This window comes from Solanum lycopersicum, chromosome 3, assembly GCF_036512215.1.
Source record: "Solanum lycopersicum chromosome 3, SLM_r2.1".
In the NCBI taxonomy this organism is placed as follows: domain Eukaryota; kingdom Viridiplantae; phylum Streptophyta; class Magnoliopsida; order Solanales; family Solanaceae; genus Solanum; species Solanum lycopersicum.
The window spans coordinates 6,697,307-6,769,395 of record NC_090802.1 but is presented as its reverse complement, the minus strand read 5'-3'; the positions used below and the strand labels follow the sequence as shown (position 1 = coordinate 6,769,395).

The window sequence follows — 72,089 nt, the reverse complement described above, 5'->3', positions numbered from 1 at the left end:
AAAGATCATCGTTATTTTTATTTTTCAAAATAAAATGAAGCCCTCCACATGTGTTTCATACATGAGATATCAAACTACAAAATAAAGGTACCTTCTTGTATCATTCAATTTGATTTTAGAATATGTATCAAATTTTTCAACCCTAAAAGAGTCATGAAAAAAAACTTCCTATGCAGGGAGAAGGATAAAATTAAAATGAACTTTATGGTGAATATATCCAATGATGTAAGAAAAAACCTAAGGTTAGCCATGCTCAAAGGCAATGAGGAATCGCCTGAAAGTCAATATGAACCTAACTCACACTGCCTATGTGGTTTATGGAAAATGTTAGTTATCCAAACCCTATTCCGTATTGGTGCTCAATATTAATCTCAAAAAATATAACTCAACGCTCACGTAAAAATACTCCCCTTGGATTGAGATAAGTTCTCATAAGGACCACTTTTGTAACATCTCGTAACTCAAAATAGCTAAGAATAAGCTAAAAAATTAAAAATATTAGTTTTTGAAAGAAAATGAGAAATCTGAAAAAATTTCTAAGTTTAAGAAGTGAGTTTTGGTCATTTCCAAACGGTCATAACTCCTAGCTCAGAATGAGTTAGAGTAATTTATTGATATGATTGGAAAGCCCTTGGAGATATCTTTCCAACGCCGCTGAGTTTGCGCATTTTTTATATCGTATGAGGGAGATATGCTTATCGAAAGTTGGACTGTTGAATTTAGGACACTACAACAAATTCGATTATTAAGGACAAATAATTTCGTCATTAATAAATCATATTTCGTCACTTAAAATCTTGTGTGACGAAAAATAATTCATCACTCAGTCGTCACTTAAATGTGTGTCTCTAGAAGTATACAAAGAAGATTTAGTGTTTTCGTCGCTGAAAATATTATATTAACTACAAAAAAGAAAAATCATCTTCAAATGTTTAAACATTTGTGACAAATTTATTTGTTGTAAAAAGTATATTTTTGTAGTTAATAATATGATTTGTCACTAAAAAGGTTATTAATAGTTTAATACCGACAAAATTATATCGTCGCTAATTAGTTTACTTCAATCAGTGACGAAATCAATTGTCTCCAAAGTTATATGTATTTCGTAGTTAAACAAAATCTAATTTCGTCGCTAAGGATTGTATTTATATACAAAAAATTATTTTTGTTCCTAAATATATATACGATAAAATTTCTCATTATAAAAATGTCTCCTATCTCAATTTTTATCAACCTTGACTAGGAGCTCGTAGATTATGCTACCTTGGGGAATCAAACTCACAACATTAAGGTTGGAAGTGAAGAGTGCTTACCATTAGACCAACTCTCTCTTGTTGTACATTTTTGTTTTATTTTATACTTCATTCACTTCTTTTAAATTTAACTTTTGTAGAAACAATATATTATATGATTATTTATACTCACACACAAATGCATGAAATTCACCACCCATAAATGTAGATTATATTTTAATTGAACTGTTTATTTTTTTAAATATCTATTAATATATTTAGTTTGATTTCGTCATTTTATTTATTTATTTTTGTAAATTTTAAAAATTATTTAGTGCAATAATAAATTTATTTAAAATCAAATTTTTGATTGATTAAAAAAATGAATAATTAGTTCAAGTTGAACATCGATACCAATAACTATAGTATTTCATCATAATATATTTGAAATTCTCGTCAGTTCATTTCTTTTATTTGTGCTTTCATGTTTTAGTTTATTTCAATTTTCACACTGATGTGAAAAGTTAATAGATATTCATGAAATATATGGCACCTTTGCAAAGTCTAAGTTTGTAAGTCGATGTTATCGTTTTATAGTTACTCTACGTACGTATGTGAAATTACTATTAAATGTGTACATATTTTAGAAAGAAACAAATAGATTGACTTAATCTATGTAGTTTACCAATCACAAATCAATAGACATGCACAAAAATTAGCACAAAGCCTTGACAAATTATTTTTTTATTGTGCTTATCAATGAAAGTGTATCATATAAAAAATAAAAGTGCTAAACCAACAAATATTAGTGATCTAGTGTTAGAACCGTGCCTACTCACAGTACTTATAACACGAATTGTATTTTTCAAATGATGCATTTATAATTGTGTAATTTAAGAAAATTAATGTATTGAACTTTTTCGTTTTTACAAAATTGACCGAATTCATTGGTTTAATGGACTTTGTCTACTTCTTATGAAGCACTTGTATATTATTTTTATAAGTTGTCATTTGTAATTATGAACAATTGTAGCAAAAAAAAAGTGTATTTAGCTATGAATTTTTTTCGTAGCAAATAGTTTAATTATTCACTACAAATTTAAGTCGTTGCTATTTAACCACCTTACATATTTTGTGATAACTTTTTTATTGTCACTAAATCATAGATTGATTAGAGACAATAAAATATTTGCCACCAATTATATATATTATTAGTGACGAAATAAATGTCATAATTAAATATAAATTTTCATAGCGAATATTAATAATATTTTACCACGAACTCTAATTTTTCGGTATTGTAACAATATACTTTTTTTGATGAAATTTTTTTGAATCTAAAATATTATAAATTATAAGACTAAAAATATTTTTCATGAATTAGAAACATCATTAGTGACGAAATAATGTGTCACTGATAACTTTAAATTCGTGACTAACACTACTTAACAAATGACGTCAATTGATTTTTTTGTGGGAAACATTAGTGGACAAAACATTGCTACAAATATTTATGTTTCATCACTAAAAGTATTTGTCTCATATATTTAAGCACGAAAAGTAAATTTTGTCACTAAAGTAGAATAATTATTGACGAATTTGATGTCGTAGTTTGTCATGAATTACATACACTATTAGTGACGAAACAATGTGTCACCAATAACATTAAATTCGTGACTAACACCACTTAACAAAATGGAGCCAAATAATTTTTTGGTGGGAAAATTTAGTGGACAAAACTTTGCTACAAATTCTTATGTTTCGTCACTAAAAGTAAGTGTATCATATATTTAAGCACAAAAAATAAACTTTGTCACTAAAAATAAATAATTAGTGACCAATTTGTTGTAGTGGGAAGGTCCCAATCCGAATTTAAGGAAGGACAAACTAGTCTTTTTACCCATTTATTTGCAATTTCATTTTAGGGATTTATTTGGTGTAAAAATAAGTTTTAGTTTAGATTAGAAAAGTTACTTTATGCTTAGGGCTTGGAGAAAATAGAAGAGAAGAAGGAAAAGGCAGAAAGATCAAGGATTTGCCAAGAATGCTAAGGGATTTCAAGTGGAATTCGTCAGGTGTGATCCCTAACAAAGTATGTGAGATCTTTTTGTGTTAGGTTATTTGACCCATACACCAAAATTGTTTAAGTTCAGCGATTTTTAGTTTGTTGAATAATAGAAAGTGAAGTTCTTGAAGAACATTGTTGAATTCTTGTTGGTTGAATTGTTGCATGCCTAGAGTTGATTTAATACATATTTTCGAGTTGTTTTTCGAGTCAAATCTATTGGGTATTGAGGGTACTAATGATCCTAAGTGTTTGGGGAAAGAGCCATGGAAGTATAGAGGGTTTAGAGATGAAAAATGAAGGAGAAAAGTCGGAGATTTTCTGGGCAAAGGATGAGGCGTCACGCCTATCAGAGCACTACAAAAGTTCTTCTGAACTTTGGCCTCTAGCGTGTCGCGCTAATCAGTGTGCCACTGAAAGTGCTCTGAACTATGAAGGTTGGTAGCCCGCGCCGCTTAGAGCTCCAGGGACGGTATTCTCCCCATTCTTTCCCCTTCTTTTCGTAATAGATCTTAAGTAATGTACCTATGATTCCTAGTTGATTTCATCACTCTAAGGTACATCTAAACGTCATGAAATCATCCGTAAACATGAGATCATGAACCTTGAATCCATAATTTAATTCAAGTAAAGTTAAGATCAAAGTCAAAGAAATTAAGAGTCAAGTCTAGAATTTTATGAGCAAGTCAAAGCAAAGTTCTTAAGAGTTCTCTAGGATCTTTAACAATGTTTAAACTTTGTTTCAAGACTCAAGTTTCAAGATAAGTTAAGAGTGAAGAATAAAGAGTAAAGTTGAAGTTCTTTCCTTCAAAAGTATATGGGGACTATGTAACCCCAAGAGATTTAAAATGTTTCACATTTGAACAAGAAAGGAAACTTTGATTTCCAAAGAGCCTTTGGGCTAGTTTTCAGAAAGGAATAATGGCTTTATAAAATGATGCAAACAGGGAAACTAAGATTTCCAAGATAGCCATTGAGCTAAACTTTGAGTAATAATCACAGAAGAAATATGTTTTAAATACATAAGAGTCAGTATATTTTGGGTGTAGTGTTGAGAATCGAATTGGGGATGAGCATGAGTTCAGATAACTCACATTTCCATATAACCATGTAGCCATCATGTGTAGAAAAGGTCATATTTTTTAGATGAACCCTTTTCACAGTAGACTAGTGGATCCATTAGGCAGTTTTGATCTTATACCTTTGGTCGGGTATAGGATGAGCTGACATCGGGAGGTAAATCGTTGTATCATCACTATTGCTCTTAGGTGATGGTTTTAGGTTAGAGAAACTCCCAAAGAAGTTAAATGTATTTGCGTATATACATCAGTTTATTGTATTTTTACATACATATCAGAGTTAATTGTATCCTTGTATACATTCAGAGTTCACAACATGTTTTCATTCTGCATTTCTTTATATTGCACTTATTTTTGAATTGCTTTATACTAAAACGAGTTAGTTATTCATAAGTTGAACAGAGATAAGGTAAATGTTCCTTCTTACTCCTTTTCAATCTTAATTTATGGTTTAGCATTCCAACTCGCATACTCGTACATTTAATGTATTGATGCTAATTGACATGCATCATATCATAATGCAGATGCATGTAACTAGGATCGACATTCGTCACACTGTTGATCCAGTGAGCAGCTCAGAGTTAGTTAGTGAGCCTCCCTTCATTTCGCAGGACATCTTTATCATTCAGTTATTTGTTTTAGTTTTCAGTTGTTAGGATAATTTAGGGTCCTGCCCCAACATCCTAATTTATTTTAGAGGCTTCATAGACATACACTATTACTTTTCTTTAGTCTTTTCCTTTCACTTGTAATCGAATAAGACTTGGTCTGTCATTTTAGCTAATTATTACTTTAAGCTATTTCCTTGAGATATCTTGTGTACAACTCTTCCGCTCAGTTAAGTAAGCCAGGCCAAGGGTCCGCTCGAGGCCAACAATGGTCATCAAGTGTCATTCCTGCCCAGGGTGTAGGCTTGGGGTGTGACAACTTTATGAGGTAAATGCTTTATATTAGCTATGTCTCAAAAACTGTGAAGAACGATCTTATATAATTTTTTCAGAAATTTTTTTCTCCATGTGAAAATGATACATTTAGAAATCATTTAGTTCGCTTAAAGTCTACTCAAAATTTATACTTAAAACTTTAATCTTAAGCTCACTTTAAACTTCTCAAAAGTAATTTAACGAAAAAATGTTTAATCAAAAGACTCTCGACAAAACACAACAAATGAAGTTCATGTGGAAATATAAACATGAACAACTCATAGTCAAGAATCTAGAACTCATAATTAATAATATAATTCATCTCATGAATTTTCGAAACTAAGGGTATAACCCTAGATTAATCTTTTACTAACTGAATTTAAATATAGGACGTGAGGATGAACTGTAACACCCCAAATTTTTTTGGACTTAGACTCAAACCATACATAGTTGTGAGTAAGATTTTATCGAGAAATTTAAATTTTCTTATGTGTCAAGGTCACAAGATATAGCACCTCGAGTTTCAAAAAGAACTTAACAGAAATTCATTCAAGTCAGTTGTAAGTTCTTTTAAGTTTGGGTCAACTTTAAACGATCATAACTTTCCGCACAAAATGATCTAAGTGGCCCATGAGCTATCAAGTCGGAGATTTTTATTCCTCTTTCTAATGCCACCGAATTTGAAAAAAAAAACTAAATTTGTATAAGGGAGATATGACCGTTTGAGTGCAACCTCCCTAGATAGAGACTTCACACAAACTTAGGAGGGGTATTTTAGTCTATTCATTACCCCCACTTAGTCTAAGATGGAATTACACCCAAGTGAAAATCTGATTTAGTTACCTAAATTAAAATATTTTGGTATATACTTAATGGTCCATTAAATTATATATATAGTGATTAATCATTAATCAATAAATTTTATTTAGTATATTCACCAACTTACCTTTTTATTTAAATTTCAGATTTATTTATGTTACCATAAAACACAGATTCTGATTATCAATTAAACATAAATTTTGTACCATAAATTCAATATAAAGAATGATTACTTTCCATAGCAATATTGACTTGATATTAAATTACTATTGTGAATAAACTTTTAATGTGTGTATAAATATTCATGATATTTTATTTATTTTTAACTCACATTGCTTGAAAACACTTGATCAATAGATTTTATTGCATTCTAGAATGGAGGATAAGAAAATAACAAGATGTCAAAAAATAAAATTCCACTAGAAGAAATAAAAGATGAAGTTAAGCAGAAAGTCACATTTTTCAAACGTTCGTCCTTATATAAAAATCCAAGTAAAATTGTAAGAGATTGTAACATTGATATTGGAATAGTTTCGTCTTGTCCAATTGGTAGGAACCAATATTCATATGTTCACTCAATTACTGATGTAGTCATTGGTTGATTTGTGAACCCCATAATGGAATTAGATTTGGGTACGAGACTTGTTGCCTAAAATGCAAAGAACATTGCAATTCAGAACAACAACAGACCGAATGAACTAGATGCAAGAGAAGCAACTGCAAAGGAAAAAATATGTTCTTTAGAACAAATAGACAAGACTAGAGACAAATGTCGGTGGGAGTCCATTGATCAAATCAATGCAGAGAATCTAATCACATTTGAAACTACATTAAATTTTGTCGAGGATTTTTTAAATGACCAATTGAAAAATCTAGAAATTGGAACTTCGCCCTCCTTACATGCCCCACTAGAAAATGAAGATAACTAATCTAGTGTTTTATAAATAAATTAAATTCGGATAGAATCTTTTATCAAGATCCTATACAACAATTGAAGGTTTAAATTCATGTTATAATGTGTGCTTTACTTTCCTTTTATTTTTTTATTTTATTTAAATAATTATCTATTGTTGTATTATATATTGTAGGTCTCTATAGATTATTATTATGTGTGCTTTAATTTCCTTTAATTTTGTTTTTTTATTCCTATAATGGTATGTACTACATGTACTTTGGAATGATTTTTATCAAAAATATTTTATTGTTATAAAATCAAGATCATAAATTGAAATTAAGAAGAGTAGAGATAGAGAGAGGCAAAGTAATTGTAGTTTTAACTTTTCTTTGTTATTGTATGTTTTTACTTCTTGTTGTTATTTTATATTATATAGCTAACAAAACTTGGACACAAAGTTATTTTACTTGGCCACAAAGTATATTTTGTGGAGATTCATTTCACAACACTCCCCTCTGATGTTCATGTAAAAGAAAAAAAAAGTGAAAGAAAATATATAGTAATATGCTTTATTTCCTGCCTCATAAAAAATTCTTACCAAAAAAATCCGGTGGGATAAAACCTGATTAAGGGAAAAAGAGTACAGCGTATTTACTCCCCCTAAAGAAAACATTACATAATATCTTGAAGATGAAATTTCAATCTTGTAATTCAGCTTCTCAAAGTTTGAAGTTGACAATGTCTTGGTGAATACGAATTGTTGAAAATTTATTTTATCCTTGTTTTGAAGGTCATGAATAAGAAAAAGAATTTTGATGAAATGTATTTTGGTTAGTCTCATTTGATGCGTAGATAAATTGTTCATTTGAATTTTTAGTAGCAATAACCAAGAACTGAACAAATACTTTCACTTGTATGAAAATTAAATTGTGTGTCTTGTGGAATGTATTGATATGACAATATTCCGACATGAAAATAAATAACTTTCTTCATGTCAAACTTCAACTTTCCTGCAATTTCACGATCCAAAAATCTTGACACAATTAATTAAAATAGTTAATTTATATCGATATTTGATTACTCTAATATCTTCACTGATTAGAGTGGTGTTATATTTATATGCATATTAATAAAATTATTTATTATGAATAATAATAGCAGGACACATAAGTGCATCAATTGCACTATGACATGGTACTTTAATTTCTGACCATTTTAATGAGATCAATATTGATCTTTATGTTATGCGATCTTACAACCATGGGGGTAGTACTTAATGGAATCGTTTTACAATCTTTTCAATTCCTTTAGGAATTTTCATATAATATTACATTTTAGCTAGATATGATAATCATTCATCATGCGTATTCAACTTTTTCATATTTTGTCAGACTAATATAAACCTCATTGCATCCACCTTAGGAGAACATCTCCGTACAATAATGCTAGGACTTTTGTGAAAAGTCATTATTTTTCAATGCACAAGCCGTACTTTATATTTTACTATTTTACTTGCATATTATAAATTATTTGTACCCCCACTGACATTGTATTTTTGGTATATGGGCAATAAGTCCAAAACATCATTTTCCAAGTAAAATATAATATACTTGAATTGTATTCTTTGACCAACTATTTATCTGTCAATTTCCACAAATTTAATACCAAGATTCTCGTTACCATTTATAATTTTGAGCGCTAAATTATATTAAATATATCATCGACAATTTATTCGATATAGATTCTAATATGACATAACTTACCGAGCTTTTTTTATTTTTCATCATTTTCAGGTACCTGAACCTTTGCCAAAGTTTTATGAAGTGTTATGTCATGGAGTTTTTTTTTAAAGCACCTGCCTCATTATAGGACCATTTTAATCATTTTTTCATCTTCTTTGTCAAGAAGTTTTATCTTTTCGATCGATTTATCATTACGATTCCAGTGTGTCATAAATTATGTCCTACAAGGACCTTTCATTTGAGCATCTACAACTAGATTAGTACATATGGTCAAAGTTATATTTTAAACGAGGATCATATCAATGATATGTCATTATGCATAAATTTATTTTCCAGCTACTTATTATCTCCCCCTAATGTTAGAGAATCTAACATTCACCCAACTTTATTTGGGAACTCATCTTTATACATTCTGTAGTGGTGGAACAATTGAATAATATATCACACATTTAAATTTTTAAATGAGAATTATTTGGTTTCTGACCTTAAATTAATTTCTGATAGAGGAACCTTGTTGGCTTGATACATACAAGTGTTGCTATATTTTAAATAACACATTTCATACCAAATTTCTTTTAAAAGTTTTATTCTCATAACCAACGGTTTAGCTATAATTGGAGGCATATAATTTCTTCTCAAACCACTTGGATATAAATCAACATCATCAATATAATTTTATAATTTGAAATGTGCTCTTGATTTATCACTTTGAGCAAACAACCTTTGCAAAAATCAAATTGCAAGTTCATAATAAAGCACATGCGACCATAACATAGATGCACCTATAATAGTAAATGGTCCACATGGCAGGTGAACGGACCCATATTCACCTTTCTATACATTTTAAAATTTCAGGAAATGTAATCTCAATCTTAGGTTGTGCAGTGATAATTTTATCATGAGAACAAACAACACAAGAGAATTCTTGGAGAATTTGTTATTTCTTCAATATATATAATCACATGAATTCTCATTTATTTTCGTATCATATTTGAATCGGTATGATTGTTAACCGGCCATGTCAACTGATATTCATTCTAATAAATTTCTAGTTTATTTTGCATGTGCTTCAATTATCATGTTCATACTTAGTTACCACAAACAATATGCAAATATCGGTAAATTTTGACATAAATATTTATAATCCACTTTGATTGTAGTAATATGAAGATCTTAAAATTTTTCATATTTTATGGTCTCAATATTTTTTTTCTTTGACTATTCTTTTGAAACTTAAAAAGTTTCTTTCGAGATTTACTATAATTTTAATATCATGAACAAATTTATTTATTTGAAGCTCACCAAAGCTCAAAATTCACATTGGGTACCACCACATACTTCATAGCATTGTTTGTGTGGTAAATGTCTCTTTCAAGGTGAAATTTATATCATCATTGTCATGGTAAAAATCATCACATGTAAAACTTGTTTCTTGATTTTACTTTTGCCAGTTGTATATCCTCTCTTTTTATTTTATTTTTTTAGGTGTACATAAACATAGATACATGACTTAGGAACTAATATGAAAAGTTGGGGGAAGAATGGGGAGAAATGGCGTCCCTGGCGCTCTAAGAGGCGCGTGGCGCCAGCCCACAAACTTCAAAGGGCTGGTTGGGGCGCGCTGGCTGGCACGACGCCCCACCTTTTTCCCCAGGTAAACCCTAACTTTTCTCCTTCGTGTTTCATGTCAAAACCCTTTAAACTTTCATGGTTCTTTCTCCAAACACTTAGGATCATTAGAAATCTTAATATATGATAGATTCAAGCCGAAATTAAACCCGGATACATGAATCAAACCTCAATAAATTTCAACTAAACAACCCACAAGAATTCAATGAAACTTTTGACAATGTTCTTCAATTAACTCAATAACTTAACATAACATAAATTCGCTGGATTGAAACTTTGTTAGCAAGCGGGTAAACTAATCAACGCTATGTGATCTCACATACCATTTTAGGGATCATCCCTGACGAATTTTACACGCATAACTTGAACGTTCTTGGCGATTTCTTGATTTATATTCTGTTTTCTCCTCTTCTCTTTCTCGAAGCCCTAGTGTGAATTCTAGTTTTATCAAAACTGGAAAAAGTCTTGTTTTACCCCAACTAATCCATAAAAATGAATTATTAAAATTAGGTAAGGAATAGACAAATTTGCCCTTCCCGAATCCGGGTTGGAATTTTCATAATCCAACATCTCAACTTTTGAAAGGCATAACTCACTCATACGAACTCAGAATAGCGCAAACTTGGAGGAGCTGGAAAGATCATTCAAAGGTCTTTGCAACCATATCTGGAACTACACCTAACTCATCTTGGGCTAGGAGTTATGGTCGTTTGAAGTTGGCCAAAAATTCATTTTTAACTTGCTCAAAGATTTTTAGTTTTCCATATGTTTCCCAAAAGTAACTATTTTCAGATTTTAAACTCTTTTCTAGTTCTTCTTAATTACGAGATGTTACAGAAAATAGGAGAAAAGATCCACAGATCATCATTCGTAAGGTTTTCACTTGTGAATTGTCAAGGGGTGATCCCTCTAAGGCATGTGAGATCACATAGTGTTGGGTTACTTCACCCACACACCAATATATAATTCAGTGAAGTAATAATGTTTTGAAAGAAAATCATATGAGTTCTTCATGTTAATTCATTTAAAATCTTGCGGGTTCTTATTGTCAAAGTTTCTTGAGGTTGATTCATGTATTTAGGTGTGGTTTTGAATCGAATCTTGCATATATTGAGGGTATAGTCGATTCTAAGTGTTTGGGGAATGAACTTAGCTGAATTAGGGGGGTTAGAGTTGAAAAGGGAAGAAGAAAAGTCAGAATTCACCTAAGCAGAGGCTTGGGCGCCGACCCAGCCAAAACGCCCCATCAGGGGCTCTGGGGAGCCGCGCAACCCATAAGGCCCCACCCCATCCCTCTGATGTTTACCCTCTATCTCCCAGCGCCTCTCACAGCACTAGGGACGCCAGTTCTTTCCATTTTCCCCTTCTTTCAGTACTAATTTCTTAGCAACTTACTTATGTTTTCTAGTTGATTCCAACACTCTAAGGTACATCTAAATATTGTGAAATCACCCATAACATGAGATCATGAACCTTGAATTCATACTTCAATTCAAGTAAAGTAAAGAGTCAAGTCTAGAAGTTAAGAATCAAGTCAAGAGAATTTCATAAGGTTTTTGAAAAGTCTTTCACAAAAGTTTTAACTTTGTTTTAAGACTTAAGCTTTAAGTTGAGTAAAGAGTGAGGGTAAAGTTTTTTTCTTCCAAGATTATATGGGGACTAAGTATTCTCATAAGTTAAAATATTTTCACATTTGAGCAAGAAAGGAGACATTGTTTCCAATGAAGCTTTTAAGCTAAGTTTTGAGTAATTATCTCAAGCCAAAGGAAGAGTATTGTTTTTAAAACACATGAGCTAAGTATATTTTTGGAGTAGTATTGAGCATTGATATGGAAACGCGAGTTTATAATAACTTAAGTCTTCTTAAACCATGTAGTCATCATGGGTAGAAAGGATCATACTTCTTAGATGATTCCTTAGTGATTTTTAAGCATGGACTAGTGGATCTACTTAGTTAAGGCGTTCTTTATAACGGCAAAGTATAGGATATTTCTGGCAGTGGGGCCAAGACGTATATTATCACTTAAGCTCATAGTATATAGTAGTTACAGTATTATAGTACTTATATGTAATTGAGTTGTTATCGAGTTGCTAACTCATGTTTTAAATGATTTGTATAATTGCACCATTACTGTTGATTTACTTTGCATTTGACTTAAGTTATTCATGAGTTGAGTAAAGCCAAGGTAAGTGCTCCTTTCAAATTCCGTTCAAGCTTATGTCTTCTTTAGTATTCCCCTCGCATACTCGTATATTCAATGTACTAATGTCATTTGGCCTGCATCATTTTATGATGCAAACACAGGTAACAAGGATCAGTCAGCGCCTCATTGATCCAGTTGAGCACTCAGAGTCAGTTGGTGAGCCTTCTGGCTTTCCGGAAGACTCCTTTTACTTTGCTTTATAGTATTTCATTTGGTAGGATGATCGGTTATCTTATTCCGACATCCCTCATTGTTTAGAGGCTTCATAGACAAGTAGTTATAGGTCTTTAGTCTTTCAATTTTCAGTTGTATACGTTAAGACTTGAGGTGTCATTTTGACCAAGCTTTATATCTTTTTAATTTATATTTGAAGACTATCTCTCATGTTTAAGTCTTCGACTGAGTAAGTAAGTTGGGCCAAGGGTTTGCTTGGGTCCAACATGATTCTTTAGTAGCATCTACGTCCTGGGTGTAGGCTCAAGACGTGACACCAAGCTATTTTTTGTCTGTGACTATATATATATATATATATATATATATATATATATATATATATATTTGTTTGCTAAATTATGGTTACGTATTCATATTTTGTATAACTGGGGTGTTGATATGAGAATTTGAGGGGGAGTAGTAAATTAATTATCAAAGTAGTTGTGGTCTTGTATTTGAGGGAATCTTATGTGATAGAAGGATTAGGCTATAATGTAACAGAAGATCAGATGTTTAAATCTTGTACCAGTGAATCATGTTAGGACTAAATAAGTATCATAGTTTAATTTAGGTTGTCCATTTGTTAGAGTAGGTGTCCGCATGGTCCAATAATTTAGATAGTGACATATCTGGACGCAACCAACTATTTGCAGATGTTTGAACACGAACTACCGATTTCGTGGAGGTGAATTCGATTGTTTTCAACTGAAGAGGAGGAGTCCTAATACAAAATGTCTCTAGTTGCTGATTTCGTCAGCCCGCTGTAGCGACCTGTCGACCGCTACGCGGGAAAATTTTCACCATAACGGGATGACCTCAGTTTGAGCAAAATTCAAATTAATTTTATAGCATATTTCAATAGTTCTTGCTTCACGCAACAAGGTGCTTTTAATATTTTCTGGACAGGATCTACGTATATTATTTAAAATTGTAAGTATATTAATATATTTTCTATTTCAAATTAAATGATATATTTATATTTTATTTGTCTAAAAGGAAATATCTTATTTATCCACCATAAAGGAATAGAAAGATTTTGGTACAAAATTAATGGTCCATCAATAGTACTCTCTTCGTCCAGTATTGTTTGTCATGGTTTCTATTTTTAGAGTCAAACTATAAAAATTTTGACTAACATTTTAAGATTTATTTTTTCATCATATTAATATGCAAAAAAATTGTAATTTATAGTACTTCTCATATAGTTTTAGAATATCTGATTTTTTGGAAACTTTGACCAAAATAAGTCATTCTATAAATCAATGTACCAAAATAGTATGTTTTTAAATTTTTTTACAAAATTAGTATAAATGTGGTTCACAGTAACGTTTATGCTTTATTTTATTTTAAAAAATTTAATGGAAAAAAAAAAGCAAAAGTTCACGGAGCAAACAGAAATAAAACGTTATTGACAATAACGTTTTATACTTCGTTATCTAGAATCACGTTTTAGAGCTAAAACGTTACTCAAAGTAACGTTTTTATATTTTAGTACTGTAGACACATTTTATCCAGTCACGGGCTCTGCAATTAAAAAATCAAATCCTGTATTTTACAGATTATAAAACGTAACTGATAATCACGTTTATTATATAAAACGTAACTATCAATCACGTTTTGTGTATATTTAATCACGGGGCATCGGATTAAGAATAAAATCCTGCTACATTGGAATCTTACAGATCATAAAACGTTATTGTTGATCACATTTCTACATTAAATCGTGACTATCAATTACGACACTATGTTAAAGTCAATTTTTTCATTTTTTTTACTGACGACAAATGGTTATAAAATGAACCTTGTTGAAACAAATGTTCTACACACTCCAACAATATTCATTCAAAATTTTGTTTGTGTAGCCCAATTTTGAAAAAATATTTACAAAGGTATGAATTAAATAAGTCAAGTCAATGTATCATATTGTGTTATTATTTTTACCATAACTTTCAAATATTTTTCTAATTTATTACTAAGAAAGATGACTTATTTTTATGTGTAGGAATAAAAATGGCAAATTTTGAACATAATGTGATGGTTGCTTTGTACTGGGGTAGCAAAATAATTACTGAAATGAACGGATGCAGGTATACTGAATGTGCTAGAATGATTATTAACATATATACTTCAATGAAGTATGTTGAATTGGTTGAATTATTGCAGGAGAAAATGGGTACAACTAGTGAAAATATTCAAATGGATATTTCGGAAAAATATCATTGTTCGATTCAAGGTAACCATACAAGGTTCATTGAGTTTAAAATTGATGATGATCAATCTTTGCTACAATTTTTTGTTATACCTCAAAACTTTGCAGATAAGATTGACATATATGTTTTGAAAATGTATGTAAAGACCAAATCAACAAATCAAAATGATATATTTCAAATTAGTGGTCAAGATGGTTATCACATGAATTTATTGTCTCAACATTATGAATTTGTCACGGTTAGTCAACCTCATTATGCAGAGCCGATTGCTCAACCACCATTTCAACAATTGTTAATGCATGACCAATGATCATTTGGCGAAGGTTCAAGTAGCCAAAGACATGTTGACAATAGTTCGAGAAAATATGAGGGCAGATAAATCAACAAATTTATGTTTTAATGAACTTTAATATAATTAGTTGATAACACAATTTTACTCATTATAAATATACATATATAGATAGATAGATAACGATATTTTTTGTGATTAATTACCTTAACTTTTTTAAGGAATAACCTTATGGAGAATAAATTACTGATTTTAAAACAAGCTTCTATGTATCATAATTTTCTAAAATTTAATTGAATTTCTTTTTCCACAGAGAAAATGAGAACAATGTTGATCCATATAGTGATGTAAATGCTGAAATTAGTGAAGAAAGTTCGGAGGAAGATGAACCTTCAAAAGATGATGGTGAAAGTGAATCAGATGAAGATATCAATAATGCTAGAGATTTTTCTCAAAATGACATTGATATAAATCTTCCTAATCAATTTGAAAAGGATGTGTCTGAAGTGCAAAATGATGTACCCTATTTTAGAACATTAGATAACGAGGAAGACATTTTCATGTCTACATGTGAATCTGAGATGGAGTATTGTTCCTTCTGGTCTGAAGATAGCACAAAAGATTTGAAAAAAGGTATATTTCATTAGTACATTAAACAACTTACCTATTTTTATTTAATATTTCATATCCATATATGTTACCATAAAACTCAGATTTAAAGCATCAATATAAAAGTTCTAGCGAACTTATAAGAGAGTGCAATGTCGATCTTAGAATAGTCTTTTTTATTACAAGTTACAATTTTTTTTTTATTTGTTCATCCGACTACTAATGTAGTCATTGAATGTTTCATAAACCCTGCAATAGAATTAGATCCAAGAGAACAACTTATTGTTTCTGATCCACGTACTAATATAATTCAAAACATCTATAAACGAATCATGGAGATAGAGAATGTTTCTGATAAACTCATCGACTAAAAAAAGCATTTAATAAGGATAAGCAACAATGAAGAAGACAAGAAACTAGTAAGAAATAGAGTTATATAGAATTCTAAAAGAAGCAAATTACACCAGCATATTAATGTGATAACATATATATATATATATATATATATATATATATATATATATATATATATATGTCATTTAAAGCTGATATACCCCTTGTTATTAAAGTGGCTCATATATATCCCTATTTGTAAACAAATAGCTTACATATACCCTTTTCCTCTAACGGAAATGGAAAAAAAATTAATCTAAATTTTTATTATTTTTTTCTAAAAAGTATAATCCCATATGAGTAAATTTAATTCTCGTCAAACATATTTTTTTTGAATTTTTTTGTTTCAATGACTAATTTATAATTATTATTTTGATAATCAATTTTATTTATATTTCACTAATATTCTTGTAAAACTTATTGTAGATGACCAAATTTTTTCTTCGAATACGAAATTAAATTACAATACACACAAAAATAATAGTTTAGTTTTCTCTCTCTTTAAACTAAGGAATGAAAGAAAAAACAAAATAAGAATAAGAAACTCAAATAATTATGATAAAAGAAGTCAAAAAATAATTTATGTATGAAAAAAAATTATATATATATATATATATATATAAAACATTGAATTAATGTGATAATCAAAGCACAAGAAATACAAAAATTGAAGAACATAAATTTTTAAAACTATGAGAAAAAAACAAATAATACTATTGGTACAAGTGGGGCCGACGGTGTCTATCGTTTAATTTTTGGAAAATAAGTAGAATATAACACACATGAAAAATGCTTAAAATCTTCATTTCTTTGTGCGACATTGAAACGCTGAAAGAAAAATGTTATTCATAAAAATGCCCGACCTGACTAATTTTGGGTTCATCGATTAACTTTCGCAATCAAGAGAAACACATAGAAAATACTTAAACTTTTGAATCGATATTTCGTGATACCAAGACGTTGGGGAAAAAAATTAAACCATGAATTCCTATATATATATATATATAAACTAACTATGATTGGTTGCTTTATTTGTGAAGTGGGTGCTAATGGTCAGAGACCTTGCAATTCTTCGTATGGAAAAAGATCTAAAATATTCTCGAAGTATTCAAAATATTACAAAATTATCTTCCATTCATTTACTGGCTTCAAAATATCCTTCCCAACCGCCTATTCGCTCCAAAATATCTTTGTCATCCACCTTTGGGTTCAAAATTGACCACTTATTTAACGGCTTTAAATTTAAACTATTTATATATTTTTTTAAATGCTTGGCACTCAACTATTTGTTATAATTTAACTTATTAGTATAATTTATAAATCAATCCATTACCCACTCATTACAAATTAAACCGCACAAAATTAATAAATCCGTCGAAAATTTCTATAAAAATAAGTATCATACATTAAAGTGTCTAAATGAAAATTGCTGATAAACTTAAAAGTCTGACTATGTTCATCTTAATTATTGTTTCGTCATAATTATGTGATGTTACTTCATAGATAACTTTTTTTAAAATAATATATTAAAGGTTTTAAAATAAATCATAAATATTTATAAAATTATATTAAAAAAAAGTGCATGAATTAATTCGGGATGTATTACTTCTTTACCTTTAGTCATAAATTTCGAATTCAAGCTTGAAAGAGAATCCTATTGAAAGTGTCCTCCTAAATAAGCGACTCAACTTAAATTTAATTGGAGCTTCAATTCGGACTCGAATAATTTTGGATGTCATTTTCAGAAATCTATAATTTCGTTGTTTTTTAGTAGTATTTTACGGCGATAATTGGTTTACTAATTGAGTAGGGTTTAGTTAGTAATGAGTGGATAGTGGGTTGGTTTAAAAATTATATTAATAAATTAAACTAGTGTGAAGTACTTTAAAAAATATTTTAAAATTTTAATTTTAAAATCGCTAAATAAGTGGTCAATTTTGAACACAAAAGTGAATGACAAGGGTATTTTGGAATCAAATAGATGGATGAGAAAAGCATTTTAAAGTCAATAGGTGAATGGAGGGTAATTTTATATCATTTCCAATATTTTAATGATATTTTAGGTCCTTTTCCATTTTTTATATTGTTGGAAAGTGATAATTTATACAAAGTGTTGTGTTGGTACCAATGTTTCTTGTTATTTTGTCTGCCCACACCTCAACATTCTACATCTTTTCTTCCAATTTGGCCTCTCAATTTTTATATATAATTAGTTCTCTTTATCTCTTTGTTTTCTTTTGTTTCTTATCAAGGATAAAAAGAGTTTCACAGATGGCATATTGAGTGATAAAGATGGTTGATTATTTGTTTTGTTTTCTAGGTGCTCTAAATATATTATATCCAAGTGAATTTATATATATATATATATATATATATATGAGATATATAGAGAAATCTCTTTCGGTTCTCTCCCATCTCGCTTTGTACTCTTTTATGTATCTGATTTTTTAAATATTACATATCGCAATTAGGACATACAGATACATGTATTAGTCTGATTCACATGATGTAGGACACCGTATGATTATCTACCACTCTATTTCGCTCACATCCCTCCTCATCTCAATTCTCTCTCTACTTTAGTGTATCTAATAGTAAAAAGTATATGTAACTAGGTGTATATTTCTCAATATATAATAGGTAAATTTTAATTGATAATAAGATACATAATTATTTGAAAGTGTAGGTAAAATTAGTATATATTATATCAATGTATGTCTAATAAGATAATTTTCTCTTTTTGTAATTGAGAGACAAATCAAATTGTGCAAAAAGATTTTAAATATATATCACTTCCATCTCAATTTAGGGAATGATATTTGATTAAGCATGAATTTATTTATTTTTTTAAAAAGAATAATTTTTGAATTTATTTTGTCTAATCATATGCATAAATCAAGGTATAATGACTTTGATAAGTTGAACCCAATAATCTTCGTCCAAACGCTATTTTATTCCACGAAATATTAAAATCTTAGAATCATAAATTTTAAATATTGTCTTCATCTCCAAACAAGCCTATTTAATATTCATAATCATAATCGTTATATTAAAAGTAAAATAAGAAATTTAAATTTAGATTATTTTTAAAATAGAATAAGTTTTAATAAATCGAAAAAATAAAATGAGCTGCAGAAAGTAGAACAAAATAATACTAATTTATAACTTATCGTAGTAACAAGCAACTCACACAACAAAAGACCCAAGCCTACCAAATTTCACGGATAATATTGGATATTTGAATAGTATCATATAAATTGAGATTAAAAAAAATTAATATATAACAAATTATATCATATAAATTAAGATCGAGAGAATATTAATACATGCAACAATTATGGCCGATGATCTTGATAATGCTCTTCAACTTTTGACTCCCTTTTTGTGTCTGTCTCATAAACAATTTTTTAAAGTCAAAAGTGTTCCTTATAGAATAAAATTTGTTAAACTTAAAAGTTTTGTCCATAAAGCAATAAGGTCAAAAATACCAGACGGCTCATAATCTTAAGATCATTCTTATAAATCACCCGTTTATATAAGGTCAAAAAAAATTAATTCTCATGAGTTTATCCTTTCGAATTCGATAATTTTAGTTTAAACCATGTATTCATAAATTGACATTGATTATCACTATCCTAGAATTTATAATACGTAAAGTTTAAATTCCAAAATTATCATTGAATTTATATTTGATGAAACTAGTTATGACATGAATATCATATTCTTTTATTGAGTTCGAAACCTAATGGGTACAAAATATTAACAAAAATTCTAAAACGGTATATATAAATTTTAAATTTAACCAAAACGGCAAAATCACTGGTAAAGCAGCGATTTTGCTCGCCGAAAAAAGCAAAATCGCTGCACTACCAGCGATTTTGTCATTTTGGTTAAATTTAAAATTTATACACCGTTTTAAAATTTTTATTAACATTTTATACCCATTAAACTCCGGACTCCTCTTTTATTTCATGCATAAATGGTATATAAAAGATTTGAAAAGGCTAGGAAGATGAATTGAATTATCCATAATTCCTTGATTAAAGGAAAGCTATAAAACCTCAAAATGAAGTAGATTAATACCCAAAAATAAAAATTAACACCATAATGTGAAAGTTTTCCTCTTGGATATTTAATTTGATAACAAACATTCCATGTTGTTATACTTGACGCAACACAATGGTAAACTAAATATTTCACAATATTCAACATTAGGTAATTAGGAAAATGAACAATAGTTATTTGATAGCATTTTCACATATTTTAGTACTCCTAATGTTAGTGTTTAGTTAATATCATAGAAATAATAAAACAATTGAAATTCTTTCTTTAACATAATCTTGAATTTCAATTTGAATAATAATTTTGTATTCAAAGAGAAGTTACTATTCAAATAAAAACCATATATAAGTAAGCTGATAATTTAAAATTAAAACTAAACACAATTTATAGAATCAAAAGTTTTTGCAAAATTGTTTTCGGTCTCATCAAATCTATTGATACTCAATTAACTAAAGATCAGATATTATCATTTTTTAATCATTGTTACTCATTATATTATACTATATCATTATCACACCTATAATATTTGTTTTGATTGTTACTTAAAATATATTGTATTATATTATTGAATTTCGTTATCACATAACAATAGAAACCTCCATTTTATGGAACAATTGATTTGGTGTATTTCATTGTTACTTAATTACTTTTTTCAATTAGAGCATTTCATAATATGTCATAATACTTTTGTTTACCCTTTACTCTGTATTATTTAATTCTAGTCAAACTTTATACGCTAGAATGATAAGGATATTTTAATAAATTTATAAATTATAATAGAGCAGGATATCATCAAACCAAATAATAAAAATATTATTAACAACAACAAACATTACAGTCTAACCAAATATTATATATCCACCATATATACAGTATGATACAATACAATGCAGTACATTATGAAACAATAGGTAAAAATAATCCAATCAAACTGTAAAACTTAAATGATTAGGACCATTTTATTCGATCCATATCGTATGCGATTTATTATTTTACTTATATTTATTCGAGTGGATTACAATTAAATTCATTTTCAATTCGATCAAATCAATCAAATTCGTCTATTTGCCATTACAATTTCTCTCGTTTAAAAAAACTCTATTACGATAACAACAATAATATATATGTATTCAGTGAAATCGTACAAGTTTTGAGAGGATAAAATACATGCAAATTTTATCATTTTCACACCTACTGAGATAATTAGACAGATTATTTTCAAAAGACACTCTACTCAAGTTCAATAAATCTAAATATAAAAACGATAAGAGAAAATCTACTTTTATATAAGGGAAAAGGGTTTGAAATACCCCTCAACTTTGTCATTTAGAGCTGATACACCCCTCGTTATAAAAGTAGCTCATATATGCCCTTACCGTTATACAAACGGCTCACATATACCCCTGCCGTTACAAAATGACTCACATATACCCTTCATTTGACGGAAATTCAAAAATTAGTTTTAAATTTATATTTGTTACTTCTAATTTTTTTTAAAAAAATTATTTAGGGGTATATATGATTCTTTATCAAAGTTCAAGATATATTTTAATTTTTTTCATACATAAATTAATTTTTGACTTCTTTTATTATAATTATTTGAGTTTCTTATTCTTATTTTGTTTTTTCTTTCATTCCTTCGTTTAAAGAAAAAAAAGTTTAAACTATTTTTGTGTGTATTGTAATTTAATTTCGTATTCGAAGAAAAAATTTGGTCATCTATATTAAGTTTTACAAGAATATTAGTGAAACATAAATAAATTTGATTATCAAAATAATAATTATAAATTAGTCATTAAAACAAAAAAAAAGTCAAAAAAAATATGTTTGACAAGGATTAAATTTACTCATATGGGATTATATTTTTTAGAAAAAAATAATAAAATTTTAGATTAAAATTATTATTTTTTTCATTTCCGTTAGAGGAATATATGAGCCACTTTTATAACGAGGGGTATATCAACTCTAAATGACGAAATTGAAGGATATATCAGACTCTTTTCCCTTTATAAAATATAGCCAATCAATATTAGTAAGATTAGTGAATTTCGAATATCGGATAATTTTTGTTCAAACTCTTTAACTTCCTACTATTCTTTTGTTCCTCATTTGACTCGTACTGTATAATAAAACGCCAAATCCTTTTCTTCCGAAACGTTTCCTACAGCGCTGCAAATAAATCCAAAAAAATCCTGAGTCCTTTTCTCTCCTCTTTCAGTAATAAAACCAAAAGCATCATATCAATTTCACAGCTTTTTCAAATTTTCTCGGAAAAATTCACTGTTTGAAGATTCAAGTTCCATTTCGTCACGTTGTGTTGATGCTGTATTTTCTCGGAAAATTTCAGTGTTTGAGGTTCAAACTCTAGATTATAATGCTGTATTTTCTAGGAGAATCGGATTTTTTGTAATTTTAGTGCTGGATTGTTCTGTTTTTAATTTTTTTCATATTTTTTTTTTCGATGGATGTTTGTGATTTTGTTGGCGGTGTGAAAGTGGAGGATAATGCAGTGATTGTGAAACTCTGGAGTTTGAAATGCGTTGCGAAGGTTTTTCGTGTTGTTGAGTTTTGTTTTGTGGTTTTTTTGTTGTTGTGGATTTCCTCTCGTTTGCCTTTTGCGGTGAGGATTTCCGGCGAGTATTTCCGTCAAATCGTCGGTTTAATACTTAGTCCTGTTTTCATTTTCATCCTATGCAACTTCATTGTCCTTATTCTCCTCTTGAAGTCCGGTCTCCATTCCGGAAACTCTTCGATTTTTCGGAATGTCGCCGGAGCTGAAGTTCTCTATGACTCGTTTCTCAAAAACACAGAGTTTTCAGCTGTTTTTTCGTCCGGGAACTCTTCTCTGGTACCGGAAATTGAAGTTCGAGGTATTGTTTATGAAGACAAACAGACGATTTTTGAAGAGAACACAGTGACTAATCAGGAATCATTCGGTTCCGAAGAACTAGAAACGGTTATAAACAAGGCATTGACGAAACCGAAAGTTCCGAGGAGAACTCAATCGGAAAAGCTGAATGAGGAAAAAGTGGAGGAAATTTCCGTCAAATTCCGGAGATCGGAGACAGAGAAATGCCGGAAAGTGACAAATCCCGGCGATTCTGCTCATGAAGTAGACGAATTAAGTAACAAAGAGTTTCAGAAAGCCATAGAAAACTTCATCGCAAAGCAAACCAAATTTCATCAACAAGAGAAATTGGCCATTGTACTCCATAGCCAAGCTTAACAACTTCAATAATTTTGCAGAAAATTAGTTTTATTCATAAACAACAGCAACCGTTGATTTGGTATCGAAGAAGAGAGTACTGATTGATCTGAACCGTTGGTAATTGCAGGAAGATGAAGATTCGAGAAAGTTCCATATTGACATGCATGCAGTGCTTTGATCGCTGGTTTTTAGCTTCAGAGATTAATTAGAAAGGTACTATTGATTAGCTTTCTACGTTTGTATTCTCGAAGTAAATTTCCACTAGTTATTGTCAAAAGTGAAATTTCTCTTTTATTTTACCATAGTTAAGCAATATTATTTTCGTAATTCAAAACAAAGACATTAAACCAAAAGAATACTTATATTCTATCTTAATCTTGATAATATAAGATAAATTGTGCATTGGATAATTTATACGAGTTCGGAGTCTAAACGATGAAAATATTGATAAAAATTTCAAAATTGTATATGAATTTTTTTTTAACCAAATCTCAAAATCGCTGACAAATTAGTGATTTTGTTCGCCGAAAAAAGCTAAATCAGCTAAATCGCTGCTATAAATTTGATTTTTTTTTTTTAAAAAAGGTTTTTCTAAACAAAAGTGATTTTTAATAAACAATTTTTTTAATAAATTGTTGCCTTGACAGCGATTTAACGTGAATTATTTTTTATTATTTATTTGCTATTTTAAAAGAAGAAAAAAAATGAAATCGCTGCCAATATAGCGATTTTGGTACAACATTAATTTGTTTTATTTTTTAAATTTAATGTGTACGTACACATCATAATAAATAAAAAATTAAAACGAAATTATTGTCAAAGCAGCAGTTTTGATATAATTTTTTTAAAATATAATGTGTACATACATAACCATAATAAATAAATAAAATTAAAATGACCATAATAAATTTAAAAAATAAAATAAAATAAAAAATAACAAATAAATAATAATAATGAAATTTCATGTTAAATCGCTGCCAGCACAGGGATTTATTAAAAAATAAAATTGTTTTTAAAAATCGCTACCTTGGTAGCAATTTGTTTAATTTTTTTTAATAAAAATCAAATTTTGCAAATAACAGCAATTTTGCTTTTTTGGCGAACAGAATCACTACTTCATTAGTGATTTTGCCGTTTTGGTTTTTAAAAAAAATCATATACCATTATAAAATTTTTGTCAAACATTTTTCACCCTATAGGCCCCGGACTCTAATTTATACCATTCTTTTGAGTTCAAAGAGAAAGGCAAATCACATAGCTTTTATGTGTTCATATTGTATCTTGAATTCTTTAATAATATCGTATTTTTTTTAAAAAATTAACTTGGATACAATTAACCTATACATAAAAAGAAAAAGACATAATACATATATTAAATTTTAAATTTGGCTTCAAATTCTAACTTTGTCCTCCAACTTTCATTCTGCACAAACAAGCACTTTAACTATTCAACTTTTAAATAAATAAACACGTGAATTCTAAATGACAAAATATACGTAGGACACCACGTTGGACAAAAAATGACATATAGGATGACATGTAGGACATGTGTGTCTATTTGTTCTACTTTATATAATTTAAGTGTCTACTTGTGCACACCCAAAGTTGAAGGGTATAAATATAATTCGAAACCAAGTTAAATGACATAATTATGTATTAAAAACAAATGAATTAGAGAATATAATTGCATTATATGATCATGAGCGGCTCAAATATATCAGTGGCCTAAAGCAAAAATCAAATGCGGCCTTAAATTTCAATTGTTAATAACTTCTATTTAATTGATTTCTTCTAGTTTTCAATTGATAATATAATCATTCTTATTTTAAATTATTTTTCATGAGATATAGTACTTCAAATATACCAAATTTCTTCTAATAATTTCTTCATTTTCATGAGTAGTCATATCTTTTTTTTAACACTATTAAGTCACCCCTATATATGATTTCAGTTAAACAGATCGAGTAAATTTAATTTAATGTAACATGAAGTTTATTAGGCAAAAAAGCTTCTCCGTACCTAAATTCGATTAGCTTAATTAAACTATGTACGTCAATTATTTATTAATTTGAAATTCACATATTTTGAAACTCATTTTTAAAAAAAAGAATTATCAATTAAATTGAGATATATAAAATATATATGTATATACGCATATATCGAGATAAGTAACCTTTCGTGTAATGGGATATGAAAGTGATTTTGTAAGCAACCTTTTACCTTTTTCCATTTTGGATGACTTTGGATTTTTTAATACATCACATGAAAATATAGCATGCCACATTATAAATTACACGTATTATTTTTTTATTATTATTTATTTTAGTTACTATTTGCACATTTAGGTAATATGTACTTAATTTTATCACATGTTAAATTATGAACTATTTTAATTTATAATTTTTTTATATCATTATAAAAATGTAAAGAATCATATTCAAATCCTCATTGAACATTATAACTTTTTTTTCATTTATTATTTAATATCCACGTTGAAGTCTGATTAAATTTGAATTCGTTAAAAAGTCTTACAATAAGGGGTAAAGACTAACGCACTTCCTAATAAAAGTGACTCCATATACCTTGGGACTCGAAACACATAGTTAAAAATATACTTTCCTCTTTGAATTAAAGATAAAGAATTACTTATTATTTTCGATCAATCGAAACAAATTGAACGAGATATAATATATTATACGGAAAGAACAAGTAGTTGGTCTCTCAAGAATAATTATTAGTAGTGTTGCAGGTTGCAAAAGATATTTGATGTTTTGAAAAGACAAATGAAATTATGAGATTTTAGCTCTAAAAGGAAGCATGGGCATTTGAGAATAATTATATATGGATTAAGCCTAATCCATAGGTAATTAATACACATGCTCGATAAAGTCAACAAACTTAATAATGATTTGTTACAAGATTAAGAAATGACATGACATTTTTCATTGTTTTACCACACTATAATTAGAATTAGTTGATGAAGTAATAACAAACTCAAAGTCCATTCTTGTTATTAAAGACTCATCATTGCTATAGTAAACATAGAGTTTCACATTAAATAAAATACAAGATGAATTACGTTAATAATCCCTTAAACTTAGTAGCATATTTTATTTAGACCATCGTACTATAATTTCAAATTTTAATTGAATACCTAAATATATGATATAATAATGGAAAAATTATTTAAATACAGGTTGTATACTTTTCTTATTTTTAATATTCCCTTTTATTTTTAGAAACCTCTAAATTTCGTTATTTCTTTTCTAATTTTAAATTATTTTATAATGTAACGATCTAGCTTTTAATTAATGTATTCAAACTTTATATTATGTATTTAATTTATAATGTATCCGAGCTAGTTTTTAATGTATTCGAGCTACATATTGTGTATCCGGTTTGTTTTACTTTTTCAAGAATTAATGTAATTATAAACTAAATAGGAATAGATTGTAATTTCATATTAAAACTATGTGATTTCTAAAATTTATGCTACGATGATTGTATTAGTTAGAGACTTTCGACTTCAATTTTTATGGGGAAAAAATTCATATATGAATTATTCTATTTCCATCTTTCTATGCATATCCTCAAGTGTTTATTACATGGATAAGTTAACTATTAAAAATTTATTAGTTCTTTTAATTATAGGCGTTAGTCTCAATAAGTCATAAAACTATACACATATCCTATTGAGGCTAATGTATATAATTAAAGGTTACATTTTATATATAATTATTTTACTCAACGTAATAAACACTTAAGACTATATATATTTTTAAAAAATAATTGGATATAAAGTACTTATAGAAACATATTATTATGTTTACAAATACTCCATTAAAACATGTCATAATTTAAACATTAAATTTAAAATATACTATACTAGTAAAATTTTAAAAGTTATCCATGTATTTTGTTGGAAAAGAAAAAGTATCCCCTAGGTAATCAAATGTTATTTCATCCATTCATTTTTGTTTCTCGTGTTGCATTCGAAAGTCTATTCGATTAATTTTTAACGTTTAATTAGATTATATTAATTTAATATTTTTTTTTAAAATTAAATATTTAAAAATTATACGAGAAGTATTATAAATTACAACTTTTTATATATATTAATATGACTAAAGATATATACCAAAATATGTTAGTCAAAATACGTATATTATGACTTTTAAAATGTAAATTATGACAACAAAAAGTTAGAGGAAGGAGTATTACTAAACCAAGACTTGCACCCATAAGTAGAGGTACCCCACTTGAAGAAGGTGTGCTTTTAACTTTCCCCAAAACGAGAATTCCACAAAAAGGGAAAAAAATGAAAAAATATCAATGGTGTTTCTAGTGGATAAATAAAATAAAACAAATATAACCAAATTCTTAGTAAAACGGCCAAATATATAAATAAATCTCTGAATTCGTTGGATCTTTTTCTTCATGTACTTAACTATGTTATTTTCCTATTGAATCATTGAACCACCTATAATTTGTTCTTTTCAAATATATATCATTGACTGATGTGAAAACAGATTATGTGATCATTAGTCTAATTGATAGTGAAAATTTTTTAGAATTCTTGTGTTTTACTTCAAGTCATTTGAACACATTAGAAAACAAATGAGATTCACACAGTTTGTCTTCATTCCTTCAATCAAAACCATTACAATACAAATACAATTGAATGCATTTACAATAGAAAAGTCTATCAAAATCAACCAACAATGTTTAAAAGGAACAAATTATGGGTGGTTCAATGATTCAATAGGAAAATGATGTAATTGAGATACCTGAGAAGAAAACCCCAATAAGCTTAGAAATTTGTTTATGAATTCGACCTTCGTAAAACAAATACAGGCATGCATGATATGATGTCTCATTACTTTCACTATGTCTAAATCTCCAAAAAGAATTCATTCAATCTTCATTGGAAGTTATAAATAGAAGAAAAAACCAAGTGGATCGACTATTTGAATAGTCATTTTATTTGTGAGATTGATTCTCAATTATTTTACCTCAATTCCAAGGAAAAAAAGAAAAAGAACCAGAGTTGAAATTAGACATTATTTTATTGGTTTTATGTAAAAGTTTAAGCCATGATATCAGATTAGATGCACATCATGAATTCAAACTTTTTTTCTATCGATAAAAGATGGTGGAGTAATATTTAAGTAGCATAGGATAAGATCATAAGAAGATGGACATATTATTATTGGAAAAATCCTTTTTCGCCGGAGAATTTGGTCAGAATTTGATCAGAATGATATTTTGTCTATGTTATTTTACCTTTTTGAATATTTTTACTCTTTTAGTTTTAATACATTTTAATTAAAAAATAAAAAAACATCAATTTATTTTAAGATAAAAAAGATATTATAATTTTTTAAAATTTCTAGCCAAATTCTGTCCAAATTTTATGGCCATTTAGCATTACCCATTATTATTCATCAAATTTCTATGGCATTGACTTAAAGATTTTCAATTATTAAGAGGAAAAAAATGGATTTCTTCCCCTTTCTCACTCTCTTTTTGTGTTTCCACCATGTATTCGGATCCGACTTAATTTAAATTCACAAATTGTAAAACTTAATTTGATGGGCAACGTTCAAATCCGAAATTTCAATTAAGGGTAAAGAATCTCAACCATTGCACTCTATGTTAGTTGGATTTCTTATGTAACATTCTTTACTCTTATCTTCCTCAACTTATTTTTGTTGGCTTCTTGTTTTATAGGGGAAACATCATCATTTGTAATTCCACCAAGAAGGTAACAATGGAGAATGAGAATTTTCCTTTTTAAGCATTTAAAATAGCAATTATACTCCTCCAACTAAAGGGGTCAAAACTTTGTCTTTATGGTGTTTTTTGTTGCATATTTGCAATCATGTTGTTTTAGGAGTCTTGCCTAGCATTGTTCTTTTTATTGCATGCATGTTATCCCCTCTCTTCATCTTTTGTATCTCTGACTTCTTGCTAGAAAGCAAATGAATGTAAGATATTTTTTGGTAGGTATCCTATCCTTTCTTCTTTTTTTTTTAATTTTGAAAAAAATGGTTTGAATTGGCTTAAAAGTTGATCAAACCTATTTTTAAGTCATTTTTCGCTTTTAAAAGTGTTTGAAAAGGATAAGAATGACTTGAAATAAGTTTAAAACGGCTTAAAAAAGGTTTAAAACCAAAAATAGATCTCCCTCAATTTTTATGTCTATTAGTAACTATACTCCTATTACTTTGTAAGGCAAAAGTTAGTGCAAAAAACTGAGAATTAACTGTACCAATCTAGGAAGAGGATCGAAAATGTAAGTACAACCAGAAAGAGTAAAAGAAAAGTTCTGCTACTGCTGTTTCTTTGAATAGCTTGTGACAGTTCTTTGTTACCAAGTTCCACATTTTGGGTAGCTTCAACTGCCTGAAACAAAAAAAAAAACAACAGAAAATTCATACCAACTGAAGCTCAAAACTAATTACAGAAAGTGTAGACTTCACCGAGAGCTTCCGTGAGGTATACAGTGATCAAAACCCATACTACAGATAATACATCAGGATGCAATATATAATGACATGATTTGCCAATGGAAGAATAACAACAACTACGCCTCAGTCCAAACAAGCTGGGGTTCGACTATATGAATCCCCAGTTCTTCATTTAATCTCATTTCGTATCTGGCAATGGAAGAATATCATTCTGAATTCAGTTCAGTGCACTTCAAAGAAACATGTAGCCTGATTGATCATCTACAAACACGTATTCCATCGTTGTTTTTAATCTTTCTGTGTTCTTTTATTGTCATACATGTGTGTCGATAGCTGACAATTATTAAACTCAAGCGGTATATAGGGACTTCGAATGCTTGATATTCTTCTAAATGCTTTAAAAGAACAAATTAATAAAAGTATAACCACATAGATCCGTGAATTGTGATGTTCGTTAGTTCTAACTAGGAAATAGTTACAAATTGCAAAGTCAATAGAAGAAATGAAGAGATTGTCTAAATTAGTTTTTAAAAAAAAGAGAGAGAAAATGATTTACTTGTCATGTTAACAAGATAGAAGCTCTATCCAACTAGAAAGTAAAACAGCAACAATACTGCTAACCTGCTCATATAAAAGCTCTATCTGTTGGGCTTGTTGCAAAACATGAGTAGACATAAGGTGGTTTAGTGCAGACATTTCCACCATATTTGTTTCTGTTTCTTGAACAGAATCCAGGAGACTGTTCAGTTCTACCTGCATCATGTAACATAGTAGTCAAGAGTACAAAATAGAGTGTATGTGATTGTTAGCTTTAAGAAGTTGCTTGCTAGAACTAAATCCTATATAAGAAAACTTCACCAACTTACCTGGAGGGCACGTGTTTCATCGTCCAAAAGTTGTTCTTGGACTCTCATAGGAGCTGCTTGTGATACATCATTGTCCCTGACCTCGGAGTCCCTTTTCATGTCGGGATCCAAACTAATAGAAGCAGAGGCCTCTGCGGCATTTGATTTGGTAGTGCTCTTACGATTCCTTCTTGGTGTAACTCGGTTAATAGCATCTTGAAAGCGTATTGCCCGCAACTGATCAAACTGTGATGTAACAGAGTGAAGCTTTTCACTTAAAATTAGAACCTGCAGTATAAAAGGAAACAATGCATATGAGAATATGCATCCACACTCCAAGAATAACAAGCACAGCAGTGCACCATTAGGTTTATATACTACTAAAGGATTTTCACTTATGGTGAGTCTCATGATAAACCGGAAAATATGCTTTCAAATGCATAGGCACTCTTTTCTGAAGGATCTTTTTTTTTCTTTTACATCCTCAGCTTCACTCTTAGTGTAACACGAGGCAGTTTGAAAACAAGTAGAAGAACCAGCTTTAAACCTACTTCCATCTGATTACACACCATCGCTTGGTTGAAAAATTATATTTACATCATAAAGCGGTATTAATAAACACCATAATCTAGTGGCTTCAATTACTCCATCTGCAGTTGCAGGTGTATGTCAATGCGTCAGTGATATGTTGTGCAAATCACAGAGCAACCACATATTACATCCACTTTCTAAGAAGCAAAATTCAGGGAAAGAAAATCTGCGGAAGTAAGAGATACCAAATTAAAGTATTACTAGAATCCAAACAAAGACAACAATTTTGAAGTATTACCACTAACATCAGAAATCATTTTTAAAAATTCTCTATTTAAAACAGGCTATTCGTCGAAAATATTAAACACCAGCAGAGAATGGGGCACAAAATAACTGTGATATGACAGTGCCGGCTGATTGTAGAAAATATCACAAAAACATCGACTTCCCAAATAGTAAAATAAAATAATCTTTACGTTGAGGTATCTAACATAGGCACATGGAACGTTGTAAAAAGAATAGTCAGACTCACATGGATATAAGAGTATTCTACTAACAGAGTGATATTAAGGACAAGCACACACCATCAACTAATCTAACATCACAGGTCATCTAGTAATATCTTTAAATCAAACAGTATTGATAAGTTACTTTAGAATTTCCAAATACCAGCAGAAAGTGGGAAGCGATGTATCAGGAAGCAGTACTTATCAAATTATAGAATATTTGATGACTATATTGTATGTAGCAACCATACCACTCCATGCTTGTGTGCTATAGTATCAGCATTCAGATTGTCACCCTTCAATCCAAGCCATCCTTTTGAATTTGCATCTTCCTCATTTATACTATTTCTGAGAACATCTATCTGCTCTTTGCATGATTTTACAAAAATAGTAACCTACAGAAAGTAGTGTTAGTAATATCCTTCCAAAAAATTTAAACTCAAAACTTCACAATCTCGATTTAGTGCATTAGCATTCAAAACAAAGCTGCACAAGGAAAAGTCAAACCACAAAGGTGGACAAGGATCTCTTTCTTCAGACTCAAAAGATAATAAGGACATCAAACTTGACAAAGCATGACAAGAAGACACAATACTATCAAATATTTCAAGGGAGTAAACAAAGATCTAGTTTTCAACTTTTCATAAGATATTGACCATAGTAAATGGCAGGAAAATAAATCAAACACAGCACCTTGGTGCAGAAGTACCAATTCAGTAGGTCAAAGTAGTTAGTTCATAGTCAAACTTGGAGTTAAGAGTACTGTAACCACCAATTCAACTTCTATTGGCTTTCATCCTTCAATTTTCTTAGTAATTTTCCAGGACCTATATTATTGCCTGGACTGAACTTAATACTGTTTACAGAATATTAAGAATTAGTTAAGCAAAATAAAAAATGAATATAAGAAAACAAGAAGATCATTACTATACAAGATCAAACTTTTGAAAAATGTTCAAGATGTGTATCAGGATCAATTCATTCCATCATGCACCCGTTCTTCTCCTGATTTTAAAAACCACAAATGTGGGTTATCCCTAAAACACTTGGTAGAGCATGAGCTACTTAGCACTTATTCAATGTCCATGAGGAGTTTGGGATTATGTTTCCATGAAATGGAATTTGCGGATCAGGACTGACTTCCCCATCCAGTACCCCTTATCCCTGCCACCCAAATACCCCCCCCCCCCTCAACCCCAAAAAAAAAAGTAAATAAAAGAGAGATGTTATTATGTTAAATTTACTCTTTTACTAGATCCATACCTAAAACTAGGGAAAATACCCCATTTCTCATATGATTATGTCTTTCATACCAATTGACTTCATTTTCAATAATTCTTAGAGAAAACATGCCCTGCTATATATATAAAAACACATGTGATGTAAGATAAGACACAACTGTGGTATCCGAATGCATATAATTCAGATGTACAGACCCAGTTTTCTAAAAGAACGGCATGATTGAAGAAGTTTGATGGTTGCAATAGAGAAATGCCACAAGTGGTCTATGCTGATGATAATTAACAAAGAGAAAGGCAAGTGCTATAGAACGATTTTGGGACCAATAAAATATTGGAGTAAATGTTGAGCCTCAAAGTCAACATGTTCACAAGATGATTGCAGTATGAATCTAATTGGAAGTTTCTACAAAGTTCTGTCCAAGTTATTGGCTAAAAGACTCAAATCTGCCATGTGCAAGCTGGTATCCCCTTCTCAAATAGCTTTTGTAAGTGGTAGACAGATTGTATATGCCTCACTCATTGCAACTGAATGAATAGACTCCAGATTGAAGCAGAAAAAGGTTGGTATTTTATTCAAACTAGATATCGAAAAAGCTTTCGGCCATATGCACTGGGATTTCTTGATTAACATATAAAAGTTGATGGGCCTCAGGGAAAAATGGGTCAGATGAATCCATTTCTGCATTTCCAAAGTCAAGATGTCCATTATCATCAATGGTCACCAAAGGTTTTTTTACTACACAAAAAGGTCTAAGGCAAGAGACCCTCTCTTCCCTTCTCTTTTCACCTTGGTTATGGAAGGCCTAAGTAGGCAGAAGTTCACGGGTGGATTAAAGGCTTCAATCCAAGTTTGAGGAACCAGGGAGGGAAGCATATCACCCACCTTTTGAATGCAGACTGATTTTTTTTTATCAGTGCATGGTTATTTTGTTCTTTAAAGCAGTATTGGGTCTTCATATTAATTACTCCATGAATGTTCTGTACCCGGTAAATGATGTTCTAACCCTACTGGAAATTTCAGAAACTTTGGGATGTACACTAGGTTCTTTTCCTGCAAAATACTTGGGACTCCCTTTAGAGGGAAAATCTAAATCCGTAGCAATTTGGGATTACATCTTGGAGAACATGTGAAAGGAATGCGAGAGTTTTTTAGAGCAAATCTGCATCTATAATTAGTATCAAATACTAGTGTATATCCTCTCTTCTTTTTGGGGGGGTGCAACATGGCTATTGCAAATGACTTAGATCCCATGATTGACTTCCTGAGCTCATCGCACAATTTGTAATGTAGCCTCCTTTTGTACTTATTTAATAGCAATATCTAATTGCTGAAGTTAATTTATTTACCTTAAACAATTAAAAAAGATGAGTGTTGTATGAACATAAAGTTAAGATGAACGCAAGCCATACAAAAATAGACAAGATTGTAAATTACATCATCAGGTAGAAAGAGTAAGTAGCAGGGTCACTGCAGGTCAAATTTCAACTGTTCTGAAAGTTACTACTACAACAACATACCTGGAGGTAGTCCCACAAAGTAAGGTCTGTAGACCTTACCCCTACCTCAGAGGTAGAGAGGTTCGGCTCAAGATAAACAGCCCAGAAAGTGGATAAATGGATGTTAAACCATAACAAGGCATTCTGAACAGTACCGACAACAAAATATTAATCCAAGTACATGAAACATCATTAGTGAATGGATCTTTTGGGAAATACAAAACAAGGGACAGTGATTTGTATATTACTTCTTATGGCTTCTCTTCTATTTTTTTAGAAAGACTAAGTAGCATAGATAGAGGACAACATAAGACAATATTTTCTGAGATGTTTAGGGAATGTCCTACATAAACCCCTGAAAGTACTTCTTTAAAGATGTGATACGATGGTGTTAAAAGTTCTAAAAGCTACGTGGTAGACTTAGAATTATGTGGTAAGCATATAACGCAATGGAACAAAAAAAAAGATGATACCAATTGATTGGTACTAAGGTATAGTTGTTCTTACACTTGCATTTTGCCCAGGTCGAGGTAAGTGTGAGACTTTTTGAGCATTTAATTTAGCTAACCCCTAATTTGCCTAAAAAGAATTTCTTTTAAAGTATTAAAATTAAAATGGATTCTTTCTTTAGTTTCTGTTTGTTTAGGCTGTTTTTGTATTTGTTTTCCTTGACTCCTTTGATTTTTATATATTATGTGGCCTATTGGTCATTTTGAGGAAAATAAAATGGATCAAACTATAGCAGGAATAGATATAAAGGATTCATAGATATAAAAAATACCTATAGCCGTCCCAACTTGTTTGAAGTTGAAAGTAGATTGATATTTTCTTTTAGAAAATTGCAAATCACCACCAAATAGAGGCAAAACAGTATAATTGTCTCGAATATGTAATCATGACTCCAACCTCACCATTGTGATATGGCCTAATCCTATTTGCAAACTGAAATACCCCTTTATTTTCATCAACATATATTTGATAAGAGACTATCATGCAGAAAGAACAAAATATATCTATGTACATCAGCATAGCAGCAAGAAGAAGATAGTCTAGCTAATCGTCCTGTTCTGAAATCCACACAAGAAAAAAGGGAAATAAGTACAAAAAGGGAAGAAAGGAAACAAATATGAAAGTGTGTAACCTTACTTCATGCTCAATGCTATCCCTCTCTTGTTCAGTTGTACGGTGCAAATCAACATAATCCTTCTTGTGTTTCATCAAAAATTGCTCTAGGGTCCCAATGCTCTCCAGCTGATTAATGAAATTTTATGAAAAGGATTTTTGGTTTGCGATTGTGTATGAGCAAAAGGATATAAAATCCAAAGCACAAGGAAAGTAACAAATGAAGATAAGCATTATGTGTAAGAAAAATATACCGTTTTAATTGCAGCTCTGGTGAATCCTAACCTTTGTCGGGGTTTATGCATGATAAAAGATGCCAATAAAGCAGCTGTTTTAGACTGTCAGCAAAAATCTAAGTTCAGAGGACATATTCTAAGATCTGATGATAGTATCACATAGGCTTAACAAAGGGGTGGGGTGGGGAAGTGGGGATTAGGGAAAGAGAGTGTTGCAATTTAATTAAATGGAATACTAGTTCCCACACAAATAAGAGAATTATAAATCATCTGCAAAGAAAACAAAACTGCCAGACATTTGCAAACACACAAATTATTGATCAGTTTAATTATAGAACCAAGCATCTGATCCAGGGATGGTATGAACAATTGATACATGAGAAAATTAATGAAGCTATATGCACAATCAGACTCTACGTAATAGGCAATGGACTTAGGGTCCATATGAGAATGAAGATTCTTCAAGGCATTTTAGAGCACACTATATTATTCTGTCGATAAAAAATAGACAAAAGCAATGAACTGAACAAGTTAATGTACCTAATCATATTCCAAAGACACTGCTAAATTAATGAAGCTATATGCACAATCAAACTCTAGGTAATAGGCAAAGGACTTAGGGTCCATATGAGCATGAAGATTCTTCAAGGCATTTTACAGCACACTATATTATTCTGTTAATCAAAAATAGATAAAAGCAATGAACTGAATAAGTTAATGTACCTCATCATATCCCAAAGACAATGCTGATCGACGTGCAACATCTTTAAAATCTTCCGTTCTATCTCTAACTTTTGACACTCCTTCAATTGCAGGAGAAAATAAGAAGATTTCTCCTTATCAAATGATGCAGTTTCAATGGTATATAATGGTTTGGTGTATCCCAGCAGAAGACCGAAGATATTCTTCCTTTCACGTAAAACTCTACAGAAAATGAAGTTACCAAGTTCCAATTCATCAATAGACATGTACAAGCCCAGCTGTAACAACTTATAAACAGAAAACATAAACCATACCCATAGTTGGAGATATTAGTAGTCAAGTTCTCTATATACTAATCCTGATTCTTTCCGGTGCTCGAGAAGGATATTGTCTCCCTACTCTATTTTCATTAATCAGCTGACCATATCCCTAGTAGACAGATCATTAATTCTTATGATTCTTATTTGGACATTTCTTCACTGTTGGTTGGAGCTAGTAGCATTAATTACTGTGCCAGGTCTTTCTGCCTCTTAAGTATGACTTATATAAGTCTCTGGATATCATTTTCTCTCAAGTTTATAATCACACTGTAGTTTCACCCAATGAGAAGCAATATAGTTGTCTCGTAGACTGGAGGAGAAAATTGGGGCAGCCGAAGCATATTCTAAAATTCATAAACAAGTTGTGCAATGCTATTAATATGGAATGGCAGCAAGCTCAGTTGTAAAGAGTATCACTTGGTGGTAATATTGCATCAAATGCCTATCTTCAATTTCAACATGGTCTTGCAATGAAGATAATTCTAAAGTCTAAAGTGGACTACTAATCTTGGCAGCATTTTGAGGCCAATTGTTGCACTTCCAGTTTTCAACAATGTCTGTTTTACATGGTTCATTCTGGAGATGAAACAAAAGTTACTAATGATGATGAAGATTCATAGCCTGTCAGATGTGTTAACTTTTGCATTTCTCGGTGAAAATGATACAAAAAAAAAACTACTTTTGTTAGTAGGATGACATGGCTCTTGGAGTCAAACCATGGGGACAACATATATTGCAGGCTTAGATTTGATGACTCAAATGAAGAAAAGATATGGCATCATGGATGTGATTCTACCTTGTGACTTGCTTTGAAATACCCTAATGGTAAAGGAGTACTCCATTATAGTGGAAGATTAAAACATTTCAAAGGTTCTATTTTAAGTCAAATCCTGGAGGACTTTCTCAAGAATATTTACTTCTTTCCTGGTGAGGCAGTTGACAAGGCATCAGGAAACACCGTAGAGACATGAGAAGAAGACTCAATGCAGTCACTCTAGAAGTCACTAAATCTACCGACAGAAAGTTCGTTGATATTGGGTTAAAAGCCATTGCCCCGGTGCTTGTTTTCTACTTGCAGTATGACTTTGTTAAGCAAGGAACTTCGGAGGCATAAACTCATGGATGCTCGTTGGAGTTCAAGTAAATTTTGGAAGACATGCATTATTCCTTTCATTTCTTTAGAATAGCCTTAGCTTAGCTTAGTTTATAGCTTGTTTTCCTCACAAATTCCATTTAACTATCATATTTCATGTCAAGCACTAAAACTTCAAGTACAGAATGATAGATATTTACTCTCCTGTGTTCTAACTGTGTTTTCTCTGTAGAAAGTTCCACAATTTGATTACTCATACTCACAAATCAGAGTGTAATCATTTATGCTCTTGCGGAAAAAAACGCACAGAGAACTAGAAACTCAAGCAAGGGCTATCATTATGAAGTGAGATCAGAGTAAAAGCATTGCAACCCAATTCATAGACTATATAAGACGGAATTCTAGGAAAAATTTACCTTCCTCAAAATCAGTTGGCCGGAAAATCAATTCTCTCACGCAGCCTAATCAGGCAATTTTGAGTGCCGCCGATTTCACCTATCCCGGAGACTTCGCCGCCGGTAGTATGATTTCACCGGCAATTTTGACTTCTTTTTCTGTAATTATATACGACGGAGAAGAGAAAGGCAACTATGTTTCAAGTTCATATGAACCGGGTCGGGTTTAAATGGGATCCGTCTCAAAATGGGTAATTTCAATTAAAATTAAATAATATTTTTGTTAAATTGGGGAAAATCATTAGGAAAAAATTAAATAATATAGACCCAAAATGAAACTATTTTTCTCCTCTTTTTTTATTCTTCCATTTATTGCTTCATTCTTTTATATTATTACTTTGTTTTTGTTCTTTTCTCATGTATTATTTTTATCTTTTTGTCGCCTTTTATCTTATATATTATACTCTATAGAGATACCATTTGTTAATGAATTTATTATTTATTTCCTTCTTTTAAATTTTTTTTTTGGTAGTTTTATCTTTTTTTATTATTTTGCTCTTTCCATATATTTTTAGAATAAAAAGTACATCAACAAATAATTTAACTAATTAGTTTAGATTAACAAAAATACAAAAATAAGTAGACCGCAATAAAATTATGGGCAAATTACAGAAATCACATACTTTTATGGTAAAATTACAATATATCCCTTAAAAGTTTATAATTACAAAAATCCCTCAAAATGGCTACAATTATATAAACATTGATACATTAATCTAATGCGCGAGATACATTAATTTGATGCGCGAGGTACATTTTATACACGATACACTCTGATGTGCGAGATACACTAATATGATGCGAGAGATACACTAATATGATGTGCGAGGTACATTTTATACACGATACACTAAACTGATACGCGAGATATATTAATGTGATGCGCGAAAATGAGGCATTTTGAAAATTTGTAAAACTTATAGAGAATAATGGTAATAAGTAAACTAAAAGGTGGAATTTCCGTAGTTAATCCATAAAAAAATTAAGAAAAATATTAAAGTCTAATGGCATGTTTATTAAAACTAATGAAAAAAAAAACTTTTGTAGGATTTTTTGTTTTTCCAATGAAAACAAAACTTATACTCTCTATATTTCAATGCTATCATCATAACAAATAAATATTGTGATAGTATCCTAAAGAACATATGAGTACCTCACAAAGAACTAAAACAAATCTTCAATGATGTTATATTGTGATGGTATAATTGAATACTGAAGAGTCTCGGTGAAGGATGAAGTAGACATCAATGATATTATGAAATTAAATAGACATACTATAATAATATCATGGATTTATTGAATTAAATCTCAATTATACCATATGACAATACATAAATATATTTTGATAATATCTTAAATCCTCCATCGTATCATTTTAGTAACATATTATGGATAACTTGAGAAGTGTCGAACTGAAAATCACCAGAAATTAAAAGAAAAGGTTTAAAAATATATAAAAACATATTATAAAATAGGTTGTCAACCAACTAGATCGAATATATGTATATCTTTATACTATATAAGTAACCCAATTATATGGGAGGTTAACGATTGGGAAACTTACATAAATATACTAAAATAAAAAAATATTTACCATTTATAGCAATAATATCTTTTTTTCACTTGATCACTTTTAATTCATTTTTAATACAAGTTTAATACATATTACAAATAACAATTTATTATTCATATATAATACAAATTTTAATAATGGATAATACATTTATCGCACATTTTAATACACTTATAATACAATATGTCAAATTTTTACCAAACAAACATAATATATTTCAAAAAACAATTATAATTCATATATATTGCATACATAATTCACTTTTAATTCATATTGTAGATTTGACATAGCATTGTAATAAATGGTAATAAATAAAAAATATTGCTAAAATCAGTAATTATTTATTAAAATGTACTAATTTATGTAATTTTTCCTTAACGATTTGTGAAGAGTATGCTATGTGTGGACCAATACATGAAAATATATATTGTATTTATGCTATATAAGTATGTCAAAGTATTTATTGTCATCTCTATTGAAAAATACTCACTAATACTATTTATAGATACATAAATAAGTGTATCTTGTATATTTGCAATAAAAATACATAATATCGTTGTGTTGTATAATTTTTGAAAGTATCACTAGAAAGAATTACAAGAAAGCTAATACCGCTATATCAGATAATTTTTAAAACTAATAGGGGATAAGGGTAATAAGTAAACTTGGGATTTTTATCATTTTTCCAATTTTTTTTTAATGAAGTTTAAATACCAAGCATATCCTTTTTAAGTGTTGGTGTTTAATTTAGATGTTCCCATTTTTAGAACTTTGTAAATATAAATTTATCAATCCTACAAGATTTGTTAATGATTTTTAAGATATGTGAAATAAAGATTGTATTTAATATCGTGCCTAGCTCAGCATAAATTGTCGACAAGGTAAGTTTACTCCAACAAAATTTGTTACATTTTAAAGATAAATAAAATGCTCATACTCTTTTTTCTAACGTCTCTTTATTTAATTTAAAAAAAGAATGACATATTCCCTTATTTAATAAATATTTAATAAAATACTCAACATCTTATCCGCGCTAAATCACACACTTATAAAGTCCATAAAAATATACTCAATGTCTGCTCAAACTATATCACATAAATTAAAACGATAATATTTTAAACTTTAAAGCACTGACTTGCCGGACATGACGCATGAACAAGGCAAGTCTGTCAATTTGGTAAAACTTGAACAGACCAAGACTAAATAATTCTTTGTTACCCCTATTTACACTTCAAAAGGCCTCAATCAATTTAGATTCAAATCCCCAAGCTTCTTCCATGTAATTTTCATCAACCTCATTTCATGTATATTTTGCATTTTCCTCATATTATCTTTTATTAAGTGACAAATAGAAACATGCCATGTCGATAATCGTAAAGTCAAAAAAATTGTTAAGGGCATTTAACATTTATCATAATGTGTTTATACATGCATAGAGTAATATTTGACCTATATACACTATATAAGTTGCTAACAAAAGGTGTTCAATTGATTATCCTTGACTTGACCACATATAGTTAAGGCTGGTCAGATACCCTTCGTTGAAAACTATACGAAATATGTCAACTTGTTTTTCATATAAATACCCTTAACGAAATTTTGACTTCGCCACTGATTATCGTTAGCAATATCTCAGCCCCACAAATAGTGTATTTGAAATATAGGCAAAGGCGTAACCTGCAAGGAAATTCTAGTGGGCAAATGTGGGGGAAGTTTCAAAGTCTTCGTAGTCAATACCAACTACTACTATATTGTTAGTCTTGGTGCAATTTTTTCTATTTCCTATTGGCCAATTTCTCACTCCATTTTGTTCTTTTCTTCACATGATTCTCCTATAAATTTGACATTTTTCTCAATTGCAATTGCACCCTGTTTCCCCTCACCTTCTTGTAGATCAGAACCTATATATCACGACACTAAAACTTGTAGCAAAATCTTGAGCACACACTAGCCAAAAAAGTCCTTCTAGAACATGTCCTCTTCATCAACAGAATCGAAAATGGCCACCACCAAGATGGTTTTATCGACAATAGGCTCTATTGCGGCAACAGCCATGTTGGTTCGCACGATAGTTAACGACTACATCCCCCGGGAGCTCCATGAGTATCTCTTCTTTGGACTCAAAAATATGTTCACCAAGTTCTCAAATCAGCTAACGATGGTGATTGACGAATTTGATGGCCTCGTTAACAACGAAATTTATGATGCTGTTGCAATCTATTTGGGCAACAAGTTGTCCCCTAACATCAAGCGACTTAAAATCAGTAAACCTGCGAAGGAGAAAAATTTCAACATCACCATGGAGCGTAATGAGGAGGTAATGTCTTGCACACATATAATGATAATTGCATGTTATAGTTTTTGTTATCATAAAAGCTTTCGTCTAAACTAGAAGCCATGCCTATGTTGCTTGAACTCTTCAAAAATATCGTCGCATGTGTATCGGATCCTTCAAAAGCTATGTATTTTTGGTAGATCTGACACGAGTGCCACAACATCTTTTGAGGGTCAGAGCAACATAGACAATCTAGTTAACGCTTACATTAAAATATTCATAAGAAGCATCATAAAGTATATGTTTTTATGTGTATGTAAAGGTATGCTTATATAATTTATAATTTAATGATAGAACCAGTAAATTGGACAGGGAGAACTATGTATAATTATGAGTAGGATTATGGTCTCCAAATCAAACATATGACTTTTTGTCCTAATAATCCATCCATATTCATGAGTTCAGGTAAGCTTCCGCATTTAATTTAACAACTTGATAATTTTAGAAAATAGATCTTCTGAAGGTGATGATTTTTAAGCTTAAGGTTTTGCTCCAACAGGTGACAGATGTTTATAACGGACAGACATTCAAGTGGATTTGGCTCTGCAGACAAACACAACCTAAACACTTCTACAATCACAGAGACATGAATTCCACTCTAAAATCTGAAATCAGGTCCTTTGAGCTGACATTTCACAAGAAAAACAAGGACCTTGTCATTAATTCTTACTTGCCATACATCATTAAAGAAGCAAAACTGCAAAAACACGAAAGCAAGACAATCAAGATTCACACAGTTGATTATGAAAACATGTACAATTTACATGATATGTGGAAGCCTGTGAATCTCGATCATCCTGCCACTTTTGGGACAATTGCAATGGAACAGGACCAAAAAGACACCATCTTGAAGGATTTGGAGAGATTTGTGAAGAGGAAAGATTATTATAAGAAAGTTGGCAAGGCATGGAAAAGAGGGTATTTGTTGTTTGGTCCTCCGGGGACTGGGAAATCTAGTTTGATTGCTGCAATGGCGAATTATTTGAACTTCGATATATATGATTTGGAGTTGACTGTGCTGAGGAGGAATTCAGATTTAAAGAAGTTGTTGGTTGCAACAACCAATAAGTCCATTTTGGTGGTGGAGGACATTGATTGTACCATTGACTTGCAACATAATTTAGCTAATCGATCTGCGTTTGCTCATTCAAATGGTTATCAGCAAGAAAGCAAGGTAAATTAGTCTTCTATTTTCCATTTCCTATCTTTGCTATTACTACTAGGTATGGAACTCAGATTAATCAGATAGTGTGTTTCAAATACCAAATGATGAAATAGAAAAAGTCTGTATACACAATAGTAAGTTAGGGCAATGCATTTTAGTTACCGGGTAGCAACTTTGTAGTCAGAGCATGGCCAAGGGAAAGAAAACAGGTTTTGATCCTGCTATTACAGTTTTTAGGATAACTAATCAATTACCATAAATTGGATAGGATATGTTGGCCTCTAATCTATGCAGTATTTCGACATGACAAGAACGTGAAAGGGTTCGGAACAATTGTTATTATGTGCCCTAGCCTATGGATTAGTTAACATATTTTTACAAATTCTACTTACATGGAACTACAATAATTTCAAGCTCCATTAGTTTGTGGCTTTCTTGAATAAGTTAAGAGTCAATTCTTGGGAAAAATTGTATTTGGTATTAGTGTATTCTGTAATACTCTACCTTACTCATATAACTTTTTATTGCAGGTGACCTTGTCAGGTTTACTGAATTTTATTGATGGATTATGGTCAAGCTGTGGCGATGAAAGAATCATAATTTTCACAACAAATCACATAGAAAAACTCGACCCTGCATTGTTACGACCTGGCAGAATGGATGTGCACATTCACATGGCATATTGCACACCTTGTGGCTTCAAACTTCTTGCTAACAATTACTTGGGGATTAAAGATCATAAATTGTTCAAAGAAATTGAGGAATTGATTGACACAGCCAATGTGACACCAGCAGAAGTGGCAGAACAACTGTTGAAGGAAGATGAAGCTGAAGATTCCCTAAGAGGGTTGGTTAATTTTATTCACAAAAAGATAAAAGAGAAGGAAGAGGCTGAGGCTAAGCCTGAGAAAGTAGAAATACCACAAGTGGAAGTAGGGTTGACAATGGAGGGGGGCGGGTTGGATGCAGGGCAAACCCATATGAACCTTCAAAGACTACCCCGTCCCGCTCTGCCCCGCATAGCATAATTTTTTGTTTTTGCCCCACCTTGCTCCTCCCCACATAAACCCACCCCGCATAATGTATAATTTTTTTAATTAAATAAATGTACCAGTTATCAATATTTACTATTAATATTGAAACAATAATATATATATATATATATATATATAGTTCATTAACTGTTGTGACAATGTGGGAAGAGTCATCAGCAGTGCCCAGAAAAATATGGCATACCATGAGCTTTATATTATTCAATGTGTGAATGCATTGTAAATTTTTTGCTTATAATAGAGTTTGGGGCAGGGCAGATTCTGCAAATGATAAACATATACCATCTTCAGTATTGAGATTATTCTCATTCAAAATCGTATTTTAAAAAATAACCTGCCCCTCCATGCAACCGCCCGCCCCATTGTCATCCCTAAGTGGAAGATGAAGAAGAGGATTCACTTAAAGGGTTGACTAAATTTTCTTCATAAGGAGAAAAAAAAATGGAATAAAAGAATATGAGGAAGAAAATGGTTTCCGTAGAAGTATTTAATTTTTGTTACCATTTTTAAAAAATTCACAAACTTTAACTTATTGTACAACTTCACCAATCCGGAAAGAGTTGTAAATAGTTTAAAGATAGGCAGAATGAAGACTGTATCTAGAATTGTGCCTCACTCAACATGACTTGTCAACAAGGTAAGTTTGCACCACTGACAAAATCTATGCATGCACAAGGTTACATATATATATATATATATATATATATATATATATATATATATATATATATATATATATGCAGGTGAAGAGGGTTTCTAATTCTGAGAACCAATTCGGTTATGCTGGTATTATCAACTACGGAAGCCATCCACATCGTAAGGAAATAGGTGGAGCAGTATAGGGAAAGGAACCTCGACATGGTGTCAATTAACCTTGAAAAAGCATACGACAATGTTATAGAGGTTCTGTGGAGATGTTTGGAGACCAGAGGTGTTCCAATCATGTACATTAGGGTTATTAAGGACATGTATGGTGGATTTTAGACCCGGGGTGAGGTTGGGGGGAGGTGACTCAGGTCACTTTCTAGTGGTGATGGGTTTGCATCAGAGATCGACTCTTAACACATTTTTGTTTAACTTAGGGATCGATGTTCTGACATGACACATTCAAGGTGAGATGCCTTGGCGCATGTTTATTGTTGATGACATTATACTGATTAACAAGACATGTAACAAAGATAACGACAAGCTAAAGGTGTGGAGACAGATCCTAGAGTCTAAAGGTTTCAAACATAGCAAGAATAATACATAGTACGTAATGGCGGAACCATAATTTTCATTAAGGGGTGTCAATAGTTAAAGTAAAAAAAATTAACAAGGCTAGTAGAACATGCAAGTGTCACAGTCACTTGACACCCCTTCGCCAAGGGTAGGACCCAACCACCCCCCTCCCACGAGAGTACGTGGAACACAAGTTCAATGATGTGCCTCATATAGCGAATGTTAAAGTCAGGTTCGATTCTCAAGTCATCTCTAAGAAAGGGAGTTTCAAGTACCCGGGGACTATTATCAAAGACAACAGAAAGATTGATGTGGAAGTCATACATCGCATTGGTGCAGGGTGGTTAAAATGGAGGCTAGCTTCTAGAGTATGATAAAAAGGTGCCACTATACTTTAATGTAAGTGATATAAAGCAGTAGTCACACCGACTTTATTGTAGGGAAACTTTCACATATAGCAAACATAAAATCCATATATGTATGCCATTACAAAGTTTGCATTATTGCGCTCCATAACAAACTTATATATGTATAATTCGCTATAGATATACAATTGAAGCGAATTGTATAAAACGAGAAAGAGAGAAATTATATACAATTTGAATTGTATAAAACGAGAACGCAAGAAAGGCATAATTGAAATGTATAAAACGAGAAAGAGAGAAATTATATACAATTTGAAATTTGACTAAAACGAGAAAGCAAAAGAAACTCTGACAGAATTTTTTATGGTATTTGTTATCATAACAAATACCATAACATGTATCATTATATATCGTGTGCGTAAGACATTACCTCCTCATTACGTTCCATGACGATGTTGATATTCTTCTCCTTCTCAGGCTTACTAGTTTTAAGTCGATGGATGTTAGGTGACAACTTGTTGCTCAAATAAATTTCAGCAGCTTCATGAATTTCGTTGTTGACAAGGCCATTAAATTCGTCAATCGTCATCGTTAGCTGATTCAAGAACTTAGTGAACATGTTTTTTAGTCCAAAGAAGAGATTTTCATGGAGTTCCAAAGGGATGTAGTTGTGGATTATCAAACAAACCAACATGGTTGTCACAATAATAGAACCTACTGCCGATAAAACAATCTTGGCCAGTTTCATTTTTGATTCTGCTGATGAAGAGGACATATTTTTTAAGGGCTTTTTAACTAGTGGATGTTAGTGTTATGCACGAAATGTGTAAATAAAAATAGTAACCAATATATTGACAATATTGAGGCAAAAATAGTAACCAATATATTGACAATATTGATTGCAATTGAGGAAAATGGAAAATATATAGTAAAATCATGTGAAGAAAAAAAAAACAAATAAAGTGAGAAATTGTCCAAAATGATTAGTAAAAATTGTACCTAGACAAACAATAGTTGGTATTGAATCTGGCTTTGAAACTTTCATATATTAAGCATTGTGTACACCATCATAGTTGGATTCCACAAAATTCAAATTTTATTTCTAGTACTTTGATCTTAGTTTACTTGCCATTCCCATCCTGGGGCTATATTCTTTACAACATTGTTCCTTCACCTTGTGTTCCATTATTGCTATCAAACTCACCTTATTTCCCCTAAATAAACGCCTTCAAGCAGATAAAGAAGGTAGTCCAATGCAGGAAAGATCTAGCTGTTCATCAAGAACAAATGAGGGATCATAGGCATGACCCTATATTGTTTGAGCCGGAAAACTCACTCAAATTGAAACTAGAAAAATGGAGCACGATTGAGGAGTACAACAGGGCAGACTTATGTTCAGTGAAGGGGTGTCAAGCGACACCGCTTCGTCAGAAAAATTTACAAAATATATGTATCAATACTATATATATAATATATTCATACAAAAATTGTGGTTAAGCAAGGATGTCAGTTTTCTACAAGTCACTCTTGCTTACTGCCAACACCCAAATGCCTGTTGTAGATCCAAAGGTTTTTCTTGAAGGACCTCCTACCCAAAAAGAAGCCAACAGCTGGAGTTGATAGCCTTTAATAACAGGAAGCTGGAGTTGATAGCGCCCGTTAGACGGGAAGAGTTGTATACTGCTCTAAAGAGTATTGATGAATTAAAAGCCCCAGGTGTAGACGGTTTTAATTCATGCTTCTTCATAAAATCATGGCCAGTAATTGGAGGAGATGTCATAGATGTTGTTGCTGTAATAGAGTTCATTAATTGATCAACCATTTACAAGCCAATAAATTGCACACAAGTTACCCTACTCCCTAAAGTGAAGAGTCCATCTTCTGTGAAGAAATTTCGACCCATTTCCTATTGTACAATACTCATTGATTGCAAGTGGTAAGTAATTATTCAGAGGAATGGATCTTAGCGGAACAAGTTTTGAATCGCATGAATTTTCCAACAAAATTTGTGCACTGGATTATGGAGTGCCTCACATTAGTCTCCTATTCTATTGTGACAAGAGGAACCAACTGTACCTTTTGAAGCAAAACGAGGGTTAAGTCAAGGAGACCCATTCAACACTAGTCCAAATGCAGAGATCATCCAAAAATGGTTTGTGGGCAGGTGGCAAGTTACTGCAGGACTTAAAGTCACATCCATTAACCATAATCAATACTGGAGGCATGTAGGGTAAAAGCTTGTGAGTGGTTCTGGAAGGGACGAAAGCTAACTCTTGAATGGTGGTCTTCAGTGGCTGGCTCAAAGCTAACCTCAGAGAAATCTGATCATAAATGGATAAAGGTTTTTGGAATTCCACTACACGCATGGTCTTCAGAAACCTTTCAATTTATCAGAGATAAGTGCGGAGGCTATGTTGGAGTTGATGAAGACACGACACACAGAACACACATGCTATGGGCTCGAATATGTGCGAAGAAGAACATGAAGGTAATCACAAGATCCATAGAGCTGCTCAAAGAAGATTGGGGTTTCGATCTCACAGTCTTAGAGGATCTGCATACGGTTGTTCGTCTCGCCGGAAAAGCCACTCTTCTCGAGAAAGGGAAGTCAAAGGAAGAAGTTGGCACCTCAAACCTCGTATCATATGAAGAGACACAAAGGGACAACTTTAATTTAAAAAGGAGCAACTTTAATTCAAAAGAGGACAACTTTACTCCAAAAAGGGACAACCTGGATTGCCCAGTGGACAAAAGGGCAAAAGTCAAAGAATCTAATAATGTTAATGGGAGTGGTCCAGTGCTGAATCAACTACAAGTGAGCCTAGAAGCTGATCAGATTTATTACCAAACAGGCCCAAATGGCAAGAGAGAAAAAGCTAAAGTTTTAAATGAGGCCAAACTCTTTAAACTTATAACCATTTGGCAAGTTTAAAAACCCAACCCAGCTTCTAATAGATTCAGTGTTCTATCACAAACATAATTCGTAGAGCAAATATCAGGAGTGGGGCAGTCAGATGCAGATGATGAAAGAATTACCCTTGAAAGAATCCACAGGCTATTGCAACAACACACCTCAAGCAGGGAACTGGTTGCCTATTTCAACTCAGATACAGATTTCCCCTCGATAGCAATAAGAGAAGCTTTACCATTCACATGGTATGAAGGTAACCCCAATCCACAGGTTATAGACAAACCAACTGTAGTCGAGACATCAAAGTGGACAAAAATCACAATGGTTAAGGCATGCGAAGCCTTCGGGGTCAATGCTACAGGTTTTGAACATGATCTCTTAGATTTAGTTCTAAGAATGGAGCAAAGAAGACAAAAACAAGTTCAAAAGCTGGAGTTAAATTAAAAGGAGTCTGGGAGTCGGAAAAAAAAACAAAGGAGAAGGGAGAGGAAAAATTAAATCTGTGGGATCAATTATGACAAAAAAGAACAACAAAGTAGTGGAAGTAGGGGCAGGCAGTGCACCTCACTGTCTAGATGAATTTGGAAGTCCTTAGTTGGAATATAAGGGGGCTGAATGAGGAGGGGAAGAGAAGCACTATCAATCCCTCATTTAGAAGTGGAAAGTAGACATTTTATGTTTACAAGAAACCAAAGTCCAAGGCTGCAATTGTAGACTAAACAACAATTATGGGGGAATAGATGGGCTGATTGGGTGGAACTTACAGCAAACGGCACAAGAGGTGGTATTATAGTAATCTGGGATAAAAGGAAATGGGTGAAAATGGACACACAACTGGGCTGTTACTCGATCTCGTGTATGCTACAAAGTACACTTGAAGAGTTCAGATGGTGCTTCATGGGCATTTATGGTCCACACACTAATTCGAAAAGGGAGGAGATGTGGGATGAACTAGCAGGGATAAGAGGACTTTGGGAACATGAGTGGGTCATAGGGGGTGACTTCAATGTATGCAGATTTGAAAGTGAACGGTTAAATTGCAAAAGGAGATCAAGATCCATGGCAACATTCTCAGACATAAAATCCAAGACCTGGGGATAATTGACCTACCATTGCAGGGAGCCCAATTCACTTGGTCCAGAGATGAGAACAATCAACAAGCTTTGAGAATTGACAGATTCATTATACCCTCGGAATGGAATGACTCTTTCAAGGTTGTGAAACAAATTGCATTGCCAAGGGTAATTTCAGATCACAGGCCCATTTTACTGGAAAGTGAGGATTGGGATGCCACTCCTTCCTACTTTAAATTTGAGAACATGTGGCTGGAAGTTGATGGCTTTCTGGATAAGCTAAAACTCTGGTGGCAGAGCTAAAATTTAAATGGGCGGATTGATTTCATCCTTATGCAAAAATTGAAGAGTCTAAAGAAGGACATAACCACTTGGAACAAGGAGAAATTTGGAAAACTGGAGACCATGAAAGGAAAAGCACTAGACGAGTTGATGATCTTGGAACGGAACACTGAAGGCAAACAATTGAGCACTATAGAGGCTAGTCAAATGACAAGCCTGAGAGCTGAGATACAACAGTTAGCCAAGATAGAGGAGATCTCATGTAGGCAAAATCCAAGTTCCTCTGGCTCAAGGGGATAGGAACACCAAATACTTTCAGAAGATTGCTAATTCTAGTAGAAGATCCAATTGCATAGACAGACTTCTACTAGACAATGTGGTCATTGAAGATAAGGAGACAATTAAAAAGAAGACACTAGAGTTCTTTGAAGGAGTGTACACTGAACTAGAAGAGTGAAGGCCTACAATCATGTTTGAAGGAATTGCCTCCATCATAGGAAAGCAGTAACTTAGAAGCAGCTTTCAGAGAGGAGGAAGTATTAGCAACCATTAAATCAAGTGCCCCTGACAAAGCCCCCGGACCTGATGGTTTTACTATGGCTTTCTTCCAGAGCTCTTGGGAGTTTATCAAGACAGATCTATTAACAGTTATGCAACACTACCATCAACATTGCTGGATAGTTAAGTCTTGTAATGCTTCATACATATCACTTCTTTCTAAGAAAAAGGGGGCAAGCGAACTTAGGGATTACAGACCTATTAGTCTTGATTGGAAGCATATACAAGATCATTGCAAAAGTCCTCGCAAATAGATTGAAGACAGTTATGGGGAAACTAGTCTCAAACCAACAAAATGCCTTCATCAAAGGGAGACAAATCATTGATGCCTCACTCATAGCAAATGAGGTGCTTGATTGGTAATTGAAACAAGGGAATGCTGGACTACTTTGCAAATTAGATGTTGAGAAAGCCTTTGACCATTTGAATTGGTCTTATCTCATATCTATTCTCCGGCAGATGGGGTTTGGTGATAGGTCGATTAAATGGATTAAGTTCAACATCTCCATAGTTAAGTATTCAGTTCTAATCAACAGAAGCCTAGTAGGCTTTTTCTCTGCACAGAGAGGCCTAAGGCAAGGTGATCCACTTTCACCTTTTCTATTCATCCTAGCTATGGAAGGGTTGAGTAGAATGTTAAACAAAGCCAAACAACTGCAATGGCTCAAAGGTTTTGATATAGGAAGGGATAGAGCAGTTAACATCTCACATTTGCTTTACGCAGATGATACATTGATCTTTTGTGGGGCTGACAGAGAGCAGGTCCTATATTTAAACCTTACGCTACTCATATTTGAAGCTGTTTCAGGTCTCCATATAAACATGCTCAAGAGTGTGATCTATCCTATTAATGAGGTGCAGAACATTGAGGAGCTGGCAGACATATTGGGTTGTAGAACTGGAATTTTCCCAACCACTTACTTAGGCCTTCCATTTGGGGCTAAATAAAAGGCGGATGGCATCTGGAGTGGAATGATTGAAAAGTTTGAAAAAAGGCTTGCTAAATGGCAACTGCAGTACCTCTCTATGGGTGGAAGACTTACATTGATAATCAGTGTACTTGATAGCACATATAGTATGTCACTACATCCCATATCTAGTAAGGCTTTGAAGCAACTGGACAAAACCAGAAGGAATTTTCTATGGGAAGGGAATAACAAAAGCCATAAATTCCATTTGATCAATTGGCCAATAGTCTTGTTACCAAAAAAGTTAGGTGGTTTGGGCATTAGAGACTTAGCATTGCAAAACAAATGCCTACTTATGAAGTGGTTGTGGAGATACACTCAAGAGGAGCATAGCCTTTGGAAGGATGTGATTATTGCTAAACATGAAGCACTAAACCACTGGTGTTCTAATGTTTCAACAGCTCCATATGGAGTTGGTGTCTGGAGAAGTATAAGCAAATTATGGGAGGAGTTCTCTCAACACAAATACTTAATTGCAGGGAATGGACAACATATCAGTTTCTGGAGAGACAAATGGATAGGCAACTCCTCCTTAATGGTTGCTTACCCTAACATGTTCCAGAAAGCAAGGGAGCCTAACTCTACTAATCAGCAATACAGAAAAGGGAATTCTTGGAACATACAGGACTGGGAAATGGAGGAGTTGGTCAGCCTACTAGCAACACTTTACAGTGTTGCATTTAACAGTGAAATACCAGACCAGCTCAACTGGGGAGAAAAAAAGGGGTGGGAAGTTCTCAGTTAAAGCAGCTCTCAAGCATCTAGGCCCACGAAATGCAATTACAGACCACTAGCCTTGGAAGCTTATATGGAAGATAAAATTGCCTCCTAAGATTAGTTGCTTCAGCTGGACCATGGAGCTTGCCTGACCCAAGACAACCTGACCAGAAGGAAGTTTCAGATGGCTACCAGATGTTATATGTTCAAGAAGGAAGCAGAAACACACAACCGCCTATTTCTACAATGTCAAATAGCAGCAAACTTGTGGAGTATGTTTTTAGATCTTTTTGGCTTCAAATGGGTCATGCCTCAGAATATCAGGGATGTTGTAATAAGCTGGGGTTGCTGGAAAGTTGATAGCACCATCAAGAGAATATGGAAGATGATACCTTCAGCCATTTTTTGGAGTATCTGGAACGAAAGGAATAGAAGATGCTTTGATGGAATATCAACTACTTACCAATCTTTAGAAGCTAACTGCCTCATGTTTTTGTATATTTGGGTTTATTTATCCCCTCTAGATTGCCCTGATTCACTTCTAAACCATGTCTACTCCCTGATTCTCAATTAACAATGTAAATGAGAGATAACCTTTTGCTACTAAGCTTTTGTAACTATTATGCATCTACTTGATGCCTGCAATAGAACTAATTACTTCATCAAAAAAAGACAAGGATACCCAGTGTCTCCTTACATTTTTTTTCTAGCTATGACTACTTCAGTAGATTGCTAAAGAGATTAAAGCTCCAACCACAACTAAAACACCATCCTAGATGTGCAAAGTTGAACCTGGTCCAACTAGGATTTGCTGATGATTTATTATTATTTTGCAGGGTTAGTGGAAAATAAGGAGAAAAGCTCCATTTATTTTGGAGTAAGAGACAGGAATGGCAATGTCGCGGAACCGATGCGGGGCGGGGTGGGGTGTGTTTAAGGCTATACAGTGTAGGGCAGGGCGAGACGGGTTGAAGGTTGTGCGGAGCAGGTGGGATGCAGGGCGGATTGAAGTGGGGTTTTAAATACTAATGCGGGACTGAGGCGGGTATGTGTAATTTTATGTGGGTTCTAGCTTAATTTTAACTTTTTATATGTTATAAGAGTGAAAAAATATTATTTATTAGGATAATTTCTTCAAAACTACTAAAATATTTAAGATAGTGAATGAAAATGGTTCAATAAAATATAATATGACCTCTAAAAAAATAAAACTTGGAAGTCACTATCCTATTAAATTAATACAAAAATGAATTTATGTTTACGAATTTTATTTTAGTATCAAACTAAGCTAGAAAAAGAAAAAAAGGAAAAAATTATGCGGGGGGTTCATGCGGTGCAGGTCTATGGGAGGCGGGATGGGGTGGGGTGGATTGAAAATGAAACAAATTGTGATGCAAGGCGGGGCAGATTAAAAATTTTGCGGGTTAAGCTCAACCCGCCCAACCCCTACCCCGCACTGCCCCATTGTCATCCCTAGTAAAAGATGACCAACAACTACTGATTAGGCTTTTCAAACGGGTTCATGCCATTTAGATATCTTGGAGTACCCTTAAGTACCAAGAATATCTATCACACAACCTTAGTTGAGAATCACAAAGTCTAGAGGGCACAATATAGGAAAGTTTCAAAGTCTACATCGTCAATACTAACTACCATCAAAACACTCTATAACGACCGTCATTATTACGACATGATTTTCTCCAATAGTTTTTTCATATTATATTGTACTTCTCTATAACAACATTCATTATATTAGTACACTCAAATAACCCCTCTACAAAAATCATTCTCAAATATTGTGTAATAATATTTTGTAAGAAATATATTATGAATAAAATAAAACATTCATCAGTAATTTGTCATGCAAATAGTAAGTTTCAAGTAAAGATATTTCAAAGGTAAAAATAGTATTTTAATGATACCCATCAATTCTAGTCATAACTTCACAACGAAAGGCTGCTAATGTTTGTTTTTATTACATTCATATTCTTTCTATATTTTTAGTAAGATTGATCAACACATTCCTTTTTCTTGCTACACAAAATCATTAAAGTTATTTTTGCATACTTTTGTGTATAACATCTAAATCTGATATTTTTCCTCAACTGCCATTGCACCCTAATTCCCCTTACCTTCTTGTAGATCGGAAAAAGATAATAATTTAAGAATCAATATATTGGTTACTATTTTACTATTTCCTTATTTTTTTTATTTAATGCTATTTTTAAGATAACAAAAAAGCCCAACGAATGGAGGTGGAGGACAATGGTTCCATTGTACAAGAAAAAGGGTGAAATCCAAAACTGCAAGTATCAAATTGCTGAGCCACACAATAAAGGTTTGGGAGAGTGGTAGATATGAGGGTGAGGATAGGCGTGTCCATTTCTAGGGATCAATTTTGGTGCATGCTAGGGTGTTCGACAACTTAAAACATCCACCTAGTGCAGAGATTAATGGAGAAGTACAGAAAAAAAGAGGAATCTTCATATGGTGTTCATTGACCTTCAAAGGGCTTATGATAAAGTCCCAAGGGATGTTCTCTGGAGGTATTTTGTGGCTAAGGTATCCTGATGGCATATATTAGGGCGAACATGAAAGATAGATCTAAGGCTCGGGTTAGAACGATCAAAGGAGACTTGGAGAATTTCCTAGTTGAGATGGGGCTACATCAAGGATCAATTCTTTACCCTTTCTTATTTGCTTTGGTGATAGATGAGTTGACATGGTCTATTGAAAAGGAGGTGCCTTGCTATATGTTATTTGTAGACGACATATTGTTTATTAATAAGAAGCTTGCCACACAAACTATTTCCAAGAGGGAGTTGTAAGTATCTTGGGTTCGTACTCTAGAATAGTGGAGACATCGAGGATATGTCATACATCACATTGGGGCAGCATGGATGAAATGAAGGTTTGCCGCTAAAGTATTGTGTGATAAAAAGGTATCACCTAAACTTAAAAAGGTAAGTTATACATATTGGTGGTTAGATCTTCGTATTCCACCCGCTCTTTTTTTCCACCCCCTATTACTCCTTACATTCTTGTAGATCAAAAAAAAATCGAGAATCAATGTATTGGTTACTATTTTATCACATGATAGGCACATAACATTAAAGAAAAATTTTAAAGCATCAGTAGACATACGAGTTATGGAATTAAATCTAGAAATATATCATACCCAAATTAAGATCAAATAATTTCATTCCAAAATATGGATTTAAAGATAAGTTCAATTTCACCTGAGCTGGTCCATTGAGTTGGTCTTCAAATAATGAGCCCGCTCAATTAGCCCAAGGCCCATTCCACGTGTCAAATGATACAACACACCAAGTCAAATAAAATGATATTACGTATTCAAATGACGCCGCACACTTAGTCATAATAAACACCAATCAAATGCAGACACATGTTACAACTGACATGTCTTGGCCAATTAAATGTGATCTTATCAAATGAGTCAATCAAAATCAAGCAAGAGAGTTCATCTACTACACTTAAATTGTCTATCTTCTACAACTATAAATAGGGGTGATACATACCTCTCAAGGGGATCATTCAAGGAATTGGGGAGAAAGCATCTTCAATCTGAAGATCATCCGAAGAACTAGAGAGAACTATACACTCTAGGGGCGATCTGCAAGTTCTTCATCTCTGGTGGTGAGTCGTAAGTTTCTATACCTTCATATGTGTGATCAAACCCTAGCTCCATATTCATACTAAAATTTCGATAACAAATGAATCATCAACTCAAGAACAAGCAAAGACCAACAGTTGATGGTCATGATGATAAGAATTAGAGGATTACACCTTTCTACATAAATTTCATAAGCATTATAATCCCACACATAATTGGAATCAAATATTAAATACTTGTCGCTATTTTCTTGCATTGATTGTTCGTTTTTCAGGGGAAAAAAACTAGTTCTTACACACGGACTAGCGAAAAAGTCCCTAAGAAGCATGTCCTCTTCATCAACAGAGTTGAAACTAGCCCTAGCAAAGAGGGTTTTATCGAGAGTGGGCTCAATTGCTACAACAATCATGTTGGTTCAGACGATAGTCCACAACTACATTCCCAGGGAACTCTATGCGTATCTCTTCTATGGACTCAAGAACATGTTCACCAATTCCTCAAAACAGCTAACGATGGTGATTAACGAATTTGATGGCCTAGTCAAAAACAAAATTTATGAAGCTGCAACAATCTATTTGGCGAACAAGTTATCCCCTCACATCCATAGACTTAAAATCAGTAAGACTGTGAAGGAGAAAAATTTCAACATTACCATGGAACGTAATGAGGAGGTAATATTTTGCGTGCATATACATATTGTATTGCTTTTGACTCTTCAAATATATTAATTACTAAGAATACATAGACTAGAGTGGACTAATTCTGTGGGTAAACAAAAATATTTTGACACTACAGATTATAAAAAATATTGTGTCTATGAGCTATTTAGAAATAAATTTTTTAGCTTTTAGCATCATAAAAAATGTATTATTATGTTTAGATATACTAATACAACTTCTAATTTAATGATAAATTAGACAACTTAGAAACAAACAAACTAAGTGTAATTATAAATAGGGTTGGGGTTGGGGTTGGGGTTTCAAGATCAGACAAACATATCTTGATACAACATCTGATTCACTGATAAACAAGAAAAAATAAAAACAAACTATGACATTTTTCTAATAGTCCACCATTAGAAAAGTAAAAATCACTTTTCTTAAAATCATGATTTGAAAAATTGTTCTATATTCATAAGTGCTCAGGTAAGTTTCCACATTTAATTTACCTTCGTAATAATTTAAGATAATAGATCTTGTGAAGATGATGTTTTTTCTTTAATCTTGTGATTCTATTCCAACAGGTTATAGATGTTTATAATGGACAGACATTCAAGTGGATTTGGCTCTGCAAACAAACAGAGTCTAAACACTTCTACAACCCCAGAGACATGGATTCTGCTGAGAAATCTATAATAAGGTCCTTTGAGTTGACATTTCACAAGAAAAACAAGGACCTTGTCCTTAATTCTTACTTGACATACATCGTGGAAGAAGCAACATTGCAAAAACACAAAAACAAGACGATCAAGATTCATACTGTGGGTTACGGAAAGAAATTCTGTTTACATAACATGTGGAAGTCGGTGAACTTTTATCATCCTACCACTTTTGAGACAATCGTGATGGATTCAGACCAGAAAGACATGATCTTGAAGGATTTGGAGAAATTCATGACGAGGAAAGAGTATTACTGGAAAGTAGGAAAGGCATGGAAAAGAGGGTATTTGTTGTTTGGTCCTCCGGGGACTGGGAAATCTAGTTTGATAGCTGCAATAGCGAATTATTTGAATTTCAATATATATGATTTGGAGTTGACTAAAGTGACAAGGAATTTAGATTTAAGGAAGTTGTTGGTTGCCACAACCAATAAGTCAATTTTGGTGATTGAGGACATTGATTGTACCCTTAATTTGGAAGCTAATTTGGTTAATCATGATATGAATGTTCATTCAAATGATTTTTATCAGTCAGAAAGCATGGTAATGATTTTTATCAGTCAGAAAGCATGGTAAATTTAGTCTTTTAATTTTGTATTTCCTATCTTTACTATTCCGACTTGGTTTTAGTTTATGGGGTAGTTTGACATCTATAGTCAGGGAATTGGTCAAGTTGAAGATTACGGGTTTCCCTCTTGCTATTAGTATTTTTAGGTTAATTGATTAATTACCATAAATTAGATAGGATATGTTGGCTTCTTTTTATTTCAGCATTTCGACATGACAAGATGTGATGGAGTTCAGAACAATTGTTATAATGTGTCGAAATAGTCGATATTTTTTTATAAATTCTACCAACATGGAACTACAATAATTTCACCCTCCATTAATTTGTAATTTTCTTGAATAATTTAAGAGTCAATTATTGGGATACTTTGGATATGGTAATAGTGTATTGTGTAATACTTTACCATGCTGATATATATTTTTTATTGCAGATCACCTTGTCAGGTTTACTGAATTTTATTGACGGGCTATGGTCGAGCTGTGGAGGCGAAAGAATCATAATTTTCACAAAAAATCACATAGAAAAGCTTGACCCTGCACTGCTGCGACCTGGCAGAATGGATGTGCACATTCACATGACATACTGCACACCTTCTGGATTCAAACTTCTTGCTACCAATTACTTAGGGATTAAGGATCATAAATTTTTCAAAGAAATTGAGGAATTGATAGACATACTCAATGTGACACCAGCAGAAGTGGCAGAGCAGTTGTTGCAGGAACATGAAGTTGAAGATTCACTAAAAAGGTTGATTAATTTTCTTCACAAAAAGATGAAAGAGAAGGAAGAGGCCATGGAAATAACTCAAATGGAGTCTGTTGATTAGAAGAAAGAAAGATAAGGAGTAATTTTGTAATCGTTAATCTGATGTAAACGATCAAGTGGTATGCCCCCCTTAAGAGTTCTATTATATTGATTGACGAACAAAAATAATTAGCTGAAATTTCATATTGCTATTACTGTATTTGGTTTATGAGTAAGAAAATGTTTTCTTATTCCATTTGACATTTGAATAGGAGAATAATTCTACAAGTATTTCCTGCATTTTGTTTACAGATTCTTCATGCTTTCTATAACCATAATTGCTTCTTCACACTCTTATAATTTTTCTCGTAGACTCTGTATGTGATGTTAGTTTCTAAGCATTACAAGCATGACATCAAACAACTAGTTTATTTAGTCTGAATATAAACTATTCCAAATGATTTTCCAATAAATTTTGTATTTTCCTCAATTGCCATTGAACTCTATTTCCCCTTACCTTCTTGTAGATCGTAAAAAAAAATTAATTCAAGAATCAATTTATTGGTTACTATTTTGTCACATTAGGCACATAAAACTACAGCAAAACCTTGAAGCATTAGTAAATTTAGGAGTTTATGGAATTAAATTAGATAAATTCATAATTTCAAGAAACAACCCAAGAATTAATTCACTTTCAAATGGGGACTATTAGAAAAAAAAGTCATATGTCTGTAACCCTATTTATAATTACACATAGTTTGTTTGTTTCTAATTTGTTTAATTGATCTTTAAATTAGAAGTAGTATCTGCATATCTATACATATAAACACATATTTTATTATGCTTCTTATGAACATTTAACTCTAAGCACTAAGTTGACCGTCTGACTACATCTGTTCTAGATTGCTCGGACCCTAAAAATTGCGGTCATACATGTGTTAAATTCTTCAAAAGTGCATTGCTTTAGAAAGGTCAAACATAACTCGACAATCATTACAAAAAAAACAGAAATTTGCTACGAAATTTTTTGCTAAATAGCTCATCTCCAGCACATTTTTTTATGATGTGTAGTGGATATGTTGTTTAGCTACAAAATTTTTCCACCACTAATTCATGTATTCTTATTAGTATATCTTTTAAGAGTCCAAGCAACATCATTTTTAGTTTAGTCTAAATATTTTATGGTAACAAATACCATAAGATGCAATTATCAGTATAACATTACCTCTTCATTACATGTCATGGCAATGTTGAAATTTTTTTCCTTCTCAGGCTAACTAATTTTAAGTCGATGAATGTTAGGTGACAACTTGTTGCGCAAATAAATTTCAGCAACTTCATAAATTTCGTTGTTGACAAGGCCATTAAATTCGTCAATCACCATCTTAGCTGATTTGAGAACTTAGTGAACATATTTTTGAGTCCAAAGAAGAGATATTCATGGAGTTCAAAGGGGATGTAGCAGTGGATTATCGAACGAACCAACATGATTGTCACAACAATAGAGCTTATTGTTGATAAAACAATCTTGGTCAACGCCATTTTCCATTCTGCTAATGAAGAGGACATATGTTTAAGGGTTTTTTTGGCTAGTGGATGTTATTGTTATGTACCAAATGTGTAAATAAAAATAGTAACCAAAATATTGACGCAATTGCAATTGAGGAAATGGTAAATGTATAGTAAAATCGTGTGAAGAAAAGAAAATCAAATAAAGTGAGAAATAGTCCAAAGTAAATAGGAAAAATTGTATCCTTCGGGCAGGCCCAGTGGTTTGGGCTTGGGACTTCCATGTTGGAGGTCTCAAGTGTGAAACCCCCTGTCAGCGAAAGCAAGGGGTTTGCCTTCTGGGTCGAGCTCGTCGCACCAGTCTTACCTGGTGCTGGTTACCTTTCTTATCTGGTTTACGAGCTATTGAATAGGAGCGGGGTTTTTACCCTGTGCGCACCCAAAGGGTATCAGCTGCGGGTTTTCCTTGTCATAAAAAAATATTGTACCATGACTAATGATAGTAATAGTTGGTATTGACTATGACTTTAAAACTTTCCTATATTTTTTTATGACAAGGGAAATTCGTAGCCTCCATCCTTTGGGTGCGCACGGGGTAAAACCCTCGCTCCCATGCAATAGCTTGCGACCACATAAGAGAGGTAACCCGCACTAGGCAAACCGATGCGACGAGCTCGACCCAGGAGGCAAACCTCTTGCTTTAGCTGGCAAGGGGTTTCAAACATGAGACCTTCAACATAGAAGTCCCAAGCCCAAACCAGTGGACCACCCCGAAGATACTTTCCTATATTAAGCATAGTGTACTCCACTACAGTTGGAGATTCCACAAAATCCAAATTTTATTTCTAGTACTTTGAGCTTAGTTTCCTAGCCATTCCATTATGAGACTATCTTCTCTATAACATTATTGACTTTATTCTCTTTCACCTTCTGTTCCATTATTGCTATGAAACTCGTCTTATTTCCTAATAAAACTCCTTCAAGCAGATAAAAGGCAATGGAGGAAAGATCTAACTGATCATCAAGAACAAATGAGGGATCCTAGGCACGACCCTATATTGATTGAGCAGCAAAAGTCATCAAAATTTAAACTAGAAAAATGGAGTGTGATTGAGGAGAGCATCAATACGCTGAAATTTAGAGTCCAGTGGCTCCACTTAGAGGATTTTAATTCTGCTTATTTCTATGCAAATATGAAGAATAGGGGAGCTCAACAGGGTAGACTTACATTTAGCAAAGGGGTGGCAAGCGACACTGCTTGTTGGAAAATTTTGCAAAATATATATACTAAAACTATGTATAAAGCTATATGTAAAACAAAATGATGTTATTTGATATTAATAAACTGATTGCATGTTGGTTCACTGTCCGGTTTAGTGTTTGAAGTCAGGGGTTCAAACCTCAAACTAAGCTTAGTTTTGAAAACTACAATATACTCATAAAAAAAATTGGTTAAGTAGTATTGAACCCAAGACCTCTTCTGGATTAAAACTAATCTAAACCAATGAATCAAGGCTGTCAGTTTCTACTACTCACTCTTGCTTTCTACAAGTTCACTCTTGTTTTAGGCACATAACACTTCAGCAAAATCTTGAGGAATTAGTAGACTTAGGAATTTATGGAAATAAATCTAGATTAAATTCACATAAATTCAATAAATATCAAACCCAAATCAAGATCAGATTTTTTAATTCCAAGATATGGATTTAAGCAAAGTCCAATTTCACGTGAGCTAGTCCATTGAGTCGGTCTTCAAATAATGAGCCCGCTCAATTAGGCCAAGGCACATGCCATGTGTCAAATGACATGACACATCAAGTCAAATAAAGGACAAATAAAATGATGTCACGTATTCCAATGATGTGGCACTCCAAGTCATATTAAACACATCAATAGCAAACAAATGTTCCAATTGACATGTCTTGGCTAATTAAATGTGACCTCATCAAATGAGCTGATCAAAATCAAGCGAGAGTTAATTACACTTAAATAGTCTACCTTCTACAACTATAAAACCTTGAGTTGATGGTCGTGATCATTGTTGTGAAAGGCGATCACCTCGTCACTGATGGCGAGAGGCGAGGCGATCTTCAAATCCTTTTAGCTTTGTGGCGAGACGATCATCAAAATGCGACGACATGATGACAAAAGGCAAGAAAGGTGTCGCCTTTTGTATTTTCTTAGGCGACCAATTTAGGGTTTCAAAAGTTAAAACGTAATTTTAGCGTTTTCGACTAGACTCCTTCGGCAACTAGCCAGACTTTTCCGACAACTCCAAAGTTTAACCAATATATATTTCTTCTTCCTCTTTTCTTTTTCCTTCTTCTTATTTCTTTTTCCTTCTTCTTACCTTTGTTTTGACTTTTGTTAAGGTTTTTTTTTCTCATTCAAGTTTTATTTTAGCATGTATTATCTATTTTTCAGTTTTTGAATTGAAATATTTGTTAATATGTTATTGCTATTGAGATTTTAATTATTTACACATGCAATTAAATATTTTACTTTTTTGCTATTAAATGGTGCCGCACTTTACGAAAGGTGAGCGCCTCATTGCTCGCCTCACCCTGTGGCGAGACAGATCCTTGTCGCTTTTTATCGTCTTTAACCATCCAAAATACTGGTCATGATGATAAGAATAAAACGATTACATCTTTCTATTTAAGATTTCATAAAGATTGTAATCCACACACATAATGAAATAAAATATAAATACTTATCGTACTTTCTTGTCTTGATTGTTACATTTTCAGGAACAAAAATTTAGTTGTTACAGACCCACTAGCCAAAAAGCCCTTAAGAAGCATGTCCTCTTCATGTGCAAAATCGAAAATTAACCCTCGCCAAGACAATTTTATCGAGAGTAGGCTTAGTTACTGCAACAATCATGTTGGTCCCTACGATAATCCACAACTACATCCCTAGGGAATTGCATGCATATCTCTTCTTTGGACTCAAAAACATGTTCACCAAGTTCTCAAATCAGCTAACGATGGTGATTGACGAATTTGATGGCCTCTTCAACAACAAAGTTTATGAAGTTGCATCGATTTATTTGGCCAACAAGTTGTCCCCTCAAATCCATATATTTAAATTCAGTAAGACTGAGAAGGAGAAAAATTTGAACATCACCATGAAACGTAATGAGGTACTTATTTGCACACACACATTTATATATAACATGATAATTGCAAGTTATATTATTTGTTATAATAAAAGTTTTAGATCAAACTAAAAGTTATGTTGCTTGAACTCTTAAAATATATTTAGTACTAAGAATATGTGGATTAGTAGTGTAAAAATTTTGTAGCTTAATAACAATATATGTCACTTCAAATTATCCAAAATTTGTGTTAGCTATGAGCTATTTAGCAACGAATAAGCAATAAAATTTGTAGCAAATTTCTGTTTTTTTGTAGTGATTGTCAAATGAAAATATCAAATCCTTCTAATGTCATGCACTTTTGGAGAATCTCACGTGTATAACCATATTTTTTAGGGTCTGAGCAACATAGAATACAAGTAGTCAGGTAGTCAACTTAATGCAAAAAGTTAAATGTTTCGTAAGAAAAATCATAAAGTATGTGTTTTTATGTGAAGATATGCTGATAAAACTTCTAATTTAATAATAAACCAAACAAAATAGAAACAAGCAAACTATGTGTAATTATAAATAGGGTTATGGTCCCCAAATTACACATAATGAAAGTTTCTCTAGTAGTCCACCATTAGAGAAGTGAATATTAGTTCCCTAAAGATTCACATCTTGAATTGAAAAATTGTTCTATATGCATGGGTGCTCAAGTAAGCTTCCACATTTAATTTGCCTTCGTAATAATTTAAGATAATAGATCTTTTGAAGATGATGCTTTTTTCTGATATGAAGGTTTTATTCCAATAGGTGTAGATGTTTATAATGGGCAATCATTCAAGTGAAACTGTAGACAAGTACAGTCTAAAACACTTCTACAACCCCACAGACATGGGTTGACATTTCACAAGAAAAACAAGAACCTTGTCCTTAATTCTTACTTGCCATACATCATAAAAGAAGCAATATTACAAAAAACACAAAAACAAGACGATCAAGATTCATAATGTGGGATATGAAGAGATTTACAATTTACATGACATGTGGAAGCCGGTGAATTTGATCATCCCGCCACTTTTTAGACAATCATGATGGAATCGGAGACCAGAAACACATGATTTTGAAGGATTTGGAGAGATTCCTGATGAGAAAAGATTATTATAGGAAGTAGGGAAGGCATGGAAAAGAGGGTATTTGTTGTTTGGTCCTCCGAGGACTTAGAAATCTAGTTTGATTGCAGCAATGGCGAATTATTTGAACTTCGACATATATGATTTGGAGTTGACTGCATTGACGAGGAATTCAAATTTAAGGGAGTTGTCGGTTGCCATAACGAATAAGTCAATTTTGGTGTTTGAGGACATTTTTTGTACCATTAACTTGCAAGGTAATTTGCTTAATCGAGCTAATTATGTTGGTTCAACTAATTTTCATGAGACAGAAAGCACGGTAAATTAGTCGTATATTTTACGTTTCCTTTCTTTACTATTCCTCTTTTTGTGCAGTATTTCGACACGACAAGAGCATGAAGGGGTTCAAAACAATTGTTATAATGTGTCCTTGCCTACTCATAGGTCGATATTTTTTTACAAATTCTACTGACATGGAACTACAATAATTTCACCCTCCATTAATTTGTGATTTTCTTGAATAAATTAAGAGTCAATTATTGGTAAAACATGGATTTGGTATTAGAGTATTGTGTTGATAGTAATACTAACCTTACTAATATACTTTTTTATTGTGGTCACCTTGTCAGGTTTACTACTCCCTTAGTTAATTCTTAAACGCCTACTATTCCAAAAAGTAGATTTTCACTTTTACTTTATTACTTCTAATATATCAAGAATAGACAACAAAAAAAAAATATATTTAACGTCAATATTAGTTACTTATTTCACAAAGCATGTCCCAAGACCTAAGAGTATTCATCAATTAATATTGGCATTGTCGTAAAATATGCATATCAACCATTGTTACTTAAGAGGCATGTGAAGTTAAAAGTAGAAAAGTAAAAGTGGTCAGAGGGAGCATATGCGAGTCTTTAGGTTTTTAGAGTCCCAAAATACTGACACTATCGAATAAATTAGTAAAGTTACTTTGTTTCATGATTTCAAAACACAAACTGAGATGACTAAACACGCTATAAAATAAACTTGTCCAAAAATAGAAAAAAGCAATGAGCTGAATAAGTCAACGTACCTCATCAGATCGCAATGACAAAGCTAATCAACGTGCAACGTCACTTATTTTTTGTCTCTTAACTTTTGAGATTCCTTCAAATTGAAAGAGAAAAGTGTGAAGTTTTCTCCCAATCATATGATTCAGTTTCAATAGTACATAATGGTTTTGGTTTGTTATATTCCAAAAACGATTTTAGCTTTACTCTTAACAGTTGTGGATGGACTGATTTGGATTTGGAAACTAATAGATTTCAAATGCTTAGATCCCGGGCGGTAAAAAGGTTGCTTTGAATAGTAGGAAAATCAACGAATCAACTATACCTCAATCCGAACAATTCGAAAATGACTTCAGATTGAAGTATTTCACACGAAGCACTAAAATTTCAATACAGAGCGATTAAAAAAACACCTAAACCATCACTTTTTCGTAAGTTTCACACCTCAAGGCTCAACAATCAATGTTTCTCTATACTTACCTAAAATATCCATACTTCGTATCAAAACACATGGATATTGAGATAACCAAATAGCACAGATACGGAGAGATTGAAGTTAGGGCTATCACTATGCAGCGAGAGCAGAGTTAAAGCACTATAACTTAATTTACAGAACATATAAGACTCAGTTTTAGGTGAAAATTACCTCAGTCAAAATCAGTCGGCCGGAAAATTAAATTAGCTGAACGGAGCCAAATCGGACAATAATGGATGCCTTCGATTCCGTGCATTTCATTCATCAATTGAACGGAGCCAAATCGGACAACAATGGATGCGCCGATTCTGTTCATTTCATTCATCAATTTGCTGAATGGAGCCAAATCGGATAGTAATGGATGCCGCCGATTCCGTGCATTTTATTAATCAATTTGATGACAAATTCGCCGCCTGTGTAGAAAACTATTTGGGTTTACGTCTGATTATAATAAATATTTTTAGGTGTTAATAGTTAAATACTTTCTGACAGAGGACAACATTTAAGTAAAAATATTTATTATAATTGAGTGAACATATTTTGAAGGGTTCTTTTGGCTAGTGAATGTTTGTGGTATGCACCAAATGTATCAAAAACGTATTTTAGTTTTTAGCTTAAAATAAGTTAATTTAATAATTATCAAACATTTTAATAAATTAAAATTAATTTTTAAGTCAATTTGATCAACTTAAAATTTTGTTTAGCTCTAATAATAGTAGTAATCGGTATCGACTATTGACTATGTAGACTTTGAAACTTCCCTATATGTGTCCACAAGAATTTCCTTATAATTTACATCTTTTGCAAATATTAAATAAACAATTGAATGTCTTTCGCTAGAAAATTATATCGTATATATAAATTAAATATTTTTTTAATATATACACATTGATAAATTTTGAACACTCTTAGTAAAAAAATTTACTTTACTACTATCAGTTTCTATTTACCAATTCATAAAAGGTAATATAGGGGGAAATGCAAAGTCAATATGAACATAGGTTATTTTTTTGCAGCCAAGGGTGACTTGTTGCTCTAGGGCCCACTTCAACTAGAAGCATGCAACTGTTCGTTGGTCGATGAGGATATTTTTGAAATGTAAATATTATTTCGATTTTGTTATAAAACTATCAAATAAGAAAAAGAAGCTAGAGAGAAAAGAAGAGAAGACTTGTTATTTCTCTTGATGAATGAATTTACAATGAAGAGGAGCACTCTATTTATAGGAGAAATCTAACTTGGTCCCCAAGTAGGAGGACTCTTTAATCATATCCTAAAAAGGACTCCACATGATAGACATTCACTATATTACAAATACTTTATAACACTCCCCCTGAATGTCTAATTCATAGATGATGTGCCTCGTCAAAAACCTTACTAAAAAAACTTTAAGAAAAGAAAAACTCTAGTAAAGGAAAAGAGTACACATATCTATTAATACGCATCTAGGCTGCCTCATTAAAAACCTTACAAGGAAAACCCAGTGGGACAAAACCTCGTGAGGGAAAAAGAGTACAGCGCGTATTCACTCCCCCTAATGAGAACATTAATCCAGAGACTTGAATCTTCGCATTCCAAGCTTGTGTACCATCTTCTTGAAAGTTGCAGTTGGTAGAGACTTGGTAAATAGATCAGCCACATTGTCACTTGAACGAATCTGTTGCACATTTATATCACCATTCTTTTGAAGTTCATGTGTATAGAAAAGCTTCGGTGAAATGTGCTTTGTTCTATCTCCTTTTATGAATCCTCCCTTAAGTTGTGCTATGCATGTTGCATTATCTTCATATAAAGTGGTGGGTACTTTATCACATTTCAAACCACATTTCTCTCGAATGAGATGTATCATAGACCTTAACCACACACATTCTCTACTTGCTTCATGAATAGCTATTATTTCAGCATGATTAGATGAAGTGGCTACGATGGACTGCTTTGTAGATCTCCAAGATATAGCAGTCCCCCCACATATAAACACATAGCCTGTTTGGGATCGAGCTTTGTGTGGATCAGATAAATATCCTGCATCAGCATAACCAACAAGATTTGGGCTACAATTAACAGAATAAAATAAGCCCATATCAGTTGTCCCTTTAAGATATCACAAAATGTGTTTGATCTCATTCCAATGTCTCCTAGTAAGAGCAGAACTATACCTTGCTAACAAGTTAACAGCAAAAGCTATATCAGGCCTTGTAGTGTTAGCAAGATACATTAGTGCACCAATTGCACTAAGATACGGTACTTCAGAACCAAGAATTTCTTCATCCTTTTCTTGAGGTCGGAATGGATCCTTATTCATATCAAGTGAACGAACAACCATCGGAGTACTTAATGGATGCGCTTCATCCATACAGAATCTTTTCAACACTTTTTCTGTGTAGGCAGATTGATGAACAAAAATACCATTTGTCAAATGCTCAATTTGCAGACCAAGACATAATTTTGTTCTTCCCAGATCTTTCATCTCAAATTCATTCTTTAAATAATCAATTGCCTTTTGAAGCTTTATTGGAGTTCCAATAAGATTTATGTCATCAACATAAATAGCAAGTACAACAAATTCCGATATTGTTTTCTTTATAAAGACACATGGACAAATTGCATCATTTGTATAACCTTCCTTACTTAAATACTCACTAAGACGGTTATACCACATGCGCCCAGATTGCTTCAAACCATATAATGATCTTTGCAATTTAATTGAATACATTTCTCGAGATTTTAAATTACACGATTTAGGTATCACAAATCCTTCAGGAATTTTCATGTATATCTCATTATCAAGTAATCCATAAAGGTAGGCTGTAACCACATCCATCAAATGCATTCCAAGTTGCTCATGGACAGTGAAACTAATGAGATAACGCAATGTTATTGCATCCATAACAGGTGAGTATGTCTCTTCATAGTCGACGCCAGGCCTTTGAGAAAATCCTTGTGCCACAAGGCGTGCTTTATACCTTTGTATTTCATTTTTCTCATTTCTTTTTCGCACAAAAATCCATTTGTAACCAACAGGTTTAATACCATTAGGTGTTTGAACTATAGGTCCAAAAACTTCACGCTTGGCAAGTGAATTCAACTCTGATTGAATTGCTTCTTGCCATTTTGGCCAATCATTTCGTTGTCGACATTCTATAACAGATTGAGGTTCATGATCCTCATTATCTTGCATGATATTTGTTGCAACATTATATGCAAAGACATAATCAACCACTATTTCTGATCGATTCATATTAGTTTCAACATCTTTTAAATTTATGGATAGTTCATTATTTCCTTGAGTTTCAAGTTCATTGATTCTTTCATGAATATCAGACTTATTCAAATTTTGAACTTCCATATGAGATTCTTTCATAGTGTCATCTTGACATTTAATCTTTCTTTTTCTAGGATTTTGATCCTTAGACCCCAATGGTCTACCACGCTTTAGGTGTGTTTTTGACTCATTGGCTATGACACTAGTGGATGGTCCTTTAGAGACATCAATTCGAATTGGGACATTCTCTGCAGGAATATGTGATTTAGTAATCCTTTTCAAATCTGTAAATGCGTCTGGCATTTGATTTGCAATTTTCTGCAGATGAATAATCTTTTGTACTTCTTGTTTGCAAGTAGAAGAATATGGATCAAGATGAGACAATGATAAATTTTTCCACAAAATTTCTCGTTTCATTTCACTATTCTCTCCCCCTAATTTTGGGAAAACTGTCTCATCAAACCGACAATCTGCAAATCTAGCAGTAAACATGTCTCCAGTCAATAGTTCAAGATAGCGTATAATGGAGGGTGACTCAAACCCAACATATATTCCTAACCTTCTTTGAGAGCCCATCTTAGTGCGGTTTGGTGGTGCCACAGGCACATATACAGCACTTCCAAAAATTCTTAGATGGGATATATTAGGTTCTTGACCCATAACCAATTGCAATGGAGAAACCTTATGATAACTTGTCGGTCTAAGACGAATAAGTGTTGCAGCATGAAAAATTGCATGTCCCCACACAGAAGTGGGCAACTTAGTTTTCATAAGCAATGGTCTTGCTATTAATTGCAAACGTTTAATTAATGATTCAGCGAGACCATTCTGAGTATGAACATGAGCAACAGAGTGTTCAACTCTTATCCCAATTGCTAAACAATAATCATTAAATGATTGGGATGAAAACTCTGCAGCATTATCAAGACGAATGGACTTAATCTGATTATCAGGAAAGTGTGCCCTTAAACTTATTATTTGTGCCAATAATTTTGCAAATGCCAAGTTACGAGATGACAATAGGCACACATGAGACCATCTAGAAGACGCATTTATTATAACCATAAAATATCTAAATGACCCACTAGGTGGGTGAATAGGTCCACAAATATCCCCATGTATACGTTCCAAGAACGCAGGGGATTCAATCTTAACTTTCATTGGTGATGATCTCACAATTAACTTGCCTTGATAACAAGCAGTACAAGAAAATTCACCATTTAAAAGAACTTTTAGGTCTTTTAGTGGATGTCCATTCGAATTTTCTATAATTCGTCTCATCATTATTGACCCAGGATGTCCTAGACGATCATGCCAAAGTACAAATATATTGGAATCAGTAAACTTCTTATTTACTATACAATGTGCCTCAATTGCACTAATTTTTGTCCAATACAAGCCAGAAGATAAAGCATGAAACTTTTCTATAACACATGTCTGCCCAGAGACATACTTGGTGATACCAAGATATTCAAGATTTATTTCATCCATTGATTGGATATGATAACCATTTTCACGGATATCTTTAAAACTCAACAAGTTTCTCTTAGATTTTGGAGAAAACATAGCATTATTAATGATGAGTTTAGTTCCCTTGGGCAAAATTACAATGGCTCTTCCAAAGCCCTCAATCATATTAGTTCTACCAAAAATTGTAGTAACATTTATTTTTCCCATACTTAAATGAGAAAAATATTTCTTATTTTTGAATATCGTATGTGTTGTACCAGAATCAATCAAACAAATATCTTCATATTTCGATAATATGTTCTTAGAATTATCCATATCTTCACATGAAATGACATACACAAAATAAATATATATTAAATATTAGTGTTGTCAAAAGGGTACAATATATTCAAAGGAATAAATTAATGATTAAATATTAAAAATTGAGCCTTAATTTATTGTTTCCTCTAAGTCAAAAACGAGTTGTTTGGAAAATAAAATAAAATCATTATTTAATCCTAGTTAATAACAGACTGCATGTTTTTAACATTAGATCAAGTTAAAGACCTAATATAATACAAACACGTGATAAAGTTTAGTATTTGACTAACTCTATCATATTAGAATCATATAAATAAAACAATGAAAAATATATATTATTTTATTAAGAATTAAGGAACAAGCTAATGAGCGACTAAACTAATTTAAAATACTAATATTCATGCAAACAACTATCATTACATGAAATTTATTAATAAATACTACAAAAAAAAATATCACTCTTCCATGTTCACAGAACCATCACCAATTAAGTGATCTATTTTTCCTTCAGGATGTGCGAAGAAATCTGCTATATCCAAGTGCGTGATGTCAACTTGATTTTCAGAGATAAAATTTGCCTCAGGATTTTTCTCTTTCTTCTTTAGTGATTCTTGATAAAGCTCAACCAAGTGTTTGGGAGTACGACAATCACGTGCATAATGACCTCTTCCA

The 72,089-nt window shown here is 32.1% G+C and overlaps 4 protein-coding genes and 2 long non-coding RNA genes across 10 annotated transcripts in view; 3 read left to right on the top strand and 3 right to left on the bottom strand.

Moving 5' to 3' along the window:
* The first annotated feature begins 22,825 nt into the window (after positions 1 to 22,825).
* Positions 22,826 to 23,750, top strand: LOC104646189 (uncharacterized). The gene is made up of 2 exons (XM_010319442.1): positions 22,826 to 23,569; positions 23,700 to 23,750. Exons 1-2 carry the CDS (start codon positions 22,826 to 22,828, stop codon positions 23,748 to 23,750), a joined length of 795 nt encoding a protein of 264 aa, XP_010317744.1.
* Positions 23,751 to 29,011: 5,261 nt separating this feature from the next.
* LOC138347801 (uncharacterized) lies at positions 29,012 to 29,608 on the top strand. Its single transcript, XR_011220358.1, has 2 exons — positions 29,012 to 29,198; positions 29,303 to 29,608. It is a non-coding gene; the product is annotated as an uncharacterized lncRNA (long non-coding RNA).
* A 128-nt stretch (positions 29,609 to 29,736) lies between these two features.
* Positions 29,737 to 38,706, bottom strand: LOC101247988 (syntaxin-81-like). Its single transcript, XM_019212833.3, has 8 exons — positions 38,552 to 38,706; positions 36,744 to 36,944; positions 36,039 to 36,122; positions 35,809 to 35,913; positions 32,176 to 32,319; positions 30,909 to 31,175; positions 30,664 to 30,795; positions 29,737 to 29,977 (listed from the first exon to the last, which is right to left on the bottom strand). Exons 3-8 carry the CDS (start codon positions 36,087 to 36,089, stop codon positions 29,834 to 29,836), a joined length of 843 nt encoding a protein of 280 aa, XP_019068378.1. The 5' UTR covers positions 36,090 to 36,122; positions 36,744 to 36,944; positions 38,552 to 38,706; the 3' UTR covers positions 29,737 to 29,833.
* A 2,827-nt stretch (positions 38,707 to 41,533) lies between these two features.
* On the bottom strand, positions 41,534 to 66,912 carry LOC101250776 (uncharacterized). 5 transcript variants are annotated; one of them, XR_011220356.1, is made up of 4 exons: positions 66,557 to 66,912; positions 65,934 to 66,007; positions 56,050 to 56,526; positions 41,534 to 42,433 (listed from the first exon to the last, which is right to left on the bottom strand). It is a non-coding gene; the product is annotated as an uncharacterized lncRNA (long non-coding RNA). The 5 variants fall into 5 exon arrangements; XR_740322.4 differs by having other exon boundaries at positions 56,350 to 56,526; XR_011220357.1 differs by lacking the exon at positions 41,534 to 42,433 and adding an exon at positions 46,732 to 47,057 and having other exon boundaries at positions 56,350 to 56,526.
* LOC101250479 (AAA-ATPase At3g50940-like) lies at positions 42,136 to 44,844 on the top strand. The gene is made up of 3 exons (XM_004234501.5): positions 42,136 to 42,480; positions 42,998 to 43,672; positions 44,194 to 44,844. Exons 1-3 carry the CDS (start codon positions 42,136 to 42,138, stop codon positions 44,689 to 44,691), a joined length of 1,518 nt encoding a protein of 505 aa, XP_004234549.1. The 3' UTR covers positions 44,692 to 44,844.
* Positions 66,913 to 71,872: 4,960 nt separating the features above from the next.
* LOC138347342 (uncharacterized) overlaps positions 71,873 to 72,089 on the bottom strand; it is a 1,012-nt gene continuing 795 nt past the window's right edge. Inside the window, exon 2 of the mRNA XM_069295462.1 lies at positions 71,873 to 72,081. Within this exon, the coding sequence (XP_069151563.1) occupies positions 71,873 to 72,081 (209 nt within the window). The remainder of the gene's footprint in view (positions 72,082 to 72,089) is intronic.

Excerpts from the sequence above, each read along its gene's own strand:
- LOC104646189 (XM_010319442.1), top strand. The coding sequence starts at position 22,826 with ATGGATGTTTGTGATTTTGTTGGCGGTGTGAAAGTGGAGGATAATGCA. Across the intron at positions 23,570-23,699 it reads AACAAGAGAAATTGGCCATT|GAAGATGAAGATTCGAGAAA; the intron begins GTACTCCATAGC and ends TGGTAATTGCAG.
- LOC101247988 (XM_019212833.3), bottom strand. The coding sequence starts at position 36,089 with ATGCATAAACCCCGACAAAGGTTAGGATTCACCAGAGCTGCAATTAAA. Across the intron at positions 32,320-35,808 it reads GGGATAGCATTGAGCATGAA|GTTACTATTTTTGTAAAATC; the intron begins GTAAGGTTACAC and ends TACTTTCTGTAG. Across the intron at positions 29,978-30,663 it reads TAGAGCTTTTATATGAGCAG|GCAGTTGAAGCTACCCAAAA; the intron begins GTTAGCAGTATT and ends TTTTTGTTTCAG.
- LOC101250479 (XM_004234501.5), top strand. The coding sequence starts at position 42,136 with ATGTCCTCTTCATCAACAGAATCGAAAATGGCCACCACCAAGATGGTT. Across the intron at positions 42,481-42,997 it reads CCATGGAGCGTAATGAGGAG|GTGACAGATGTTTATAACGG; the intron begins GTAATGTCTTGC and ends TTGCTCCAACAG. Across the intron at positions 43,673-44,193 it reads GTTATCAGCAAGAAAGCAAG|GTGACCTTGTCAGGTTTACT; the intron begins GTAAATTAGTCT and ends TTTTTATTGCAG.